This window comes from Martes martes, assembly GCF_963455335.1.
Source record: "Martes martes genome assembly, chromosome: 13".
Classification (NCBI taxonomy): Eukaryota; Metazoa; Chordata; class Mammalia; order Carnivora; family Mustelidae; genus Martes; species Martes martes.
Window position 1 is genome coordinate 74329012 of NC_137901.1, and position 72089 is coordinate 74401100.

At 43.9% G+C, this 72089-nt stretch overlaps 1 protein-coding gene across 1 annotated transcript; it reads left to right on the forward strand.

Annotated features, from left to right (window-relative positions):
* Positions 1 to 453: 453 nt before the first annotated feature.
* Positions 454 to 31280, forward strand: PIWIL3 (piwi like RNA-mediated gene silencing 3; the record flags this gene model as incomplete). Its single annotated transcript, XM_080821627.1, has 19 exons — positions 454 to 635; positions 866 to 1074; positions 15241 to 15455; positions 16277 to 16395; positions 17033 to 17113; positions 17452 to 17610; positions 19727 to 19838; positions 21564 to 21690; positions 21902 to 22019; positions 22397 to 22511; positions 23095 to 23282; positions 24078 to 24150; positions 26262 to 26462; positions 26611 to 26714; positions 28530 to 28600; positions 28984 to 29140; positions 29831 to 29956; positions 30867 to 31014; positions 31164 to 31280. The coding sequence occupies 19 exons, from the start codon at positions 454 to 456 to the stop codon at positions 31278 to 31280; spliced, it is 2622 nt and encodes an 873-aa protein (XP_080677753.1).
* Positions 31281 to 72089: the final 40809 nt, after the last annotated feature.

Sequence of the window (72089 nt, forward strand, 5' to 3'; positions counted from 1 at the left end):
TGGTTCTGTTCCATGAGCCATGGTGTAACTTCTGTAGCCGCATTGTGAAAGCCAGAATTCAAATGAGAAGAATGGAATGCTGACAGAGGGCCACAGAACTGGAAGAAGAGAAGGTAATTATGACTTATAATTCTGTCTTTCATTCAATCAACCGATGTTACTGAGTCTCTAGAATATTGTTGGTGCAGGGAATGCCCAAATGAGTGAGTCCCAAACATGGGAAATGCATAATATCATTTATCCTTCGGGATCAAAATTACCTGATTCCCACCAGCCTGAGACTGGTGCCTGGGGCCTTCCTGTTAGGGTCCGTGGTCAAAGGAGCGAGACTGATACAAAGCGAAGGTCAAGCAAAGCTTTATTTCGCGCCATGCATCGAGAATCAAACTGACCGGTCAGGGCTGTCTCTTGCAAAGAAGCTGTTAGTGTCCATGATCAAAGGAACGAGAGGCGATGACGATGACCCTGACAAGGCCGCTCCCAATGTGGCCACTCTGGATGAGGCCGTTCCTGCCAGAGCCACTCCCCAGCGGAGGCCGCTCTGGACGAGGCCATTCCCTGACAGGGCTGCTCCAGAGGAAGCCGTTCCCTGATGAGGCCACTCCCCGGACGAGGCTGCTCCCGACGACGAAGAGGTGATGACATCTATGAGGACGACAGCCCCGATGATGCAGACTCTGCTCCCCATGACGCTGCTCCCGACGAGGCCGCTCTGGACAAGGCTGCTCCCCGGACAGTGCCACTCCCCGGAATGAGGCTGCTCCGGCGAGGCCGCTCCCCGGACGGGGCTGCTGCTCTGGCGAGGCTGCTCCAACGACGCTGCTCCCCAGACGAGGCTGCTCTGGACAAGGCCGCTCCCTGGAAGGACGCCGCTCTGGCAAGGCCGCCCCAACGAGGCCGCTGGCGTCGGGCCCCTGGCGGCGGGGCTGCAGCTCCGGGAGGTGCTGCTCACAGCCCGGAGGCTGCTGGCAGCCGCGGCTCAGGGCGGTAAGGCCGCTGCCGACGACTATGACGAACAGGACGACGACCACGACGCTCCCGCCGACCATGACGACGCTGTGACGACTATCCTACGTCGGCTATCCTAACAGCTCTCCCTGACTAACGGCTCTCCCTGACTAACTCCTCCTACTACTCCCACTACTCCCCCTACTCTCCTCGCAAACTAACCTTTATAGAGGCACTTTAGCCGGGCTATCCACATGTAGCCAATGAGATTGCAATACACAGAGAAAACTGCACAGTCATGCTAGGTCTGCCACACACACAAAAAAACTGCTAGGTTACACACGGGAGGCCAACTGAATTTCAATTTACCCTAGTAGATATATGTGTGCCCCTCTGATTGGATGTCTTCACCTGGCCTGACCCGCCCTTGTATCTAGGCTTTGCAAGGAAGTTCTTCTGGGAGGGGCAGGGTCAATCTAAGTTCACTGCAACAATATGGCTCCCTCTGATTAAGTAGGCCCTTACATTCCCTTTTGGGTAAGCGCTCCCATCCCTAGGCTTTTACTTCAAAGAGCAAAATCCAGGGATCATGGACCCTGAGTCGTGAGAATCACCATGATATGCTTTTAGGTTGGCTCACTGGTTGTCAAAACCTCTGACCCAGCCCCATCCACAGCCCTGTTTGAGGAGCCAAAGAAGATATACAAATAGCCAATAGCATATGAAAAGATGTCCAACATCTCCAATAATCAGAGGAAACTGCAAATCAAATCCATATTGAAAAATCAACTCACGACCATTAGGATGGGCACGTTGTATGTCTATACTCCATTGTTTTATCCATTCATCTGTTGATAGACATGGACTTTGCTTCCACCTTTTGGCTATTGGAATAATAATGCTGCAATTAACATGGGTGTGCAGATACCTCTTCTTTGAGATCCTGGTTTCAATTCTTTTGGATGTATACCCAGAAGTAGGCTTGCTGGATCCTATGGTAATTCTGCTTTCAAATTCTTGAGCAACCTCCGTACTGTTTTCCATAGCTGCTGCACCATTTCACATCCCCATCAACAGTGCACAAGGGTTCTGATTTCTCCCCATCCTGAGCCAATACTTATGGTTCCAAGGGTAGACCCCTTCCTCCTTAGAGGTCTTATGACTTGGACCCCACTCTGCCCATTCATCCCACTTACCCAAGTGGCCACCTCCAGGGGCTGAGCAAAGGCACACGCTTTGGCATCCCAGCCTTAGGTAAGTAGATTACTCTTGCATTTACGTGGACAATTATGTGGTCCACATTCATTGTGTTTCAGAAGGCTCATGGGTCTTTCAAATGGAATTTTCAACACTCTACACCAGCATGTTTATCATGAGCTTGTTTGACCATATTGTATAGTCATTACTTATGACTTAGGATTCTTTCAATACCCAAATGTTACTCTTTGGGGTAGAACCAGGCTCTTCCTGTACTACCATATTCTTCACCTATCCCACTGCAAAGACTTAACTCTATGCTCATCAACTAGTCCCACCATCCACAGAGCAAAGAACAGTGACCTTTGATATGAAGTCCTGCCATGTGGCAACTCCTCAGAAAGCTAGGTGTCTTGCTTTAATTCAGTGGGGGAAAGATCCAGAACATTCAGCTCTACAATGGAGGTAGGTCTTCAGGTGGTTTTACTACCAGTCCTAGAGGCAGAGACCTGATCTGCTTGCATGCTTCCAGAAATACCCCCGCTCTTAGCATATGTCATTTTATAGAGTAATTTTGCTGCACACGTCTTTCTAGAATGACTTTTCCATACCACTCCAAGACCCAATCGTTTCTTTATGCTTCCATATAATCTGAGGTCCTTCGTGTCAACAGCATGGATGCTTAAGAAGTCACATCCAACCATGGAATCAGTAAATATTCTAATCCAAAATCCAGCTGTCATCCTAGGAAGCTGCGCAGAATTCTTTCAGAACCTCCAGCCTGGGTGTGTTTTAGTTGCATTTGAATTTAGTAGCATTTGAATCAGAGCTGAGGTTCTCCACTGTCCTCTTGGAAATCAGAACTCTTTACTATTTACTACACAGGTGGTCTTGGCAATCCAAAGAGCTCCCATTTATCATGGGCAATCTCAGGTGGGCAGAGAATAGGCTTGCCAACATTCAGCTATGAGCTGGTGGCAACAAGTTCTCTATTTACGAATCATGTACCTTTTATTTACACTTTTAGGGACAGATGATGGCACCAGTCCATAGCCATCCTTCTTACTTTCCTCCTCGGAGTTTTACTGGGACCTTGGTGCTTTTAACGTAACATTAATCTAAGCCCAAGCCTCTCTTCTGGCCTCTTAATATTATCTTTGTCAATGTATTACATTGTAAAAGGTGAAATGAAATCGTCACTTACATCAAGGGGTTTTAAAATAGAGCCCGAGGCCAGTAAGGAGATGGTCCTTTTGCCCATCTTATCTTTACCTGTAGGAGAACCATGAGTGTCTGAACTGGGCCAAACTGCAAATATTCCAGGGACTCAGCCCAAACACCTGGAACTTGCTATAGTAAGAGACTTTGCTTCGTGATAGCCTTCAAAACCAGGTGTGTTCAGCCAAGATTAGTTTTCTGCTACCAACACCGATCTTTGTAATCTGCATTCTCTGTAAATAACATATACAAGCATTCCCTTTTGTCTTAAAAAAACCCTTTACTTTTGGGGATGACTGGGTGGCCCGGTTGATTAAGAGTCTGTCTTCAGCTCAGGTCATGATCCCAGGGTCCTGGGATGGTGAGTCCCACCTGGGGTGGGGTGGGGGTGGGGGGGGTCCTTGCTCAGCAGGGAGTCTGCTTCTCCCTCTCCCTTTGCCCTTCCCCCATCCATTCTCTCCCTCCCAAATAAATGAATAAAATCTTCACAAAAAAAAAAAAAAAGACCATTTTATTTTTGTTCTCAGGAGGTGGCGGAACACTGATGTAAATGATGTGATTTGAAGTTTTGGGTTCATGATGTAAGGGCCTATTTAGCCAGAGTAACTCCATCTTGGTAAAAGCCATTTTATTGTTTGTGCAGTAAAACTTAAACCGGCCCTGTACCCGCAAGAGAAACTTACTTAGAAGCAAGTCTGGGAAGCCAGGAAAACATGGTCAGCCAGTTCCTAATAACAGAACCCAGAATACAAGGACGAGTCGGGCCAGGTGGAGACATCCAATCAGTAAGAAACACACATACTTTTTCCCCCTAACCACCAAAGAATGTAAACCCCGCCGTTTGCCAACCTTGAGCACTAATTCTGACCAGAGTAATAAGTTAGGTCAAACAGCTACTAGTAATAGGTTAGGTCAAACAGCTACTATAGGGTAAATTGTAATTCAATTGGCCACCTGCACATGGCCTAACATGACTTCACAATGTTACAATCTCATTGGCTACCTATGTGTGGCCAGGTTTTTGCTCTATAAAAATTAGTCTGTGAGGCTGGGAAGGGTCGCTCTCCTCAGAGCGGCCCTGGCCGGTCAGTCTGATTTCTAATGCTTGGCATAGTTTAAAGCTTTGCATAACTTCAACTTTGTTTACTTCTAATGCTTAGCATAGAATAAAGCTTTAAATAACTTTCACTTGTCTCAGTCTCATTTCATTTAATAACGGGCCTAACACATGACGGAACGGCATGGGACATTTTTGGTGCAAAAGGGTGATTTTATTATAGTACAGGGACAGGACCTATGGGTAGAAAGAGTTGCTGCTACAGGTGCGAGGGGAGGCTGATTATATATTTTAAGTTTTGTGGAGGGAGAGATGGTAGAGATAACATAGGTTTCTAAGGAATTTCTGTATGCAGAAAGCTGGGTCTTACAGGACCTTGAAGATTTAGTTATTGTCAAGATAAGGTTAATTTTGGTCTTTAATGAAATAGCAACATGAAGGCATTAAGGCGGCCATGAACTCCTTGAGGCATGTCACACTCTGCCTATTTCAGGTTCATATCAGTGGGCTGCAAGCTGTCAGGAGATTTAATTTAAACTACATCTTTCTTGCCTTTTGTTTTCATCAACGTTTTTTGGGTTGCTGCCCAAATCTGAGCTCTGGCACCTACAATTCTGAGAACCCAAATAAATACTTCTGTTTTTATTTCTGCTCTGCCTCTCCTCTCATTCGATACAATAGATATATAAAAGCTTTACTCACCAGCTCTAGGCCCCTTTAAACATTTTAAGTAACTTAATTTTGATACAATTTGAAACTTGCAGGGAAAATTCAAGCACAGCAAAAGCATCCTGATGTGTTCTTCCCTGAAATGCCTTGACTTTATATTCTCCCTCTCCCTTTTTTTCAACAGATTGCACACATTTACTGTACACCCATTGTTGAATGTGGTCATACACATGCATCATAGTAATACCATCACTATAGCCGAGGTACTAAATGTTGGGGCTGCGGTTCCGGGAATGCAGGAGGAACAATAGAAATGACGGCCAGGGCCACCATCTTCCAGTCCCCTCCCCCACTTCCTTAACCCTAGACTCTCCCGCCAAAAGGGTATATGCCCAGGTCAGGGCTCCATAGGTAACCCGATACCTATGCAGGAAACAGGAGTATCAGGAGCCTTCACCCCATACCTTCCGATCACCAAATATGGATGTGAGCCCATGCCCTACCTTGGCCTGATAAAAGACCCCTGCCAACTCCCTCCCAGTGCGACTTCCTCAACTCCCCTTTCCGAGTCATGGAACCTCCCCAAGAGTGCCCACCTCCTCCCGGTGCAACTTTCTTGGCTCCCTTTCTCCTGAGCCCTGAAACTTCGATGGAGAATGCCTTTAATAAATCTTGCCTTGCGCCTACCTCGCCTGGTGTTGTGTTTACCTTGCCTGCAAAACCTTACACTAAACATAGCCATCTGGAAATTATTTTGTGTCCTTTTGTGGTTATTATTTATTTGGGAGAGAACACCTAGCAGGAGATCTACCCTACTGGAAGCAGAGACCTGGGGGCAAGCTGGGGGAGGGGAACATGAAGCCAGGAGGGGGAGAGTGATCAAGGTGATTTTATGCAGAGTGGTGTGGAATACCATTCCTTTTGCCCAGGTTTCTCCATTCATTTGCAGAGGTATGCTAATTATTCTCTTATCATCCCTCCTCCCTCTCTGTGATCATTTCTTCATTCTCCCTTCAAAGATTCTCAGCGCTTTCTTTTTGTCTTAATTAGGCTGCAGTGGTGGTTTGGCTGCTCTCTTGGTTTCTTAATGAACCACCTCTTTCCTTATTCTATGTATTTTTTTGCACATCCCGATTCATCCTCCTCTTGCATTGGCTGGTTTTCACTAGGTTTATTTTGGTGTGAGATTTGTGTTTTCTCCATGCAGGTGTAAATACATATGTACATATATACATGTGTCAATCCAAGATACTTACAAAATATTTTTCCAAATTGCATTTAATTATCTATTGCTTTTTGCCCGTGTATCCCCGATTTTCCAGCTTAAATACCACCTTCTCTCCCACTGCCCTCCCTCTCCTTTTTAAAATGATTTATTTATTTATTATAAAGAGAGTGAGCAAGCCAGGGGAGGGGCACGGGGGGGGTGCGGAGGGAGAGAGAGAATCTCATGCAGACTGAATGCTGTGCACAGAGCTTGACCTGGAGCTCAGTCCCATGACCCTGAGATCATGATCTCAGCAGAAACCAAGAGTTGGGTGCTTCACTAACGGAGCCACCCAGGTGCCCCTCCCCTCCTTCTTTGCCCAGAAAGCACACTGGCAGATTCCTGCAAGTCATCAGGAACCTAGTGGTAATCAGATCAACTCTCTGGCATTTGGGGTTGTTCATAAGAGTTATAAATCTGTCAGATTTCCCACTGGATTCATCATTAAATTGAATCATTCATGCATCCATCCATTCTCTTCTGACATGTGAACTGAACACATAGTCTCGACGAGGCACTATTATATCTACTGGAGAAGGAGCAGAAAAGAACAGACCAAGTCCTTTCCCTTGAGGCCCTTACATTCTGCTGGTGAAGGACCAACCATAAGTAGGGGTGCAGACTCTGACCTTCAGGAACAAACCCAGTGCAGGACCTGTAACACCAGTGGGCAGAAAGTGGTACAACTTCTCTGAAAGGTGTAGAAAGAAGACCTACTGGAAAGAGTCCCAAGTACCATGAAGAGGTAGGTACTTCCTGAAGGATGCATTTCAGGTGTGCTTAATACAGGACCAGGAAGTATTTACTAAGAGTCTCTTATGCCCCCCGAGGACTGGGCTGGACTCAGGGCAGGGCACACACCCAGTCCACATGTGATGTCTGGGAGGGTCTCATCTGAGTCAATATTCCAGAGTTTTCTCCTCTGATTCTCTTGTTTTCTCTTATACCCTCTCACCTGGGTTGCCCTACAACAGACAACCGAGACTCTTCAACCAACCAGAACACGCACTAGGCATGGCCACTATCCAGAAAGCACCTGGGCCGGTTTCTGTGGTGCTATCTTCACAGCAACCTGGACATGTACACACGTCTTCCTTGGAATCATTTATGAGCACAAGGGTTTTCCAGGAAAATCTTAGTGAGGGCTCTGCTACTCAGAAGAAGTAAATCAATGTCTAAATTCAATCCAACCTCAAAGTAATGGGACAATAGAATCTATTATATTCTGGAACTTAAGGCAATGACTATGATTCATTTGAAAAAAACAGCCAGGGATTTTCACGTGTTTAGCCAATTTAGACTTTTCTAGTCTTTAGAATGTTTTCAAGATATAGCAAACAAAACATTGTATTACTGGAACACCAGACAAGGCAGAGTTGAGTATGGAATTAGAACTAAGGGAGCACACAGGTTTCTACAGAATTATGGTGGGACTTCAAAGCAGTGGGTAAGGTTAGGATTATTCAAGAAAAAAATGTCAAGAAAAAGTCTTTTAATTAAAATTGCTTGTCCAGTGGAAACTAATATAAAATTGTATGCTAACTGGAATTAAACTTTAGAAAATTTAAAAATAAAATGGGTATATAGTGTGGTATACAGGATTTAAAGGCAAAACAATGCAATTATAAAAATTGAAGAACTAGTGATTAAAAATATTTTTTAAAGATTTTATTTATTTGACAGAGAGAGAGGGAGCACAAGTAGGCGGTCCTCACAGGGAGAGGGAGAAAGAGAGGGAAAAGCAGTCTGTCCACTGAGCAGGGAGTCTGATGAGGGGCTCAGTCCCAGGACTCCAAGATTAAGACCTGAGCTGAAGACAGTCCCTCAACTGATGGAACAAACCAGGCCCCCCTAAAAATGATTTTAGTCACAAAATTAAAGAATGACAGAAACTTGGAAACAATCAACAAGAAAAGACAGACATAACAAATACCATTTTTAAAAAAAATGACTCCCCATACTTACAAACTTACACTTTACTGCAAATCCACTTGTAGGGATCTAGGCCAAGAAGACCATGATAGAGGAGCCTAGGTTTGGACAGTGATTACTGTAAGGGCCTACTTAGCCAGAGCGACTCCATCTCCGTTAAACAGCCATTTTGTTGTTTGTGCAGTAAAACTTAAACAGACCCTGCCTCCCCACTCCAGAGGAACGTACTTAAAAGCAAGTCTGGGAAACCAGTAAAATATGGTCGACCAGTCCCTGATAACAGAGCCCATAATACAAGGACGAGTCAGGCCAGGTGGAGACACACAATTAGTAAAGTGCACATACTATCTCCCTGACTACTAAAGAATGTGGGCCCCACCTTTTGGGTGCCAAACTTGGGGGCCAATTCTGACCAAGGTGATAGACTAGTTCAAACAGCTACTATAGGGTGAATTGTAATTCAGTTGGCCACCCGTGTGTGACCTAGCATGACTACGCAACTTTCTCTGTGTGTTGCAATCTCATTGGCCACCTGTGTGTGGCCAGGCTCAACCACATGGCCTTTGCTCTATAAAAGTTAGTCTGTGAGGCTGGGAGGGGTCGCTCTCTCCATAAGAGACGGCCCCGACTGGTCGGTTTGATTCTCAACACTGGCGCGAAATAAAGCTTTGCTTGACCTTCGCTTTGTATCAGTCTCGCTCCTTTGATCAAGGACCCCATCAATTATAATTCAGTCCTATTGGCAACAGCAGGGAATTGGTTAAAATATTAAGTGGTAAGGGCCCAAGTTTCTGGAGCCCCAAGTGCACATCATTCCCTAACATCACCTGGCAGGTTAATCGGAGGGGGGGATGGTTGATGGGTGAGTTAAGGTAGGGCAAGAGAGCAGGCAGAACCACTCACATCCATCCCACTGAAACTCAGAGCACCTATAAAGCTGCCAGGTGAACATCAAGGTTGGCTTCATTTGGAGCAGGATGGAGGCGGTGCCGGAAGGGGCTGGGCCAGCAGGGTTGAAATTGAAATGAGGGTGGGTCCCAGAAGGGCACCCGTCTTCCTGATTGCGGGAGCATATGGCAAGGCAGCTAGGCTAGTCCTACATCCATTTGGTGACTGGGGCAGGGTACAGGGCCAGTCCTGGAAAAGGCTAACCCTTTTGGAGAGAAGCTTTAGCCCTTGTGACCCCACAGTTATCAGTACTCAGACACTGTGGGGCTGGAGGAGTGGAGCCCCAGGCCACAGGACCCGGGTACATCACCAACAGAGGAACCTAATTCTTGAGGAGGAGGGTGAGTGGTGTCAGCAGAGCTGGGAGGACCCATTTGGGTTAGCTCCAGGGTGTGTGTGCCTGTGGTGGGGGGAGGCGAGTGTCCAGGGGACACCTGGGCTGCTCCCTGTGCCATGGAGGATACGTCGTAGGCAAGAACCCTGTGCACACCTGACTCTTATAAGCAAGCACTGTAACCCATGGTGTCCTGTCACTTTGTGGGGGGAAAAGAATCCTAGCCAACGGTTTCTCTTAAATTTTTAAGAATATTTTACCAGGTTCCTGTCTTTTACTACAGGACACTTCCTTGACAGCTTTGGAGTTATCAGGCTTGTTGGTGTGATCGGAAAACCTGCGCGGTTAGTACCTGATGTTTTCTTTAAAGTCCTGGTTTGTAGAAAGTTACCAGGCAACTTACACAGAGATGTCTAATAGAACCGTGCTGTTCCAGGGCTCATCCCCTTCAGGGTCCGCACCTTCAGGACAGCAATGTCAGGCCGAGCCAGGACCCGAGCCCGAGGCAGAACCCGTGGTCAGACGCCCTCCCAACCCATGCCACCTGAAGCCACCGTGCCACCTGGAGCCACAGTGCCACTAGTGAGCTCAGCCCTGTTCAGTCTCCTTTATGCACAAGATGATTTAAATCCTTTACTGCTTCCCTCTCACGTGTTTTCACATATGCACATGGACTTCCATCCGACCTGAGTGGATGGGAAGGTTTCTGAATAGCTTGACCCAGCCAATGACTCCTCGTGGGGAGTGACTTCAAAACAAGCAGCTGATGCCCCATAGATCTTCCCACACTCCTGATGTGCTCTCCCAGAAAGGTCCCACTCCCTTTGTTTGAAGAAGCCCCATTCTTCCAGTTGCTGGGGCCAAAGTCTTTGGATCCATTGTGGACTCCTCTCAAACCCTTCATATAAATAACCAGGAAATACTGTTGTCTCCCAATTTAAAAAAAAAAAAAATCTGGTATCCAACAATGTCTCATCACCTCTGTTACCACCTTCTGGTCCAAACCACCAGCATCCCTAGGTTTGGGCGGTGGCTTTCTAATTGGTCGTCTTGCTTTCACCCTGGTCTTTCCCTCCATGTTTCCCAGCACAGAACCAGATAAACTGGTCCATGCAGCTCCTCTTCCCAGCGCCCTCCCCTTTATGCATTCCTGTTTCCTTAGTCAGAGGCACATGGTTCAAAATGGCTTCCGCCCCACCACCTCTCTGACTTCTGCTTCTCTCCCCCTTGCTCCCCTAGCTCCAGCCGCAGTGGCCATTTTGTCCTTCCTTGGACATTTCTGCCTTAGAATTTTTGCTCTTTTTCCTCTACCTGTGGCTTGTGTGACCTTGTAACTCTCCTCCTTCAACTCTTTGATTCTGTCTCAACTTTGTGGTGAGGCTTGCTTCATCCCACATTAACTTAACCAGTCCCCTTCACACTCCACCTTCCCAACAACACCCACTTTTCCCTACTTTGCTTTGTTCTATTTTCCTTCATTTCCCAGGCACTTAACATGCAAATGCTATGCAAATCATTATTTTTATTTTCCATCACTGGCACGCGAGCCTTTACAAGGGAACTTGCTTCATGCCCGGCCAGTGCCTGGCACGTGGCAGGCAAATAATTTTTGGATGATGAACAAATACCGTTAACAGCATCCTTTAGGACTATTCCCCCGAAACTTGCAGGCTCAGCAAGCCGGCCAAATTCCGCCTAGCCCCCAGCCACTGCAAGTGAGGAGCCAAGTGGTTCAGCCTGCACAACGAAGAAGACAAAGAAAAGCACCTCAGGCTCCAGGTAAAAAGGAGAGGGATACGGTGGCGGACAGAGGATGTCTAATCTGTGAGGGTGCACCACAGTGACAACATTCCAGGTAGAGAACTGCAGGATCCCCATAGGGTTTGGCAGGATGGGACTGCTATACAGCCCACAAGTATTTTTCCTTTCTGCAATGAATTAATCGGTCAGCATTTTAGTGCCCCTGTATTTTAAGGTTTTTGGAAAAGAAATGGAGATTGATGACCATCAGTCTTGCCAATGGTTTGATATAATTGTTTTTCAGATTTAGACCGTGCATTTATATATAATGACTCCAGGTTAACTAGGAATTCTGGGAACATGATCGTGTTTGTAAATCACTGCCCTGGGAGGTTGAGTCGCTCCTTGAGCACCTCAGCATTCCCCTGCCTTGTATTATCCTAGGTGGAAGGCTATCATGATACAGGTGAGCACAAAGGCTCCTGTATTAGCCAAGGATTTGGCTAATGCAATAAGACCTCAGATCTGATGCTCTGATTTGCTCTTATTTATATAAGTGTGTGTGTGTGTATATGTGTGTGTGTGTTTAAGAGCATAAATGTGAGTTGTGAGTGGAAGGGGAAAAGGAGAGAGCATCTTAAGCAGGCTCAATCTCACAACCAGGAGATCCTGACCTGAGCCAAGTCAAGAGTTGAACACTCAATGGACTGAGCCACCCAGGCATCCCATTAAGTTTGAAATTGTTATTAATTATGGTGAGAATAGATAACATGAATCTATCCTTTAACGCAGTTCTAAGTGTACGATAGATATAGTACTGTTAACTGTAGGCACAATGTTGAATAGCAGATCTCTAGAACGTATCTGGCATAAGGGAGATGTTACACCTGTTGACTAACAACTCCCCATCCCTCCTCCACTCCCACCCCTGAACACCAACCACCATCCTACTCTCTGCTTCTAGGAGTTTGACTACTTTAGATGTCTCCTATCAGTGGAATTTTGCAGTTATGCAGTATTTGTCCTTCTAGGACTGGCTTATTTCACTTAGCATGATGTCCTCAAGGTCATGGTTCTTGCACACTGTAGGATTTTCCTCTTTTTTTATTTTTAAGGCTGAATAATATTCTACTGTATGGATATACCACATTAGCTTTACCCATTCATTCCTTGGTGGGCTTTTAGGTTGTTTACAGGGCTTGGCTATTTTTAATACTGCTGCAGTGAACACAGGAGTGCTAATATCTCTTTGCGATTATGATTTCAATACTTCTGTAAGAATCCCCCAGAAGTGGGATTGCTGGATTATATGATGGTTCTACTTTTAAGTGTTTTGAGGAACTCTATACTGTTTTTCACAGCAGCTATACCATTTTTTGCTTTCTCAAAATGTTTAAATTTCTCCACATTTTCATCAGCACTTGCTGTTTTTTTGTTTTGTTTTTGGATTTTTTCACATATATTTTGTATATCTATTTTTTCACACACATGTTTTTCACACACATGTTTTTCACACACGTATGTATTTTCACACATATGTATTTTCATATATACATATAAGTATATATGTGTGTGTGTACATATATACACATATATATAAAATAACCATACTTACAGATGGGAAGTGATAGCTCATTGCAGTTCTGATTTGCAATTTCCTGATGATTTCCTGATGACTTTGAACATCTTTTCATATACCTGTTGTCTATTTATGTTTTCTTTAGAGAAATGTCCACTCAGGTCCTTTCTCAATTTAAAATAATTGGGTTATTACGTTTTTTTTCACTCTTGAGTTTCAGGAGTTCCTTATATTTTGGAAATTAACCCCTTATGAGGTACATGGTTTGCAAATATCTTTTCCCATTCCTTAAGTGCCTTTCATTCTGTTGACTGATTCATTTGTTATACAGAAACTTTTTCTGTTTAAATTCCCACTTGTCCATTTTTGCTTCTGCTGTCTCTGCTTTTGGTGTCTTATGTTGTAGATATTTTTATAATAAACTGATAGAAACTCCAGACTCTGTGAAATGAAGTTGTAAATGTGAATGCAAAATAGTAAAATACCTATTTTTATCATCTATATCCTGTCTGAAGAGTTATGATTAACACTTCATGTAAAGTACATTATATGTAGCAAGTACTAATGAATGATGCCAAATGTTTTCTTTCACTGAAATTTGAACGTGGTAAGTTTGATTGCTGGAGGTGTCTGGAATTAGCTGAGTTTGATCAAAAGCATTTTAAAAATTTATATGTAAAATGAAATTTTATAGCTTTTCTATTATAGAAATTCAGACTCTGGTATAAGATCTTCATAAACAAGGAATAATAGCTTCCAGAAGGAACATTCTGAAAAGAACCGGTTTTTGTAGCCCAGAGTGGGGACTCTATTAGCCATTCAGGGGTATATGGATAATATAGGTTTCTTTCACAATATTTGAAAGACTGCTTTGCATTGTCCTCCAAATATTAACCTTGTAAAATATTTAAACCTGTATGCATATTACTATGGGATAAAAAAAAATAGAGCTTTTCCCAGTTGCTGTTAATAAAAGAATAGATCAGTTGTTCTGTAGGATAAGTATTTCATAAGTATATATTTTTTAAGATTTTATTTATTTGACAGAGAGAGAGGAAGACACGATGAGAGAGGGAACTCAGGGGGAGTGAGAGAGGGAGAAGCAGGCTTCCTGCTGAGCAGGGCGCCCCAGTGCGGGGCTTGATCCCAGGACCCTGGGATCATGACCAGAGCCAAAGGCAGACGATTAACAACTGAGCCACCAAGGCGCCCCAGATTTTTTTTTTTTTTAAGAGCCTGTTCAGTCAGCATTTTCTGATGTCTATGAGAGGGCCGTGTGGTGACGGGTGATTGGCATATAAAGTCAGTAGAGAAGGGACAAAGTTTCTGGACAAGTGCCGGATGAAGGCAAAAGGCATAGCACTGACGTATGTGAGAGGCTGGGCCAGCCACTGATGTGGAGTGGGGTCTTGTTGGGAGAGGCTTCTGGGTCACAGTCCCCCTTTCTGGTGACCCATGACTGAAATTCATGTTTGGGTCCTTTGACAATCCTCTTTCCTACCTCCAGTGACCTTGACTTAGTTTGACTTCACAGCTGGGGTTTAACAATGTCCTGTTTGACTTTCCCCCCTTTTTTAATCATCTAAAATTCATGGTTTTCACATTTGTTTCCATGTAGAGGAAACTCAGCTGGTGGCTACAGTCCAAGCAGCGTCGTTGAAGGAGAGAAACCGTTTTGGGGGCATCTTTCGAGACCATGTGGTGGATACCCGACAGTACTTGGACCATGTGAGAGAGTCCACGGCAGGTGTGGCTGCCATTAACAACCCAGCATTAGGGAACTGTTCCCGTTAGACGTGTGCTGGGGTGCTTGTGTGTGTCTCAGGGTGCGTATAAAGCTTCAGCCCATCGCTGTGAGGGCAGGTACACTCCTCGCTGTTCTCATTGTCATCATAGCACCCATTTCTGCAGAAACAAAGACCTGTTTTAGCGTCCCAGATGGACTCTTCATTTCTCTTTTCCTTTTAGAGCCACTAAGTTAGAATGACCCAGCTCTTTGGATCCACTGAGATTTTTTATCTTAATTAAACATTATTACGATGTTTACATTATTACACTAGGACTCCCCACTCACCCTCCCCACCCCTTTTGGGAAGCCTTGTGTTAGAGATTTTTTTTTTATCGTTATTGTTAAATATTTTAATCTTCTATGATAACTCTCAATGTATGCTTACGTAGGATGCATCTGCATGGATGGTATGCGTTCTGGAACAGCAGGTGTATATAGTGTTTGTGTGGTGGTTGACGTCCTCGATTGGCCTAATTTTGGCTCGTGGTATCAGGGTGTCCACATTGTTTTGGGTGCAGTTGGTCAGCTTGTTTCCTGGTTAACACATGACACCATTTTGCAGGCACACAGGGTAGACCTGTGAAGCTATTTGCAAACCATTTCCGAGTGACATCTCGCCCCCAGCAGATCACCTATAAGTACAACATTGACTACATGCCAGACATCGAGGACGGACAAGTTCGTTCAGAACTGCTTCTGCAGCATAAAGCGATAATCGGAAAGTGTTATATATTTGATGGAACTTCTTTGTTATTACCTCACAAACTACGATCACCGGTTGAGTACTGTTATTGGACATTTTCACTTTTTTTAAAGATTTTATTTGGTGGGGTGGGGAGAGAGAGTGAGTGAGCAGAGAGGCAGAGGGAGAACGTGAGGGAGAAGCAGACTCCCCACTGAGCAGGGAGTCCAATGTGGGGTTCAATCCCAGCCCCCTGAGATCATGACCCGAACCAAAGGTGGACACTTAACCAACTGAGCCACCCAGGCACACCGGATACTTTCTGGACGTTTGTTTTTTCTCCCACATTTTTACTGTATTAGAGCAAATATACCATTGCTGTACAATGGTTTGAGGAGACCTCCTGACAATCTCTTGCCCATAGGGCTTGTAACATAACCCACATGCCATGCGTGTTTATCATGATGTTCCCTCATGCCTCATTTCAGCACTTACAATGAATCTGAGAGCAATATATACATATACTTTTTTAACCTTTTCAGTGGCAAATATGGCTCAAATGCTGATGAATTATTGAATAATTTAGTCTTTACCTCTTGCTCTCTTTAAAACTTCAGCAAAAAAGTTTTAGAACTTAATATTTTCTTCAATAAACTTCCATATTTACCAAGTGACTAATACACAGGAACTTCTTCTTCTTTTTTTCTTTTTAAGGAGCTATAAATGTTTAATTCTGGCTCCTCACTTTGGTCTCATAGATCCTATCTTCTCCCTGCATGTGTCTCTGGGGGCAAGATGGCTCCTGCCGTGTTCATGTGTTGGCTACCCAAGTGACATGTTGATTTGTGGTCCAGTAATGAGCTTGCTATCCTTGGGAAGACTGCTGGACATTTTTGTTTGTTTTTCTTTCTCTCAGAAAATGGAATTGGTCAGCCTGCTGAAAAAACAGGTTGTGAAGGTGACCATTGAATTCACCAGTGAACTCATGCCCACCTCACCAGACTGTTTACGTTATTACAACATTCTCTTTAGAAGGTTTGTTCGTAGGATTTGGTTTCCTTGAGATCTGGTTGTGTGTTAGTGTGTCAGTGGCATGGAACATAGACGTTTGCTCCTAGAGTTTTGTGTTCGTGACACCTCCTTGTTCTGGGAAAGCAAAGGATCTTGGAGATGAAATGGCATTTGAACCTCACCTAGACATGTTTAAGTTCTGTGGCTTATCCTCTGTATTGTTCTCCCTGCCTACTGCCACATGCCATGGCTGGTTCCTGTCTAGAAGGAGGAATGGGCATCAACTAGGCACGTCTACGTGTGTTTCTTCCTGGAGCAAATGCACTTGTTTTCTACCTTCATAGTTATGGACAAAAATTCAAAATTAAAATCGGAGGCCCTTAGTCTGCAAAAGCTGTTTTGGCTCATTTCTAGGGATGGAGGACATTCTAATGGCCGTTCCAGGACAGTCTATTGTATATTATGGAAAGCAGGGAAAAAAGAGTTAAATGAGCCTGAATATCTACCTCGCCATGTAATTTACTTGTACCAGGCACTTCCGTTAATTATTGGTAGACCAAGTCGCTGGCAGATTTTTTTCCCCCTACGGTATCCTCATGTGTGTTACTAAATGCTTAATATTTGTAGCACTTACAACAAAATCTGTTCCTCCAATTTCTAGAATTTTGAAGATGATGGAGTTGGAGCAAGTTGGTCGCAACTATTACAACAAGCGTGAGGCCACGGAGTTCCGCGATCACAAGTTGGTATCAAGTAGAAAGTTTCACATAATGTTTATAATTTATATAAACCTATATCCTATAGATTCTCAAATGTATGTATGTGTGTGTGTGTGTGTGTGTGTGTGTGTGTGTGAGAAAGAGAGAGAGAGGGAGGGAGGAAGGGAGAGAGAGTGCCTGTGGGTGGTGATAAAAATGGTTTAACAAAGATAATATAACCGGCTCATGGAAAGATCCTTTGAAAGACCATTTCTTACTTGACTCCTAAGCACCAATTTTAGACCCTGACTGCCAGCCCTGTGACACTTCTATGTTTGGAGCTTGGAGTTTGATATTCACATCTAATATGTTTCATTTGCAGGCTGGTCATCTGGCCTGGATATGTTACTTCTATTCTTGAGTATGAAACCAGCATTACCCTCTGTGCTGACGTGAACCATAAACTGTTCCGAATGCAAACGGCCTATGATTTAATATCGGATATTGGTGATGGCTTCCCCACCAAGCAAGAGCTTCAGGAGCAAGTTTCTAAACAACTAGTCGGATCAGTTGTTTCTACAATGTAAGTCTGCATCCCATCACTTTCATAACTTCTCTTTGCCCCATAAGAGGTGTTCCTATAGATTTCAGATCAATCAGGGTTACATTTCAGAAGCAGACCTGGCATGGCAATGGGCAGAACCACTCCATGCTTTTTCTCATCTGGCTCTATAGCATGAGAGAGGAATATGTGTTGGGTGTAGACTTTGCTGTTCTTGAATTCCTAATGCCGATCCAGTCCTCTGCTCTGAACCCTCTCTTATGATAACAGAATATGTTCCTTCTTCTTTTCTTCTTTTATTTTGCTTTGTGTTTATTAAAAATCAGGGCTTAATTAAAATCCATGAGCAAATTTCCCCTTGGAGGAAGGTTTTTGTTTGTTTCTTTGTTTTTTTATTTCTTTTCAGTATAAGAGTATTCATTGTATTTGCACCACACCCAGTGCTCCATGCAGTACATGGCCTCCCCAATACCCACCACCTGGTTCCCCCAACCTCCCACCCCCTGCCCCTTCAATACCCTCAGGTTGTTTTTCAGTGTCCATAGTCTCTCATGGTTCTCCTCCCCTTCCAATTTCCCTCAACTCCCTTCTCTCCATCTCCCCATGTTTGGAGGAAGTTTTAAAAAAAAATTTTTATTCTCCCTTTAGACCAGATACTTCAAATTGAGAAAAGTGTGGATTTAACATTGCTTAGGCAATATTGTAAGAGTAAAGTTAAGGACTCCTGTTTCCCAATTTCAAAACTTACTATAAAGCTCTAGTAATCAAAAAAGGGGCATGAGGACAGATGTAAAAATTGATGAAATAGAATTGAGAGTCCCAGGGTTAACCCTCACGTTGATAGTTCATTTTCAACAAGAGTGTCAAGACTGTTTAATTAGGGAAGGAATACTCTTTTTAGCAAATATTGTTGGGACCACTGGATATCCACCTGGCCTTTCCTGTCACAATATACAAAATTAACTCCAATTTAACTCCAAAATTAACTCAAAATCAACTTAAATGTAGGAGTTAAAAGTATGAAATTCTTATAAAAAACTATAGTAGGAGTAAATCTTCTTGACTTTGGGTGGGGCAAAATCTTCTAGGATGCCAAGAGAGAAGGGATGATAGAAGAAAACTACAAATTGGACTTCATCAAATTAAAAATGTCCATTCTTTGAAGTCAAGTGAAAAACAATGGACAGAATGAGAGAAAACATTTGCAAATCACCTATCTCATAAATAACTTGCATCTATATATGTAGAGAACACGTACAAGTCAATTTAAAAGACAACCCAACTTTAAAAAAATGGGCAAAGGATCTGAATAGACATTTCTCTGAAGTCAATATACAATGACCAATAATCACAGGAAACGATACATTATTAGCTATTGGGGAAGTGCAAAGTCAAACCACACTGAAATGCAACTTCATACCCACTAGGATGGCTAAATGTGAAATCGTATGGCCTCTTTGGAAAACAGTATGGCACTTTCTCAACAAGCTAAATATAGTGTGACCATATAGCAATTCTATTCCTGGTTGTATACCCAAGAAAAAAGAAAGCCTACATCTACCAAAATTGGTACATGAATGGCCGGAGCATCCTCATTCATAATAGCTCAAAAGTGTAGGCAACTTGAATGTTCGTTAAGTGATAAACGGATACATAAATGCAGTATATTTATGAAATGATATATTATTTGGCAATAAAAGTGAACTGCCAGAACACACTATGGCAGGGATAGACCTTGAAAGACATTATGCTAAGTGGAGGAAGGCAGTCAGGAAGGGTCACATGTTGTGTGATACAATTCATGTGAAATTGGATAGGTAGGCAAATGTATAGGGACAGACACTAAACTAGTGGTTGCCTAAGGACTGGGGGAGTTTAGTGGAAATGAAGAGTGATTTTCGTGGTTGTGGTAGTTCTTTGGGTTGTGTTCAAAGGTGTACAACTTGGTGAATATACTAAGAATAAAAAATGTTATATATAAGTAAGGGGGATATATCTTGTAATTACTTGCAGGATTTAAAGCCTCTTATTTCTTGCATGATCCCATGCAATGAATACGTTAGGAATAAAACCATATGTTGTGACTATTCCACAGGTATAACAACAAAACCTATAGGGTGGACGCTATTAACTGGGAGGAATCTCCCAGAACTACATTTAAAACCTCAGATGGTGCTGAAATCACCTTTGTAGAGTACTACAAAACGGTAGGAAGTCTTTCTTTCAGTGTATCTAAATCTTTTTTTCTTGTTCAAATATGTCTCCTAATAATACATGTAAACTTATAGTCATGTGTTACATCACAATAGGTCATAATCTTATGTATAATAAATACATATTATAGAATTTCTCCTTGGGGTTATTACAATTTGACTTATACATATTTTCCATGTGTTAGAGTGCCTTGCATATAGGGTAATGTCATATAACTAGAATGGCTCCAATACAGTAAGTTTTAGAAGGGGCTATGGTAGTTCACACGTGCTGGCATCACAGAGCAGTAGGTTTGGGAATATTTTGAAAGAGCATTTCTGTGAAAGCAAACTACCTTCTTGGCATGTGTTGATAGGAGGAGCCTTGGATGTAAAAGAAACATAAGACCATGGTTTCAGCAGGTTTTCACCAGGTTTGCTTGAGCAAAACAGATGGGGTGCCCTGGTGAGAACTCAGTCCACTAACAGATGGCAGTGTAGTTGTCGTGTTATCATGAGATCTAGAAAAATCCCAGAATCCATAGTGGAGCTCCTAGAAGGAAAGTACATTCCTGGCTTTCAAAAAAGTTTTCATAATAATGCAAAGTGGGACAGCAGAATTCCTTTGAAGATGCAGAAGTTAATGTTGCAGGAGATCCTTCTAGAATGTCACAGGACAGCTATGAGAAATAAGTAGTGTGTTTCCTGAAGTTCTCAACAGGAAGAATAGCTTGTACAAAGACTTGGCTAGACTGGGTGGTAAGAGTGGTGGTTGAGGCCCTAAAATGACCCTATGATCCTGCACATTTGTACATACATCTCCCTGTACATTTGTACATACATCTCCCTGTACAAGCTCCTGCCTTAATTAAGACTCTAGATCCAGGAGAAGTGGGGTGAATCTTGGCTACCTTTCAAATAGCTACCTTAAGGAAAAAAATATATATGGTCTGCAACAAGATCATGAGAATTAAAAGTAGTATTTCAGCTCAAGAGGAAAAGAGCCATGAACACTGGATTTGAAGTCTTGTCTCAGGTAGGAACTCTTTTGATGTTCTCAAGATGCTTAATAGGCAGATCATAAAGAATTCATGTGGCTCACTGATTACAGAGGAGGACCTCAGTGATCAGCATGAACGGATCTATGACAGATCACCACTTTGTGTTGGAGAGTAAGGGCACTTTGTTGTACAGGAATTGGAGCCTAGGAATAGGACCTTCTGGATAGGCTGTCTTGGCAATTGCCTTTTCCTGCTGGAAGAGTTTAGGGGAAATGAAGTTGGAGGCATGTTTGGCATAGCTGTAGTAGTGCAACTCCAAAAAGTGACTAGGTTTGTTGTCCCCCATCCATTTGGCAATCCTCTTGAAATTTCTCAATAATGTGTTAAGAATTTTTAAGACAGTCGTGTAGTGAGAGATATATATTCCAAGAGTTGGTCCCACATCTACCTATATGAAGTCAAAGAAGGCTAGTACAATGACCCCAATATAATGCTTGTGGGTCCCGCTTCTCCTCAGCCATGTGTGCTTATTGGGAAAAAAAAGAGGCCATCCCTAGGACATCTCAAGGGAACATGAAGAGTATCTTTAATGTGTCCTTAAACCTGGGGAAACTGCGTCCCCAGGACACGCCTGGGCCTCTGTTGGTGATCCAAAAATGAGCTGTTGTACCTATTTATGTGATTTACTGGGGCTTGGATGGTAGTCATGCCAGTGTTCTTTCTTACCCCTTCTGAGCAGCGGTATAATCAAGTGATCACGGAACTGAATCAGCCGCTCTTGATCAGCAAAGGCAAATGGAAGAAGAGCAAACAGGACACGCCCTGTGAGCCTATACTGCTGGTTCCTCAGCTATGCAACCTGACAGGTACTGCGCATTTACTCAGTCTTCCTGGAAGACCACCCCTTTCAAGCCCCAGATACTATGATCTAGAGGTACACGCTTTCCACAGTCCTCCAGGTGACCCAGAGCTGCATTCTCTCTATTGGCTCTTCCTCCTCCAGATAAAGCCACCGAAGCTTCTCCCATATAAATCTATTCTTACTTGTTGAGCAATATTTTTTACTCTTTTTTAAAGGTCTAACAGATGAGCTGCGTAAAAATTACAGAGTGATGAGAGACTTGGCTCTCCATATGAGGTTGGATCCAGAAAAAAGGCAGCATGAGTTACGAAAATTGATGAATACTATACAGACGTAAGTGCTGATTTTCTGTGTGTGTGTGTGTGTGTGTCCTGAAGTCGGGACATGTGCAGAACTCTTGGCATCTCAGATTCTCCAACTAAAAAAAAAGGTCAAAAAGAAAGTGAGCTCTTGGGGGAACAACTCTATTTGTTCTTCAATGCAAAGTTAGGGGAGGTCTGGAGGGGGAGAATGAACTAGAAAGATCCTAAGCGCAAATGTGAGAGCAAAGACATGATTTCAGAGTACTAGGGACCTTCTCTGCAACGTGTTAGCACAGAGGACAAACAACAGGGCATCTTTAGGTTAGAGGAGAATTTTGCAAATGGATCATTGCTTTTGCTTATTTCCTTGAAGGAGGTTTGATCCTGTGGAAACATTTTTCCTTTCAGAAATAAGGAGATACAACGGGAACTTCAACTCTGGGATTTGAAATTTGATGCCAGCTTCTTGTCCTTCTCAGGAAGAATCTTGAAAGAAGTAAGAATTTTTCAAGGAACACGAGCGGTAAGACCATTTCAAGATGGTTGTGTTTTAGTTATTCATTTCGTCATTTGGGGTCAAATGAATTATAATGCAGAGGAACTAGCTCAGGTCAATAACTCTCTGCTCTCTCTTCTTGGGCTACCTGTCCTTTGTCTAGGAGACAGCAAGCAGATGTTCAATTAAAATATATAGAGCATCCTTGGCATAGAGTAAACTCTGTATTTTATCTCTGTTAGTGTTGTGGTCCTCTCTCATGGCAAAACTATCTTCCAAAGGTTTCCTTAGGAGTTAATTACCTAGAATCAAGACAATCCAGAATAACCCATGATAGAATTTCAGCACCACTTACTTCTACCTTAAGGCAAAAATAGGTAGTTGAGTCATGACTGAAGTTTAAACTAATAACCTTGCAATGGGAAGTAGCACAGATTTACAATGGAAAGGCTCTTCAATATCAGTAAAGGCATTATCTATCTATATATATTATATACATTATATATATTATATATGTGTAATATATATATAGTCTTATAAATTATTAAATCTTTTACATATATAATATAAACAAAAATTTTTAAATGAAGTCTTATCCTATCTCTTGCAGTTTGACTCCCACCCACAATTTGCAGATTGGACAAAAGAGACAAGAAGTGGACCCTTACTCAATGTCAAGTCACTAGATCATTGGCTAATACTCTATCCTACAGGATACTACAGAGCAGCCTCATCCTTTCTACAGAGTCTACGGAGAGTCACACCCACCATGGGCATAGCTATGAAAGAGGCAAAAATGTAAGTCGACTACCTCCGATTTAAAAACCAGTCATTAGCTACCTGAAAGTGGAGTCAGAAGATACTAAATTCTAGGGGTGCCTGGGTGGCTCAGTGGGTTAAGGCCTCTGCCTTCGGCTCAAGTCATGATCTCAGGGTCCTGGGATTGAGTCCCATATCGGGCTTTCTGCTCAGCAGGGAGCCTGCTTCCTCCTCCTCTCTCTCTCTGCCTGCCTCTCTGCCTACTTGTGATCTCTGTCAAATAAATAAATAAAATCTTAAAAAAAGAGAAGATACCAAATTCTAGGAGTCAGTCACTTTAATCAAAACACTGAAAGGTTATAAGCGAAAAAGTCTAGCCTATTCCAGTAACAGATAGTAAAAATAGGCTTTTGTGGTGTATGGTTTGTGGCTATCAGGATACATACTAAGGAAGCCAAAAATTGAACTTATTTTTGTCTAAAGAACAAACTTTTGGGGTGCTGGGTGGCTCAGTGAATTAAGCGTCCAATTCTTGGTTTCTGCTCAGGTCGGGCTCTGTGTCCAGTGGGGAGTCTGCTTAAGATTCTCTCTCTCTCTCTCTCTGCCCCTCCCCCCAAGTGTACATGGGCTGGCTCTCTCCCTCTCTCTCTCTAATGAATAAGTAAGTCTTTACAAAAGCCTTTCAACTGAAGTAACTGTCTTAACATGGTATTTTGTTTTGTTTTATATTGTGCTTCATTGGAGGCATAAAATGCTTGTTACATGTTTACTGTTCATTGCCTTTTGAGTATAGAGGTCCTGTACTTATTTTCTTTTTTTTCTTCTTTTTTCTAGGCTTGAAGTAAGTCATACAGTCCAATCCTATACAACCACCTTAGAAAACCACGTGTCCTCCAAAACACAGATGGTAAGTGTCTATGTGAAGTGGCTTCATGTCTTGATATGTAGTGTTACAAATCACATCTGTTCAGTTTCGAGTGGTAGACACTCAAAATCTGTCTCAAGAACCCTGTCTTTGGCAGGGTCTTGTCTCCAATTCCTGTCCCGTTCTCTCTCGGAGGCTGTCAGTCTGTTCATGGTCTCCAGCCTTTCAGACATCTCCCTCTGGGGGTTAGGCAGGTGCTTTGGGTCCCTACTTCTCTCCTGTCTTAACCCTGTAACTCTTCATGACCTTGTTAGACTGGCTGAGCCCCAGAGAGGCACAGTCCTGTATTTTCATCAGCTTGAACAGCTCTTCTTAGGAGGAGACCAGCCCATGCTATTCCAGAAACTGAATCTGTAGGGGACAACATTAGCTGACTGCTTGCAGAAAACTCAGACATCCTCATGTAAAAAATTAGAATCTAGAATATGTTGCATCTGTCTCTAAAAGGTTGACTTACTGACCTACTAAAATATACGTAAATATATAAAAGGAGGGAGGGATGGGCGTGTGTGTGTGTGTGTATATGTGTGTGTACTGTGTGTTGGTTTGTGTGTAATCTGTACCCAAAAGGTGAGGTGCTTAAAAAAAAAAAAAAAAGCATATCTCTAAGTTAGTTTAGCTTTCATCTTTAAATGATCTCAACAGACATGGAGAAATCCTAAACCAATAATGAAGGACTGATACCTACCTATCAAACACACACACATTGCCCATAGTCCATTACAATTAGAAATCATTAAACCACACACATTCAGAAACCAAAGAATTACTTGTAAGTAGCAACTGTATTAGAACCATATCAATAGAAAATTTATTTTTTTAAAGATTTTATTTATTTGGCAGAGATCAATAGAAAATTTAGAAACTAATTGGACCTTATAAGTAGTATGCATTGAAATTTGTTTAAAACAGCAAGCTAAAAAAATGACAGGGGCCCTCTGGCCCTTGATCAGTGCATTAGGAAGGAAGTCTGAATGTTAATGCACTAAGTGCAGAGTGAGACAAAATAAAGTAGAACAAAAGAACAAAAAACAGAAACTAAACAGAACAACACATGTAAAGCCAAAAATATTAAAACTCAATGTTGTCAAGAGTGAAGAAAAGAGTCCAACAGAGGCTTGACAGCATTAAGGACAAGGAGAGTTCATGATTAACAGACACAATGGAGGTTAAAGAAATGTTAGGACAACACAGGGGTGCCAGCAAGTCTGAAAACTGGCAATCTAGTCTTTAGAAAAAGAAGAAATGAACTGGTTAGTGTGATGAATTTTAGGAAACATAATTGCAGATAAAATGTAAGCAAAATGTGTATAATGCATTTGATAGAATTCCACATTTCCTGTGAAAAGACAAAGTCACTTCATCTAGAATGAGAAAAGAATGTCCCTAATCTGATTGAGGATACCTGCCCCCAGAAAGTCTTCCTAGAAACATCATTATTAAAAATACTTTTTATAACATAATACATTATATATACATGTTATACATATAATAATGCATACATGTTAAAAATGCTACATGGAGGATTTTCCCATCATAGTAGGAACCCAGCCAGGTGGTAACTGCTCTTCCTCATGGCTCTGTGTCCTGCTAGAGGTCCCAGTGAGTGTTGGAAACTTTGTCTGCTGCCCGTACAGCAGCCAGTTCCCCTGACTCCTGGGCTTGTTTCGTTAGGGGTAAAATGGGGAATAGTATTGATCTCAGTAGGTTATTGAAGAATGAGCAAATGCCCCTCGCATAGTGTCCAGCCTGGATGCTAGGACGGTCCTGACAACAGTAGATGTCAGTCTGTACTTTTTAACTGTCCCATGTTAAGTTCATGATAAACTCCCAGAAACAGAATAACCAGGACATAAGGACTTTGCAAGTTCAAGTGAGGATACTGTCTGTGCCTGGTTCCCAGACTTTCTTCTTCCACATGGTCACCTTCACAACTGTTTCATGGACTGGGATTCCAGAACTTTTACTCTCATGGACCAGCTATTGATTGAATGGATAGATTCTACTTATTCAGTGCTCCACCTACACAGGCATCCTGTTCTCCTAGCACTGTGGTTGCATCCTGGACGGTCTCATTTTTGCTTTCTTCCAAGGTTGTTTGCGTGCTGTCCAGTGAAAAGAAAGAGCTGTATGATAGCATAAAACAATACCTGTGTGTCAGCTGCCCAATCCCAAGCCAGTGTGTCATCGCACGGACCTTAGACAAACCCCAGACGCTACTGACCATTGCGACAAAGATTGCCCAGCAGATGAACTGCAAGATGGGAGGAGCCCTCTGGAAGGTGGAGACAGGAGTACGTTGTATTTTGTTGCCTTTTCTTTATTTCATTTGTGTTCAGTGGAATTGGTTAAGACTATATTTACCTATCTTTCAAATGTAATTGCTTAATTTTGTTCCTATTGTGTTCTAACTCCATGTACTACCTATTTAAAAAATTTCAGTTGCAGAATGCGATGTTCATTGGTATCGACTGTTTCCACGATATTGTAAATCGGCAGAAGTCGATTGCAGGCTTTGTGTCCAGCATCAATCAGGAATTGACGCAGTGAGTGGACTTCAGCAGACATTGTGTATATGGCAGCTAGCTGTAGACCAAAGGGGAGAGATGGACCCAACTCATGTTTTTTGACAAGGTCCACGGACAAGGTGTTCTCCTCTTCTGGCAAAGTTATGCTCCCAAAACATTTGATGTGGAAGGCTTTATTTCACTTTTCCATTGCTGCTTACCAAATGATGACAAATATGGAGGCTTAAGGGGCCATTCGTGTGTCCCTACACAGGTCTGTCGGGCAGAAATCTGGCACCATGTGACTCTTGGGTGGGCCACAGGTTGGGCAAGCCACATTCTCCTCTGGAGGCTTGGGGTCCTCTTCCAAGTGTACATACGTGTGGCAGAATCCACTTTCTTTGTGGGGGTAGATGGAGGACAGAGGTCCCCAATTCCCAGACCTATCTCAGCTCCTTGAGCTTCATCCACATTCCTTCTCAAAAGCCCTGTTCCCCCCAAGGGCACACTGAGTCCTTATTCTTCTTCAAATCTCTTCCTCTTCTGCCATCAGAGAAAACTCTCTGCTTTTCAAGGGACCCATGAGATTAGATAAGGTCCATCTGGAAAATCTCCTTATAAAGCCAACCATGCCATAAGACATAATCACAGGGCAATGGGATAGTCACAGGTTCTGAGCATTAGGACAGGTAGAATTCTGCCCACCAGAGGGTCTAATGATCACTGAGTCCCTGCATGGGGACCAGGAACACAGAGGGAAGAACTCAGGCCCCCCAAAGGGAAGACAGGTGTAGGAATATGACCAGCAGACTCTAGGTACAGAATCTGGTCTTCATACATCTATGTGACCTGCCAAAGAAGACATACTTCCATTTATCCTTTGCTCCAGGGACGCTTCTGTTGTCTGTGCTTAGAGTAGAACCTGCCTTCAAATGAGTTTGCACACTCTTCAGTTTATAGTTTCTTGAGCATTAGGACCTGTACAACCATCACACATGCTATGCTTACTGATGAGTGTAGCCCACTAGGTATAATTCCAGAATATTCTTTAAGGAGGATCCATCTTTATTTTCACAAATGGCATCATTTTTTCCCCCAGTCCTGTTCTGTTTTGATAAGTAACATTGGTTTGCTTTTTGTTTGGGGGGGGAGGGGGTAGAAAAGAACATTGCAACAATGGGAAGGAAATTAAGCTTTCATTCAGTTCCTAGATATTTTGGAGCCCTTGCTATATTCAAATGCTGAGAACGGAGCAGTGAAAATGTTTCACCCAAAAGCATGATCTCTCATGGAATGTGCATTCTGGAAAAGAAGCAGGGAAACACCTTATATCATGTCAGGTCATCATGATACCTGAAGTAACTAAAATAGAGAGGATAGAGACTTGAGAGAAACATTGCTCGATCTGTGGGGAAGTGGTCAAGAAGCTATTACTGTTCCAAAGCAGATGGTTCCCTCAAAGCAGATTATGGACGAGCCATTGTTTAAGACATGAGGCTGGAAGCAGGGATCTCCAGGAAGGCTGGCTGTTAATTTTGTGGTGTCCCCAGTGGGTGAGACAGCAGTAGTCCTGCACAGTGAAAGTGTGCATAATTCGGAGCAATGTTAATGAATGCTTCCATTGCGAATCCCTCTTTGTGTGCATTCCCAATTTTAATAGGCGCCTTGGGGTATAGGAAGAGATTAGTGTTTCAGTCTCTGCAGGGGAATCAGAGAATCGATCCTTAATGGGCTCCTCAGCTACCTATAAGGATTTTTCTTCTTTCCTGGAGGTCCCAGATGAATTCAGGATCAAAATGATGACATTTTCAGAGTCTTGTTTCCCAAACCGATGGCTGATTTTTCTCCAAACAGGTGGTTCTCTCAGTGCATCTTCCAGGAATCGGGGCAGGAGCTTGTGAATGGGCTGAAAGCCTGCTTGGAAGGTTAGTGAGTTCATCAAGGTTGGAGTCTCTGACTTGATACTGGTCGTTGTCCCCCAAGAGACCTTAGGCAATGATTAAAGACACTCTTGGCTGTCACGGTTGGGATGGTGGAGGTATTACTGGCATCCAGTTGATGGCTAGAGACTAGCATGCTACAGAAGACAGCAACACCTTTACCGCCACCACCACAGACAATTTTCTGGCTCAAAATTTCAGTAGTGGGGCTGGTGAGAAACGCTGGGCTAGCCTGAAGACTTAAAAAGCGTGACAGTGTCCTGGAGGCTACAGGGTTGGAAAAATGACCCTAGAAGTTGTTAAAAATAGCAGCGGTCAGTTGGTTCTGAGTTACGGCTTATTTACCCAAGTTTCTGGTTTCCTTCCAGCCGCCCTGAAGCTCTGGTGTAAACATAACCTGTTTCTGCCACAAGCTATCATTGTGTACCGGGATGGAGTGGGGGATGGTCAGCTTCAAGCATTGCTGGACCATGAAGTACCACAGATTGAGTCCTCCTTAAAATCCATGTATCCTAAAGACTCTGGGTATATAAATTGTAAAGTGAAGATTTTGTAAACTCTACATTTCAGTCTTTGAAACAAATCTGTAGCAATTACAACATGTGAATTAAGAGAGAAAGAGCACGACAGAGAGGGCGTCAGTCATGAGGTGGGGAGAAGATAGACAACCCTTCATTCTTAGACTTTCTGCTCCACACCCAAGTCAGAGGACGGAGCAGAACTGGAACATTCCAGATTGCATTCTCCCCATGGAATCCCTAAGAACCTGTCCTTTTTTCCTAATCTCCCTGCAAGCCTTGATGTAAGGGGTGCTTGTTAACCTCCGATATTCATTAAAACCCATGAACACAGCCTGGCGATGGTTTGTGTTTATGTAACTCCTTTATTCTGGAGTTTTGTAGGTCCCAGGCCTGGGGATCTCTCTCAGCTCTTGCCTCTGGCCTCCTCTGTTTGTTGGTGGAGCCTGGTACCCACCACGGATAGGAATGGTCATGACCTTGTAAGGAAGTTCCTCCCCCTATGATGTGGGTGGCTGTGAAGAGGAACTTCTTTCACTGCTTAAGCCTGGGCACAGGGGGCTAGGACAGTAAAGTAGGGGTGTGGGGAGAACTGCCTCTTCTGTAGATTCTTAATGGATCCTGTGTCGTGGTTTCAGTACTCTGAATGCCTCTGTACAAGAGAGTACAGCTGGTGACACCAGTCATTCTTTTCAAGGGTCAAACTTACTTTCATCGTGGTGAAGAAACGAATAAACACCAGATTTTTTGTGGAGTCCGAAGGAAGACTTCGAAACCCACTTCCAGGAACAGTTATTGATGTGGAGGTGACCAAGAGGCAATGGTAAGACCCCCCTTTTTTTGTTTAAATAAACATTCTCTTTTACTCAAACAGAAATAGAGGAGGGGTGTGCGTGTGTGTGTGTGTGTGTGTGTGTGTGTGTGTGTGTGTGTTCAAGGTTTGCCTGGTTTAGAGGAGAACAGATTGACTTAAAGATGGTTGAAAATTACACGAACGGATACACATGGGATTCTAGAAGTTTGTCTTCCTTTTTCTTCTCCTAGAATTTACAGCATATACCATAAACATACTGATATTCCTGGGTTGTTGGAAAGAATGGTTGAACTTCTGATTAGGCAGAGATTTGTCAATTGTGCAAATGAGAGAATTATGTACAACACAGGATGGGAAATGAAACAGGACTGTCCTACAAGCCGACAGGGAGAAATGAAGGAAAATGAAGGAAAGACAAACACTGATCAATCTAGTAGGAGGCGGGAAAGGGTTAAAGAAAAAAGCAAGTGGGAAAGTATGATCCGTACAGAGCATAACATAACGCGCGTGAGAAGAAGTCCCGTATCTACAAGAAGCTGATGGACCTTGCCATTTCTATCATTAGGGGGTTTGAATAGATTTCATTGATTCTCGAGGAGACGTCTGAAGGGTCCATCCCTGGAACTCTGAATTGAGGTTCCCTGTGACCTTATCCAATGTGCCAATGTCAGGTTTCTGCATTGAGGCATCAGTTCGGATGCTTCTGCAGAAATCCCATGAGTGTTGCCCTGACCTTTATGGACTTGCTTTCCCAAATCATCGCCCCCACAGTTCGGCTTTCCCAAATCATTGCCCCACAGTTCGGCTTCTACATGTAAACAGAACTATCTGTACAATGGGTTTCTGTCTACTCGTTTGCTATGTTCTTTTTCTTCTGAAATTAAGCTGTTGTCTAGACTCGTGTGTTCTGTGATTCCAGGTACGATTTCTTTATTGTGAGTCAGTCTGTGAAAGATGGTACTGTCACTCCCACTCATTATAATGTCATCCACGATACGGTTCGCTTCACCCCAGATAGGATACAGCATCTCACTTACAGACTATGCCACATGTATTACAATTTGGCAGTAAGTATGTTTTTATATGCATTTTCCTTTAAATCTCTAAGATTTCTCCATGTTGAATCTATACTTTGTGAACCTTTTGAATTGATACCTGTGAAAGGTTAAATACAGACAAAGTTCAGAAAAAAATTTTGTTGTTCTTTCTGCTAAAGGGTGTCATTCGAGTTCCTGCTCCTTGTCACTATGCCCACAAACTGGCTTACCTGGTGGGTCAGAGTATCCACCAAGAACCACACCATTCCCTGGCCAGCCGTCTCTTCTACCTGTGACTTTCAGAAGAAAGCCTGACGACGTGTTGAAAACCAGCATTTGTTAGTTTTTTTTTACTTTTGAACCTGTACTTCTGAAATACTCTCCTGGATGCATAGTTTTAAAACAAACATATATTTTGGAGGGAGGAGAGTGAGCAGGGAGGGGCAGATGGGGTGAGAGGGGAGAGAGAATCCCAAGCAGGCTCCACTCTCCTCATAGAGTCCAATATGGGGCTTGATCTCATGACCCCATGATTACAACCCCAAACCTATATTAAATGTTCCATGCTTGCCTGGCTGAGCCACCCAGGTGCCCCAAGATGCATAGTTTTTTAAAAAAATATTTTATTTATTGGGGCACCTGGGTGGCTCAGTGGGTTAAATCCTCTGCCTTCAGCTTAGGTCATGATCCCAGCATCCTGGAATCGAGCCTCGCATCGGGCTCTCTGCTTAGCAGGGAGCCTGTTTCCTCCTCTCTCTCTCTCTCTCTCTCTCTCTGCCTGCCGCTCTGCCTACTTGTGATCTCTGTCTGTCAAATAAATAAATAAATAAATCTTTAAATATTTTATTTATTTATTTGACAGAGATCATAAGTAGGCAGAGCAGCAGGCAGAGAGAGAGGAAGGGAAGTAGGCTCCCCACTGAGCAGAGAGCCCGATGCGGGGCTCAGTCCCAGGGCTCGAGATCATGACCCGAGCCAAAGGCAGAGGCTTAACCCACTGAGCCACCCAGGCACCCCCAGATGCATAGTTTTACATTCTAATCATTTGGATGGGACATGGCAGTTCAGAGTGGTGTGCCCTTTTGTGGTACAACCACTGACTTAACCCGATCCTTATATTTTCCAGACAGGGAAACAGACCACGAGGTTTGTGTCTTACAACTTACCTTTGAAGTCAGTGACTTTATGATGGACCACGCCTGAACACTTGGCACTTCTGAGCAAGTGACTTGCTCACTTGTTATCGAGACTGGGTATTAGCCTCATGAAGTAGACTCTGCTTGGAAAAGGATATCTTTCTGAAACCTTTTATTTTTAAGGGACAGAAAAGCTCTAAAAATGTCAAAATTAAATGGGGATTTAATTGTCTTATTAAAGTTGTATAGGAAAGAAAGAACCCATGTACATAGTATTGCTCACTCTTCCAACGGGTGGAAATTTGAATGTGACTTTGGAGCTGTAAGAGTTGGAAGCTCTTGGAACATTGAAGTGTTTTTGTCACTTTTACCACAAAGAAGGGAAACCTAGATCTCAATTAGCACTTCCTTTTCATGCATTGTCTTGTGCATGTTCCAAGGGTGATGTTACTGTTAGCGGTACAATAATCAGAAGAGTCTTGAATAATTGGCTGAAATGAAGCTATTATGTTTTTTCTAAAAACATACTCCACCCTTTAAACTATCTTCAAATAGATTCAGGAAACAAGATGTAAAACTTTGTTTTCTTATACTCCTAAATAAAATAGAATTTTGATGAGTTGTAGGGAGTAGATTAGCTTCAGGCATACCAAAAAGGTTATGGTTAAAGACAATATAATTGCTTTGGTTATAAGTTAATCGGTTTAGGTTTGCAATTTGAACTAGTCTTATAAGAAATAAAATTAGTCATTTAAAAATATCTTGTACTCCAGGTAACATCTTACCTAGCAGGACTGCCCCTAATGATGAGTAGAATAGAAAGGATGGGTCCATCATTAAAGATAAATTAAGGCAACATGTTCTTTTCTGATGCTAGAATTTGACTTCCAATAATACATTTCTAGAGATCTATTAAAAAATGGGAAGGAACAAATCTGAGGTGGTTATTAAAACTTTAAAACTTTCTGAACATTTCTCACACATGTAATCAAAATCATCTATAATCCTACAGAAAATCTTCTAGATTTATGCATTTAAAATGATGTGATTCAATAAAGATTCATACTAAAATCATTAAATCAGTTCTTGTTATTTTATAAAACCTATTCTGGTCTTAGGTTTCTTAATCCACGGGCTAGAAAAAAAAATGCTGCTTTTCTAAGATACATGAAAATATTTTTATGACTCAGGAATTATCTGATTTTATTAGTCTACCTGTACTTTATAAATTAGGCAAAGGACATTGGTTGTCAACATTTCTAGAAGAAAACCCAACCTTCCCAAAGGCTTGTAAATCATGTTTCTGTCATGTATCACAGTGCCAGATATCACATTACTGGGTTGATGTTGAGGAACTAATTAAAGGTTTTTCAGGAATGGATTTGGCCTAAGTAGCAATGAAATACATAAGAAAAATGAACTTCCTGCCACTGGCAGCTGCGAATGAATATGTGTATCAAATCTCCTACTGGGCACAGCTCAGAGAGCAGGGCTAAAGGTCAGAAAAGGGTACTGAACAGCACTGAAGGTCCGGTGAGGCTCAGAAGAACATAGCACCAATACCTAGCATAAGGGAACAAAGACTACCCTGTTTGTTGCGAGAGATGCCAGTTGCCATTGGAAATCATTTTGTCATCCATCACTGTTAACTGTAGATTCTTTGTAAGTGTCCTTCATCGGGCTGATGATCTTCCTTCTTATTTTACTGAGGGTCCTGATCATGAATGGATGTTGAATTTTGCCAAATGCTTTTTCTGTATCTGTTGAAATGATGGTGATTCTTCCTCAGGCTGATGATGTGGGAATTCCTGTATTCATTTCCTATTGCTGCTGTAACCGATGACCACAAACCTAGAGCCTTCAGACCTCACAAATGTAATATCTTAGTTGTGTAGGTTAGAGGTGTGGCATGGGCTAAAATAAACAGGTCAGCGGTGGGTTCCTTTCTGGAAGCGTTGGGAGAGAAGGAATCTCCTTGCCTTCTTCCAGCTTCTAGTGGAAGCTGGTCGTGTTCCTTGCCCGTGGCCCCCTCCTCTTTCAAAGCCAGCAATGGCTGATTAACTCATTCCCCTATCCTTTCTAAGGCTGGCCCTTCTTCCCTGGCTTCTACTTTTAATGATCCTTGTGATGATGTTGGGACCACTTGGATAATCAGGATCATCTCCCTATTTTTTTTAGGTGATAGACAACCTTAGTTCCATCTGCAATTTTCTTTCTTTTCTTTTTTCTTTCCTTTTTTCTTCTCTTTTAATCTTTTTTTCTTCTCTTTTCCTCTTCTCTTTTCTCTTCTAGAAAGGCAGACTGTCACACAAAGTGCCTCATTTGGTTGTGCCTGGAGTCTTGGAAGTTTGAATGCCTTGTGTTCTCCTATGGAGGGCCTTGAGATCTAGTTTGGACATTCTAGCAGGGGAATGCAGCTACGTGTATACCCTTGATGGAAGAAAGGTCCTCTTCTATGTGGGAAGGTCATCCTCTGCCACCAAGCACACAACTTCAGGAGGGACCCACATGGAGCAGTGGGGAAGAAAGGGATACCTGCCCAGCCGGCCAGATCAGCCAGATCAACCCTGGTAATCAAGGAGGATGATGGATGTCACAGCTAGACTGCTCGCTTCCCCACCTGCAACTTTAATTACACTTCACCATATAAGACCACATCTAGGCAGATTCCAAGGATTAGAACAGGATCATCTTCGTGGGGGCAGGGGAGACATTACTCTGCTTTAGAGACCCTGCCCTGCAGTGTCAGGAGCAAGGACAAATTTGAATGTAGAAACTCCTCACTCCACAGTTACTTAGGGAGACAATAAGAGACTCAGGGGAGCCCCCTGCTGGAGTTTCCCAGGATAGAGCTCTTAAGCATCTGCACTGTGTCCTGTGCTCATCTCCCCACTGTCCTCCTCACTCTCTGCACAGGTGACAGGTGACCTGTCCTGTGTGGAAGGTTTGTGGGGAACCCCTCAAATCCCTCAAAACTCCTGCTCCACTCTCTCACTCACCCAGCTCTCGGGTTCTACCTGTCCCTCCCCCCTGCCAGGGTCTTTGGTCCAGGCAGGGCTGACTCAGCCACTCTCAGTGTCCAAGAGCCCAGGACAGAGGGCCACCATCACCTGCACTGAAAACAGCCACCATATTGGCCACCAGGTCTCAGGGGGATTCTTGGGTTCCAGATCAGGCAGCCTGGGCTCTCCATCTCCGAGCTGTAGCCTGGAGATGAAGCCTAATTATGACCTCTCATTGGGGAACATCTTCTTGGTGCCTGTATTGTGTTCTAGGCCAAGAGGGAAGTGGGAGAAAGACCTCTGGGCTGCCTGTACCTACTCCCTGCCCTCAGCCTTTCTTATCCCTGTTGCTCACTGGGAAAGTGGCTGCTGCTGAGTACTGGGGAAGTGTCCTGGGGGTTCACACATGGCTGTCCTTTCTCTTCTGGTCCCCTGGAACTGGTGTCACTGCATCCCACATTCTGTGGTCCTGAGTATGGTCTGCTAACTCAGCAGTCCTCACCGTCTGGGGCTCTGGCTCAGAAGATGACTCTGTCTGGCACCAGAAGCATCAGTGTGGATTTTCATGTTAGTTCCTGGAACCAGCTTCCCTCAAGGAAAAACCTCAGCGTCTCCCCCCACAAAAGCTCTTGCTCCCCCGTCTCTGGGTTTTTTATCTGCATGCCCAAACTATAGGCTCGATCAGCCCCTGGGTCCAAGCTTAGGCTGAACGTAACTGGCTCATTCCAAGCAGGGCTCGGGTCCACCAGGGTGGAACACCCATGAGACCTCCTGAGCACTCTCTCACTGTCCCTGAGGACCTCCATGCGCTGTCTGTATGTGCCCCCCTGCCTCCATCAGGGATGACACAGAGGGAGGAACCACAGGTTGAAGTGAAGGTCCACCCCCACCGCTGCCACAGTGGGAAGTGGGTTGCTTTGGCTGGTCTGTTGCTGGCCTTTGTCCTTCCAATGTTCTGAATCTGGAACAAGTGCTCTCTGAGCTCGGGCTCCCCCTGGGTCCCTCTCCAGTGATCCATGTGGAGGAAGAAGCTGTGCAATGGAGACCACTCCACTGGGCTCCAGGCTTCACTGTGGAACAGAGGCTGCAGCCTGAAGGGGAAGCTCACGGGCAGTAAGGCGTGCCCTATCTGTGAGGAGGGGGCAGAGGAGGGGAGTGTGGGGTGCAGTTGTCTCTCTCCAGGGTCCCCTTTCTCTAAGTGCCCCTGGTCCTCAGGCAGCAGGGGGTGCTGAGAGCCTGCCCTGTTAACACCTGTAGGGCACAGCCGCTGCTCATTCAGAGTCCTGGGCAGAGAGCACTGTCAGAGCTCAGGTGTGGGAAGAGATGGATCTGCAGGACCCCCCCCGCCCCCCCCACCGCTCTCCCACTGAGTGGAGCAAGTAGGAAGCAGAGCCCTGAGTGCGTGTCCATCACAGCCTAGACCCCTCCCCTCCCCCTGCTCCCTCTCTGTTGCCATCTGCTATTAGCCATTTCCTTCTTATCTGAGGGGCATAACATGACAATAACTTCAGACTCACCATTCCTGTGTCTCTCTCCCTCTATTTCAGAGCCCTGAGCACAGTCAGCCATGTCTCAGGAATCTCAGTGTTGGCTATCCTGGGCCCAGAGGTACCTGCCTTGCCCTGGGCAGGGCAACGTCTTTGGACCATGAGGTTCAGGCTGCTATCAACTGCTCTCTGGTGTTGCCCACTAAACTGGGATGCCCGGAAGTTCTTGGTGCTCACCTCATTCCAATACTATGCTTGCCATTTCAATTCGTTGTGGAGTGAACTGTTAGGGTCCATGATCAAAGGAACGAGACTGATGCAAAGCGAAAGTCAAGCAAAGCTTTATTTCGCGCCAAGCATGGAAAATCGAACCAACTGGTAAGGGCTGTCTCTTACGAAGAGATGACGACGATGACCTCGACAGGGCTGCTCTGGACAAAGCCGCTCTGGACGAGGCTGCTCCCTGACGAGGCCGCTTCCCCGATGAGGCCGCTCCCCAGACGAGGCCACTCTGGACTAGGCCTCTCTCCAGACGAGGCCACTCCGGACGAGGCCGCTCCCTGGATGAGGCTGCTCCCAACGATGAAGAGGCAATGATGACTACAAGGACGATAGCCCCGATGACGCAGACTCTGCTCCCCATGACGCTGCTCCCGGCGAGGCCGCTCTGGACAAGACTGCTCCAGACGAGGCTGCTGCCGACGAGGCTGCTTCCCAGACGAGGCCACTTCCCGGAGGGAGGCTGCTCTGGCAAGGCCACTCCCCCGAGAGGGAGGCTGCTCTGGCAAGGCCACTCCCCCGAAGGGGAGGCTGCTCTGGCAAGGCCACTCCCCCAGAGGGAGGCTGCTCTGGCAAGGCCACTCCCCCAAGGACGCAGCTCTGGGTGAGGCTGCTCTGGACGTGGCCGCTCTCCGATGACTCTTCCTGCTGACAGCTCTTACTGCTCCGGCGAGACTGAGCCCCCTAGCCTCACAAACCAGCTTTTTTATAGAGGCACTTTTAGCCGGGCTATACACAGGTAGCCAGTGAGATTGCAATACACAGAGAAAACTGCACAGTCATGCTAGATCTGCCACACATAAAAAAAAACTGCTAGGTTACACACGGGCGGCCAATTGAATTTCAACTTACCCTAGTAGATATATGCGTGCCCCTCTGATTGGATGTCTTCACCTGGCCTGACCCGCCCTTGTATCTAGGCTTTGCAAGGAAGTTCTTTTGGGAGGGGCAGGGTCAATCTAAGTTCACTGCAACAATATGGGTCCCTCTGCTTAAGTAAGCCCTTACATGATCCATCTTATATTCAATGGAAAACTTTGGGTCTATTTAGAATGACCTGTTCATTGAAGAGGTGTAAGAAGTGACATCCTAGGGTTCCTGTGTGAGTTCTGTTCCTTGGGAAGCTGTCTTGATGACTCATCCCAGGTCTTCAGTGACTATAGGATTAGCCATGCTTTTCTGCCTGGCTTTGGACAGGCAACTTAACCCCTCTGCAAGCAGGCTGCTTGCCGATGTGACTAAACAACCTTTACAAGTTTGGGCTAAATGGACAAAGTCCAGTTAAGTGCTTGGGGCACGTCGGGGAGCATGGAGTGGGGGGGGGGGTGTCTTTGGGAGCACCTGAGAGACTGTGCAATGAACAACATGCCAGGAGGGCCAGTGACATGGCAGCGCCACTGTGTATCCCACATTCCCTAGATTCTGCTAGAAACATCCAGCCCCTAGACATCTGTGATTTAAGAAAAAATGGCAGGCATACAACATAGAATAAAGAAAAGAATGCCCATGACAGAGGTTGACTGGGGTTGGCTATGACAATGTGGGCAACTGCTGTGATGAGAGTGGCCACAGCAATGACCTCAGAGCTGCACAGAGGCTCATGTTTGCTGAGTGAGGAGGTTTGCCCAGAGGACATGACCCAGTAACATGGGGTCAGGCCACCAGCAGGCTGCCAGGCAACATTTAGTGACAACACAATAAATACATTCCAAGGATCTTATGTGAATACTACTTCTCTCTAGTCTCACAAGTGCCCCCTTGAGGATAGTACTGGAATTACTGTCACTCCTATTTCAGACTTGAGGAAAGGGGCTCCTAGAGAGGTTCCTTGAGCTGGCCTGTCACGTGGTGTGAAGGGCAGGACTGGGCATGGGGTAGACTGTGCAGATTCAGATACTGCCTGGTGCCCAGTGTGGAGTGTTGTCCTCGCTGTCCTGTCTCCAGAGAATCTCCATCCTGTTCACCAGGTGCAAGGGGGTGTGTGCAACATGCTCTGGTGAGTAAGAACCTCACATCCTCCATCTCCATGGATCCTAATTATTCTGGGGAAAATACACCCGAAACAGGTCACTTGGGCACAGCTCTGGTCTGGGAGATCTTGGGAGGATCAACCATAGGATACTGTCGATATTAGCCAGAAGTGTCGGGTCGTATTATTCATTATACCGTTTTAAGAAAATTCCTTTGAGGGGCACCTGAGTGGCCTCAGCTGGTTAAGCGTCTGCCTTCAGCTCAGGTCGTGATCCTGGGGTCCCGAGATCCAGCCCCACATCAGACTCCCTGCAATGGAGAGCCTGCTTCCCCCTCTCCCTCTGTACCTACCCCCTGCTCATGCTTTCTCTCTCTAATACATACTTAAAAATCTTCATAAATAAATGAATAAATAAAATATTTTTTTTTTTTTTTTAAAGATTTTACTCATTCACCTGTCAGAGAGAGAGAGTACACACAAGCAGGCAGAGAGGCAGGCAGAGGCAGCGAGAGAAGCAGGTTCCCCGCTGAGCAAGGAGCCCGATGTGGGACTCGATCCCAGGACCCCGGGATCATGACCCGAGCTGAAGGCAGCGGCTTAACCAACTGAGCCACCCAGGCGTCCCAAATAAAATATTTTTAAAAGAGAAAATTCCTTCGAAAATGAAACTCACTTGTTTTTTTTTTAAGTTTATTTTTACATATTTGACCTAACTGTATGCACATGACTACAAGACAAATTTTCATCTGGGGTGCAGTTTTCAATGAGAACTCTGTGTATTATAAATGCCCAAGGATAATATGTCATGCCCTGTGGCCCGACGATATTCAAAAGGATATGATTTGGTGAATGATGTCCGGAGAGATGGCCACTGACAGACCCCAAATTTCCCACCTCCAAAAAAGCAATGAAGAAACTGTCACAAATTGCCACCATCAATATTTTCAGAATCCTGGAGATGAACGGAAGCTGGCAGCAACAGAGGGAATGTGGATTCCAGAAAAACAGCAGCTGAATCTCCATCAGAACCATGAGTTTCATGCTATTCTCACCTGCTTGGTCCCACACCCTGTTCTGTCTCCACAACAGTCCAGAAAACACACAGCCCACATTCACCCTGAAAGTTGGCAGTTTGACAACCAGTCCCCAGAGAGAGCAAGGAGGGGGGCTGGAGCCTCCTCAAAGCCTCATTCCTAGAAAAGAACCACTACTGGACCTATCTGGGGGAAGGAAGTCTCTGTGAGTCCCCACTTGTTCAGCTGTCTGTCTTTAACCTAACTTTGAGCTTGTCCAGAACAAAGAACCTTTTCCCTGACGTCACTGTCAAAATGAAACAAAACAAACATATAGGCACTTGTTTAACTTGGGGTTGCCTAATGTGATGGATAGTAGTTGAAGCAAATTGCAGACTAACAAAAAGCTTAAGAGCTGAGAAATGAAATTTCCATAGGGTCTTTGAAAAGCTCTGACTTAGTCCTAGAATGTGTGCAAGTATAAGGCTCTATGCATGCTCAGGAAAGACTTGACAAGCCCCTCTGCTGTCCCCTTGGGCTGACTTTGATGTTCTGCACAAGCAGCAAGTGAGTCAACAGGATCATAGGGTCCCTCGGCAAAGATGGAGCGACTTCTCAGTTCCAGGCTGTTAATGAAATCTCTATCCGGTCAATGGCCAGACCACCAAGTAGCCTAGCAGGGACTACAGTGATCACACATGACAAAGCATACAGACTTTGGAGAATGAGTTCAGGAAGGTCACCCACACCAAAATAGCAATAACAACAACAACAACAACAACAAAAACAAAACATGCAATTCTGGGAGGGGCCAGATCTGATTCCCAGAATTGACATATTATTTTAAATGTCCAGTTTATGCCCCCCACCCTCAATAATAGTCATAAGAAGAGGCCTATAAGGAAATTAGAAAGTCTGGCTCTGTGTAGAAAACAGCAGGCATAACAGGCTTCAGACTGCTTTCCTTAGAAAGGTCTGCTTCCTGAATTGGCTGTTGGTTGAAGCCTGGGGACAGGGAATCAGGAGTGTCCCCACCATCCTCTGGTAAGAGTGGCTTGCTGTGCCCAAACTGTTTGTGTGAACACTGGTTTATGCTGAGAATCTCTTCCCTGCTGGAATGCTGGCATTCAGGTTATGAGCTAAATGACCAGTCCCCACTAAAAACCTCTGGGCGCTCAGTCTCTCTAATGAGCTTCCCTGGAAGACAACATTTCACACATGCTGTCACAAGTTATTGCTTAAAGAATGAGAAGCACCCATGAGACTCCATTGCAATAGGATTCTTGGAAGCCTGTGCCTGGTTTTCTCTGGACATCCTCCCATGTGCCTTTCTCCTATTGCTTCTTCTGCTTGGTGTGCTTTCACGGTAGTAAATTACAGCCATCAGCATGACTACATGCTGAGTTTAGTGAGTCTTCCCAGAGAGCCACAGATGTGGGAGGTATTCTTGGGGTGCCCCCCAACCCCCTAACACACAAGAAGAAAAGCAACTAACAGAAGCTGGCCCTAAAAGAAGTCCAGACATTGGGCAAATATTTTCTTTTTAAAAGATTTTATTTATTTGAGAGAGAAAGAGAGAGAGAGAGAGGGAGCACATGTGGGGTGAGGGGCAGAAGATGAAGGAGAAGCAGACTGGGCTGATCTCAGAGCCCTAAGCGGGGCTCCATCCTGGGATTCTGAGATCATAACCTGAGCCAAAATCAAGAGTTGGTCCATTGACTGACTGAGCACTCAGGTGCCTCTGGAAAAATACTTTGTGTCAGCTATTTTAAGCACATTCAAAGACTTAATGGAGCTTGTAGTTTAAGAACAAAAACTTAGGGGCACCTGGGTGGCTCAGTGGGTTGGGCCTCTGCCTTCAGCTCAGGTCGTGGTCTCGGGGTCCTGGATTGAGCCCCGTGTCAGGCTCTCCTGCTTGGCGGGGAACCTGCTTCTGCCTCTCTCTTTGCCTGCCTCCTCTCTGCCTACTTGTGATTTCTCTGTCAAATAAATAAAATCTTAAAAAAAGAATGAAAACTTAGTACAAGAATGATGTCTCTTCAAGTATAGAATGACAATGAAAAATATATAAAAGAGAACCAAATAGAACTTCTGGAATTGAAAAGCATAGTCACGACTGGAAATGTCACTACAGGGGCTTGTGTTAATTTCTTGGAGCTTCTGTAACAAATGAGGATACACTTCGTGGCTTCAGACAATAGAAGTTTCCTATGACACACTTCGGTGTGAAAAGCTAGGAGTCTGAGTCAAGCTATAGCCCAGAAAAGATGTGGGAATGATGCCTCCATGCCTCTTTCTCACTTTTGGGATTCTTCTGGACACCCAGGGCTTTCCTTGGCTTGCAGGTGCAGGTACCTCTACCATCACATGGTCTTCGCCCCCGTGTCTGTGTGTCCAAACCTCCCTGCTCCTGTAAGGAAAACAGCCTTTGGATTAGGGCCCACCCTCATCGAGGTTAACCTTATTATAACTTGATTGTATCTGGCAAGACCTCACTTCTGAAAAAGGACCCTTTCACAGGTACTGGGGATTAGAGCTTGAATATATATGATTGAGGGGAGAGGGACACAGTTCAACTCATGACAGGGCTGAACAGCAGATTTGAGTGGAAGGAGGACAGAACCAGCATATTTAAGGGTAGAAAAATTGAGATCTGGTCTGATGGACAGTAAATTTAAAAATAAGTGTGGGAAGAAAATATGTACAAAGCCCCCAAAGACTTGTAAAACACTATCAAGCATGCCAATATATGCACTGAGGGAGTCCCAGAAAGACATGAAAGAGAAAGGGAACAGGGAGAATATGTGAAGGAGTAAGAGCCAAGCTCTCACCAAATTTGAGGGAAAACAGTAACCAAAATATTCAAGAACACCAAGTGGGTCAACTCACATCACTCACATCACATCAACTCACACCAACTCACATCGTGTCCAAAGGTCAAGGCCAAAGACAAAGGATTGTGAGAACAGCAGAGAAGTGACTAATTGTGTACAAAATCTCCTCAGTAAGTTTAACAGCAGATTTTCTTCAGAAACCATGGAGGCCAGAAGGTGGTGGGATGAGATCATTAAAGTGCTAGAAGACAAAAACCTGCCAACTGAGAATTCTGTATCCAGCAGGGATGTCCTTCATAATAGAGGAGACATGAAGACATTTCCAGATAAACAAAATCTGAGAGCGTCCATTGCTATCATCAGCCTTGCCAGAAATAGTGAGTCTTTCCAGCTGAAATGTAAAGACAACAGAGGAACTTAATTCTACATGCAGAAATGGTTACATAGATAAATAGAAAAGAAAGTACAAATGTGTAAGTCCAGAAACACAAATGGATAAGTACATAAAATATGCATAGTCTAAGCTTACAAATAATATATTTTCTTCTGATTTCAAAGATAAATGCATAGTAAATATTTCAAATATATAAATTTTATATATTATAAATAAATAAAATACATATGTTAATGAGCACATGATGTATAAAGATGTGATTTGAGTAACAAAATTGGCAAAAAAGAGACGACATCAAAGACATTAAGAGTCAAGTGTCTGCATGCCATTTAAATTAATCTGATATTTATCTGATTAGAATGTTAGAAATGAAGATATTACTAACATGGGAGCAGCCAACTATATAAACCAATTAATAACAAAATCAAAGAAATACATCGACAGTAATACAATAATAGCAGGGGACTTTAACACTCCCCTCACTGAAATGGACAGATCATCTAAGCAAAAGATCAACAAGGAAATAAAGGCCTTAAATGACACACTGGACCAGATGGACATCACAGATATATTCAGAACATTCCATCCCAAAGCAACAGAATATACATTCTTCTCTAGTGCACATGGAACATTCTCCAGAATAGACCACATCCTGGGTCATAAATCAGGTCTCAATCGGTACCAAAAGATCGAGATCATTCCCTGCATATTTTCAGACCACAATGCTCTGAAGCTCGAACTCAATCACAAGAGGAAATTTGGAAAGAACGCAAATACATGGAGACTAAACAGCATCCTTCTAAAAAATGAATGGGTCAACCAGGAAATTAAAGAAGAATTGAAAAAATTCATGGAAACAAATGATAATGAAAACACAACAGTTCAAAATCTGTGGGACACAACAAAGGCAGTCCTGAGAGGAAAATATATAGCAGTGCAAGCCTTTCTCAAGAAACAAGAAAGGTCTCAAATACACAACCTAACCCTACACCTAAAGGAGCTGGAGAGAGAACAACAAAGAAAGCCTAAACCCAGCAGGAGAAGAGAAATCATAAAGATCAGAGCAGAAATCAATGAAATAGAAACTAAAAAAACAATAGAACAAATCAACAAAACTAGGAGCTGGTTCTTTGAAAGAATTAATAAGATTGATAAGCCCCTGGCCAGACTTATCAAAAAGAAAAGAGAAAGGACGCAAATAAATAAAATCATGAATGAAAGAGGAGAGATCACAACCAACACCAAAGAAATACAAACAATTATAAGAACATACTACGAGCAACTCTATGGCAACAAATTTAACAACCTGGAAGAAATGGATACATTTCTAGAAATGTATAAACTACCACAACTGAACCAGGAAGAAATAGATAACCTGAACAGACCCATAACCAGTAAGGAGATTGAAACAGTCATCAAAAATCTCCAAACAAACAAAAGTCCAGGACCAGACGGCTTCCCAGGGGAATTCTACCAAACATTTAAAGAAGAATTAATTCCTATTCCCCTGAAACTGTTCCAAAAAATAGAAATGGAAGGAAAACTTCCAAACTCATTCTATGAGGCCAGCATCACCTTGATCCCAAAACCAGACAAGGATCCCACCAAAAAAGAGAATTACAGACCAATATCCTTGATGAACACAGATGCGAAAATTCTCACCAAAATACTGGCCAATAGGATCCAACAGTACATTAAAAGGATTATTCACCACGACCAAGTGGGATTTATTCCAGGGCTGCAAGGTTGGTTCAACATCCGCAAATCCATCAATGTGATACAATACATTAATAAAAGAAAGAGTAAGAACCATATGATACTCTCAATAGATGCTGAAAAAGCGTTTGACAAAGTGCAGCATCCCTTCCTGATTAAAACTCTTCAAAGTGTAGGGATAGAAGGCACATACCTCAACATTATCAAAGCCATCTATGAAAAACCCACCGCAAATATCATTCTCAATGGAGAAAAACTGAAAGCTTTTCCGCTAAGGTCAGGAACACGGCAGGGATGTCCGTTATCACCACTGCTGTTCAATATAGTACTAGAAGTCCTAGCCTCAGCAATCAGACAACAAAAAGAAATTAAAGGCATCCAAATCGGCAAAGAAGAAGTCAAACTATCACTCTTTGCAGATGATATGATACTATATGTGGAAAACCCAAAAGGCTCCACTCCAAAACTGCTAGAACTTATACAGGAATTCAGTAAAGTGTCAGGATATAAAGTCAATGCACAGAAATCAGTCGCATTTCTTTACACTAACAACAAGACAGAAGAAAGAGAAATTGAGGAGTCAGTCCCATTTACAATCGTACCCAAAACCATAAGATACCTAGGAATAAATCTAACCAAAGAGGTAAAGAATCTATACTCAGAAAACTATAAAGTACTCATGAAAGAAATTGAGGAAGACACAAAGAAATGGAAAAATATTCCATGCTCATGGATTGGAAGAACAAATATTGTGAAAATGTCTATTTTACCTAAAGCAATCTACACATTTAATGCAATCCCTATCAAAATCCCATCCATTTTTTTTAAAGAAATAGAACAAATAATCCTAAAATTTATATGGAACCAGAAAAGACCTCGAATAGCCAAAGGAATATTGAAAAAGAAAGCCAAAGTCGGTGGTATCACAATTCCAGACTTCAAGCTCTATTACAAAGCTGTCATCATCAAGACAGTATGGTACTGGCACAAAAACAGACATATAGACCAATGGAACAGAATAGAGAGCCCAGAAATAGACCCTCAACTCTATGGTCAACTAATCTTCGACAAAGCAGGAAAGAATATCCAATGGAAAAAAGACAGCCTCTTCAACAAATGGTGCTGGGAAAATTGGACAGCCACATGCAGAAAAATGAAATTGGACTATTTCCTTACACCACACACGAAAATAGACTCAAAGTGGATGAAGGACCTCAATGTGCGAAAGGAATCTATCAAAATCCTTGAGGACAATGCAGGCAGCAACCTCTTTGACCTCCACCGCAGCAACTTCTTCCTAGGAACATCGCCAAAGGCGACAGAAGCAAGGGCAAAAATGAACTATTGGGATTTCATCAAGATCAAAAGCTTTTGCACAGCAAAGGAAACAGTTAACAAAACCAAAAGACAACTGACAGAATGGGAGAAGATATTTGCAAACGACATATCAGATAAAGGGCTCGTATCCAAAATCTATAAAGAGCTTATCAAACTCAATACCCAAAGAACAAATAATCCAGTCAAGAAATGGGCAGAGGACATGAACAGACATTTCTGCAAGGAAGACATCCAGATGGCCAACAGACACATGAAAAAATGCTCCACATCCCTCGGCATCAGGGAAATACAAATCAAAACCACAATGAGATACCACCTCACACCAGTCAGAATGGCTAAAATTAACAAGTCAAGAAACGACAGATGCTGGCGAGGATGCGGAGAGAGGGGAACCTTCCTACACTGTTGGTGGGAATGCAAGCTGGTGCAACCACTCTGGAAAACAGTGTGGAGGTTCCTCAAAAAACTGAAAATAGAGCTACCCTACGACCCAGCAATTGCACTCCTGGGTATATATCCTAAAGATACAAGCGTGGTGCTCCGAAGGGGCACGTGCACCCGAATGTTTATAGCAGCAATGTCCACAATAGCCAAACTGTGGAAAGCGCCTAGATGTCCATCAACAGATGAATGGATAAAGAAGAGGTGGTATATATACACAATGGAATACTATGCAGCCATCAAAAGACATGAAATCTTGCCATTTGCGACGACATGGATGGAACTAGAGGGTATCATGCTTAGCGAAATAAGTCAATCGGAGAAATATAACTATCATATGATCTCTTTGATATGAGGAAGTGGAGATGCAAGGTGGGGGGGTTTGGGGGGAGGTAGGAAAAGAAAAAATGAAAAGATGGGATTGGGAGGGAGACAAACCATAAAAGACTCAATCTCAAGAAACAGACTGAGGGTTGCGGGGGGGAAGGGGGATGGGAGAGGGTGGTGGGGAAATGGACATTGGGGAGGGTATGTGCTATGATGAGTGCTGTGAAATGTGTAAACCAGACGATTCACAGACCTGTACCCCTGGGGATAAAAATACATTATATGTTTATTAAAATAAAAAAAATTAAAAAAAAAAAAAAGAAATGAAGATATTAGTTGTAATCTCCAGCAAAACTACTAAGTATACCAAGAATATATAGTAAAACAAACAACATGGGAATTTAGTAGGTACACTAGAAAATAACACAAAAGAAAGCAGGAATGGAGGACTATTCAACTGAAAAGATATAACACATACAGAAAACAAACAGAAAAATGATAGATTTCAATGTTACCTGATAAGTAATTAAATTAAATCTACATGAATTGTACATTACAAGTTATATAAGTTATAATTATACAAGTAAGAGGCAGGTGTTGGCAGAATGGATACAAAATTATATTCTTTCTCTGCCATCTGCATGACAGTCATCCTTAAGTCTAAGACACAGAGATTGAAAGTAAAAGGATGCAAAAATAATATACTAAGCCAATGGTCACCAAAAGAGAGCTAGACTGGCTTTGTTAATATAAGGCAAATAAGCTTTTAGTGAATTTTTTCTAGAGACAAGTAAGAACATGCTATGGTGACAAAAGCAACCATCCTTCAAAGAGATCACTGTAAACATTTTGCACTTGAGAGCTCCAAAACACATGAAATTAAAATGGCAAGACCTGTCAACACTAACAGTTGAAAAATTTAATACTGGACTGCTAATAGTAAAGAAAATCTGTGGCTTCTTATGATGCTCACATCTGCACTGCAGGGTAGGCAGAGTAGAGGCTGTGATCTATATTTTATGTTTCAGGGCACTGACATTTAGAGAGATTAAGTGACTCAGAGTCACAGCACTGATGAGGGATGGCTCTGAGGCAGGGGATGCAGGTGCCTCCCTGGGAATAGAGATCTCTGATCACCGGGGTATGAGATCCATGATCACCGCGGTATGAGATCATGCCCAAGCCCTTTCCCTCACTCCCTGGTCTACATCCTCCTGCCTCAAAGGTTGCTGCGAGGAGACAGCTGGCACCCTAAGGAAGTACTGGCCCAAGAGAATGGCTCAAAACCCGAGCCAACTCCTGGCTCTATCTTTCAATCCCTGACCCCATGACGGACGGGGGTCGGAGGGGTGATTCAAACATGTCTCCATCTCCCCCTCCCTTGCCCCCCAGCACTTGATGCTACCAGTTGCCTTGCTGGTGGTCAGGTGACCACCTGGAATGACCACTGGTCTGCTTGACTCCCAACTGTCTCAGAGCCCAGGACATTCTAAACCAACTGCCCACTTGACAGTTGCTCCAAGAATTCATCTTCAACTGACCAAACCTGGGCGATGAGCAGTTCATTTTAGCTGAGAGAGGGGTCTGTCAGGCTGGTGCTCTGGTGGCTTTAATGGATGAAGTCTACAAGCCCCCAGTATCTCGGTGACCAAGGATCCGACCCATCATCTGAGCAGCCAGTACTAAGGTGTGGCTGAGAGCAGGCAGGGGCTCCTGGGTTCTGAGTGAGCACCTTCCCTGCTCCTTCCTTCCTCCCCAACATCCAGTCTCTGCTGTACAAACTACTGTCTCTCTACAATCTACTTAATGATTTTATACCCACAGTACCTTTAATGGAGGGGTCAGTGGGGGTGATATTTGTGGCTCTACCCTGTTGTTTGGCCGGAAGCCAATTTTGATGCTGCTGGGGCACTGCTGGGGATGGCCACTAGATTTTCTTGAGCACAGATGATTTCCTTGTGAATCCTGTGTTTGAATCCCTTATGATCTTCTTTTTTGTAACCTGAGTCACGATCCTGGAAAGTACACTAACCATGGAGAGATTAGTTGATAACGCGGCTGGGAGAAGACCGTGGGAGTGCATTCATTCATTCCTAGGTCACACTCCCATTTTTGATCACCTGTTCCTGGGGAGCTGACTGAGTCCAAGCTGGGCTCAGATAGGGGGGATTGTGGTGTGGCGAGTGCATACCACCCCCAGCAGACTGATGTATGGGACGTGACTTTATTGAGATGAGACAGTATAGAAAAGACAATATAGAGGATAGTGACCAGGAGCATGGGAGCTAGTGTCTGATGCCTGGTATCTGATCATACTAGAAGCCACACATGCCTAGGAAAATTTCTTAACCCTTCTGTCCTTGGTTCCCTGTGCTGTGATATGGGGTCTGCTTACTAGTATTACCTTATAAAGGTTAGTATAAGAAAATCCAGATAATGCTGGAAGACAATGACTGGCACCTTGGAAGGGCTACGTGACTGATGGGATAGAACACATCTGGAAGAATAATCAAGAAATGCAGGAGTTGCTGCCTTCAGAGAGGAAGCATGGATGGCTATGGGACAGGGAAGGGTGGAAGGTGACCTTTCAGCCATCACATGGGCACAGTGCTTTACCACTCAGGGAGAATGTCTGCCACCATCTCCTGTGAGCCCCCTCGACTCCCCATGGGGTGCACAGGGCAGGTGCAGACACCTGTATTTCCCAGTTCATGGCACTGAAGTTCAGAGATTTTGAGTAACTTGTCCAGAGTCATAACACTGATGCCAGATGGATCTGGGACAGGCATGCAGGTGGTTCCCTGGGAACTGAGATCTCTGAATGCCCAGAGTTCTCTAGATCCTGTCTTGGACTCCAACACCAAAGGCTACCCTCCCTCCATACCCCCAACTCTTCCTCCTGCAGGGACACAGAAGGTGCCTGCGACAAAGAAGGGCACATGCCTGACTTGGCCTCCTCCCATAGGTTTCAATCCCTGACCCAAATGCTATGATGTTTTCCTGAAAGGAAGTCCCTTGAAGGTCAGGGGGTCCAATCTGTGTCCCTCCTCCCTCAGCATCTTTACACATCAGTTGCCCGAAGTGAGCTCCTGGGGGTCTGACCAGTGGTTTTCTTGGCTCCCACATGGCTCAGATTCAACGGAGTTGTTCACTGGATGTACTTGGTTCTCTCTCCAGATACAGACTTTTTGGCCTACTTTTGGATGTTGAAAGCAGATCAACTTGACCTTTTTTAATCTTCATCTTTATTTTCTTGATCACAGATCCCGGGAAATGCATTACAATAGAAAGAGCTGTTGACATCTTGCTATCAGAAGACCACAGAAAAAGAAGTGATAACTTTATTCCAACTTTTAATCCCATCGTTCATCATTTGCTTAGCAAAGCCAACTGAGTCAGAGTGGGCTTCAGGAAGGTATTAGAGTTCATCTATCCTTAAAATACCCAACAGGGAATGTAAAACTGATGCAGTCACTATGAAAAACAATATGGAACTTCCTCAAAAAATCTACAAAAGACTTCCCATTGGTTCCAGAAATACCACTTTTGGGTAATATAAAAATAATTGAAATCTGGATTTCAGAGAGATCTCTGCCCATGTTCTGCAGCACTAGTCACAAAAGCCAAGTTCTAGAAACAATTTCATGTCCACTGATGAAGAAATGGGCAAAGAAAATGTGGTCTATCCATACAATGAGATATTTTTCTGCCTTCAAAGGAAGGAAATCTCAACATGACCTCTCTCTGAAAGGAAGTCCCTTGAAGGGTCAGGGGTGTCCAATCTTTGTCCCTCTTCCCTCAGCATCTTCGCACATCAGCTGCCTGATGTGATCTCCTGGGGATCTGTCCACACTTCTGCCTGGTCCCCAGGTGGCTCAGAGTTCAGGCATTTCTAAGCCAACTGCCCACATGACAAGACTCTTGAGAATTAACTTGCTCTTCACCCACCAACCCCGGATGAACTGTTAGTGCTTATTAATGGGGACAGTTCCCTGCTGCCCTGGTGTTTGATGGTTTGCTTCCTGTGAAAACTTACATTTTATGTCTTGTCTTTAATTGCTGCCTACTTCACATACTGTACAGTGCACACATCTTAAGTGTACAGCTTTATGGTTTCTTATAAACATGTCTGCTGCCAACCCTCAGTCCAGTATGTGGAATGGCTCCAGCCCCCTGACATCCTCTTGTAGAAGGAGGTCAATGTCCTCACTAATTTTAAGATACAAGCATGAAATCAGCTACTCCATGAATATTCCAAGCATGACAATTATACATAATTGGCACAAAAATATTTGGGGCAGCACCCTCAGATGGCAGTGGAGCAGCAGGAGAGCTTGGAGAATCCAATTTCCATGATAGAAGTGTGGGGGCAGGGCAAGGAAGCCGGGAGAAGCCTCTCAGAAGCATCTGGGCTTTCACGGAGTGAACAGAGGGCGGTGCCCACACGAATTCTGCGACTGCTGCTTTTGCTTCCAGGGCTGTTCTGTTTTTGTGTTCCATTTTGCCCACAAATGTTTTAAAGATGAAACTAGCAGGAGATAAATTCTGCTTCATGTGAGAACCTCCAGCATGAACTGGCTGAGACCGGAGGAGCCGCAGTGGGGCAGACCTTGGTCCTTGGTCTACTGTCCTGTTAAACCTCCAGATGCTTTGCAAGTCCAGGTGCTCTGAGGCCCCAGCTGACACGTACAGGGCACTTCCTTCCCAGGGGTCTAAGCGGCATCTGCAGCACAAACACAGGTGAGCCGCCCTGCTGGCATGAGACCTCTGTCTTCCTTACTTTTCCCAGGATCCTGAATTGGGGGAAGTCAGGGCCGTGCTCTGCAGGTATCAGTTTCCAGGAGAGATGTTCCCAGAACACCCTTCCCTTACCTGCTGCTCTGGTTCTTAACCCCGTCCTGTTTCCCTCGCGCGGTCATATGCAGACTGGCCGCCAGGGGGCTCCCTTGGGTTTTGTTGCTTTCCTGGAATTGCCAAAGAGAAAGTGAGGGAAGCACTGGAGAACATGGCACTTGTTTGCCTCCTGCTTCCCCCCCCCTCCTCCACGCTCACATTTCTTCTTATTCTGCCACTTTATCAGCTTTTACGTCCTGCACGCCCTCTCTTGAGCCTAGGACAAGAGAACTTCCGATGCCAGACTTCCGCGGGACCTGACAGCAGTTGGGAAGAGAAGAAGGGGGCATGTTCAGAGCCCCCTCCGGGGTACCCGGGGCAGGAGAGCACAAAGATGAGGGGGTGCCCGGGGAAGAGCCAGGCTTCTGGAACTCCTCCCGCCGGGGGTGAGGGTGGTGGCCCAGCCCTTCTCACCGCACCCTCCGGTCTCCCTACCAGCCACTCATGGCTGCTCAGCTCCACTCATCTGCGCAGAACCGGGTCAGGAGCCAGGGCAATGCAGGAGAGCAGGTGAGGGAGGCAGTGGCCGGGGATTTATTGGCCATGGGAGATGTGAGGACCTCCTCTTCCTGGATGGGACCGGGTCCTTCAGGATGACAATCATCCAATCAGGGAACCAGGAAGAGTCAGAGAGGGAGCTCATGGGTAAGGAAGCAAGAAAATGAAAAGGAGATGACAGAGATAAATTGCACACACAGTTCTGCTCCCTCTGTCCTGTCTTCAAAATCTGCAAAGGAACACCATGCATGGAGCTTGGCAGGAGTGGCCCAGGAGAAGGAGTGGCCTTAAGAAAAGACAAGGGACAGTCAGGGCTGGAAGTGAGCCTTCAGGCTCCCTGCCCTGGGGATTACATCCCTGACCCCAGAACTCAATCTGTCCACAGCTCTGCAGTCCTCCCTGAGGCCGTGACGGCTTCCCCTCTGCCATGAGGGACAGTGTCTCTGATCTCCAGTGCCCTCTTCCAGCCTCCATGTTCCATACTGTGATCTGGAATGAAGGCCTGTGTCATCTTGTCCTTCCAAGAAGGCCATCACCATGTCCATGCACTTCCGTGTGGGACGTGACATCCTTAGTACCCACGACTCACTGCTTCCCTTCCTCCTATCTCTCCTGCTCCGTGTTCCCTTCCCTTCTCCTGTCACCCCCACCAACCAGATTATTCTATGATACGGGATCAGCAGAGGATTGATCATATGTATGCTGTCCCCTCTCTAATCAATCAGTTGATCAATGAGCCAATCCAGCCAAACCCAGGGAGACCTGCCATAGGCCCGGGGTTGTGCTGGGCCCTGTGAGAGAGAATGGGAACCCATGCCACATATTGAGTACCTGCCCTATGCCCCAGGGTGACTTCAGTTTCTTGGAGATCCTTAATCCTCAGAATGGCCCCATAAGTTTCCTAGCCACAAAAAGAGGATACACATGAAAGGAAAAGTAACTTGTTCAAATTCCCCTAGTCTGTCTGTGGGGTGACAGGGGTTCTAGGGCAGGGGTGGGCACATGAAGACAAGTGCCTGCCTGCTTTTGCCCCAAGACCCGAGCCCTAGAAAACCTGGGGGAGGCCCTGGACAGGCCTGAGGGTAAGTCCCACAGGGGGCCGTGACTGTGATATGGGGAGCAGGCCCATTGCTGTGTGGCTGGGGCAGCAGGTTCTGACAGGAGCAGGGACCCCAGCTCTGTGCTCAGCGCCTCGGTCCCAGGAGACCAGCTCAGCGAGACCTTGAGAGCCAGTGTAGCCTTCACACAGGCTTTTGGAATTCCCGCCAGCCAGGGAGGGTCTCCGGGCAGCTGCACCCAGGCCTCTCCCCCATGGAGTCAAGCACAGGGTTTATCCTGATCCCAGGTCCAGGGATCTGGGTGAGGAGAGGAGAGAAACGTGCTCCAGGGTGTGCTTCTGACCTCTTTTCTGCAGCATGACCCGGGTGCACATACAGGAGGCTGAGTAGGAACATTGTATGTGCTGCCCAGCCTGGAAGCAACTTTTCCCCTGAAGGCAGGCCCTGTAGGTGCTGTTCCATGGCCCGAGGGTGCAGAGGAAGAGGGTCCCAGGCTCCCCCTGCACCTGGCTCACAGGGAAGCACTCTGTCTCCAGTTCTAGTGTGCGTGACAGAGTGTGTCCCACCAGACCGCCTCTGTCCCAGGTCCCACCAACCCAACCCAGGAACTCCCCTGCTCAGTTCTCAACACACAAATTCAAACATAAACAAGGCTTTGCTGCTTGGCGGAGGCAAAGCAGAAAAGAGCAGGTCTGGGGAAAGATATAATCTTCACCGGCAAAGCACACTGAAACCCATCCACAAAATATCTCCTACTATTATGTCATTGATATATGAAGAAAGCAGGACAAGCCATCACGCATATTTACTACTACTTTCTGATTTCACAGGCCCCTCCCTCACCTCAGTCTCCAAAGCAGCAAGTGAACCTGACTGCTCCTGGAACCCTTTTCTATCGATTCCTACCTGAGTGTAGTTCCCTACCTGGTGAGTCTTCGTGCTATGTGCTGCCCTCCTCCATTGTCTCCAGAACCCAATCTTTAGAGACACAAGCATGAGCAGTGGGTTATTAGAGAGAGGGGCTCCCTTGTGCCTGCTGCTCCAATGGAGGCCAGGCTGGCTTGCTCAGCATCACCTGCTTTTCCTCCAGATCTTCAGACCTGCCCTGGGCTCCCTGGAGTCAGATCCCTTCAACAAGACCTGGAGCACAGCTGCAAACCTTCAGTGAGAGGAAGGATGCCCCTTCACATGGCACTTCCCTTTCTCCATGGGATCACGATAGCTCTCACCTGCACATGGATCAACCTGAGATCCCAACTGCGGTGGCAACAGTCTGGTTTAGATGGGGTTCGTGAGCAGCCCCTCTGTCAGGCTCAGAACAGGTGCCCAGGGGAGCTGTTTGTGAGGATGGAAATGTTCTGTGTTGTAAGCATGCACTACAGGGCACCTGAAATGGGACTGGTGTGATGAGGAATGGGAATATTCAACTTCATTTAATTAATTTAAACATGAGCAGGCACGTCTGGCTAGCAGCTGCCCCCTGGATAGCGCAGTTCTAGGATCCAAACACAAAGAAGATGTGACCTCCATGGTCTGGGGGTTCCTGCAGAGGAGTTTGCAGACCTGATCTGATTGTTCATTTGCAGATTCTCCCTGGGCTCCTGCACCCATGCCAGGCATGACAGGCCCTGAGGACGCTCATACAGGAAGGTCAATACCCAGGTCCTAGAGGAATCCCAGCAGGGGCCTGCTTGTATGCAGAACTGGAGTGAGGACCCCATGCATTTGTGCTGGATGTAATGAGAGCAGCAGAGCAGACAGGGGCCTCCTAACTGTCCTTGGGAGCCTGCCTTTCCATTCCCCGGTCCAGGCAAGAGCCTGATCTGAACTCATCCCTCTCCTGGCTTAAGGGAGAACAGGACTCAGGGTCTTCTGTCTCCAGCCAGACCCTGTGGTCTGTTCCTGCTAGCCCAGGTCAGGCCTGGATCCTGTGCACTGCCTCTCCCCAATTTCGAGGAAGAGAAAACCCTGGGATGTCATGGTAGATGGAATGACAACAGAACAGGAAGGATGCTTCTCCCTGTAGACCTTTGGGAAGACGTCCTTGCCATTTTCAGTCTAGCAATCATGCCTGCATCATGCCTCCTTCCCACTTAGAAGAGGCATAAACACAGTCCTGCCCTGGTTTACTGAGCTTCAGCTTCATTGCACTTTCCAGATATGGCGTTTATTACAAGACGGAGGTTTTGGCAACCCTGTGTGGAGCAAATATATTGGCACCATTTTTCTGATAGCATTTGCTGTTGTGTTTCTGTGTCATATTTTGGTAATTGTCACAATATTTCAAATGTTTTCTCTATTGTTGTATTTATTATACTGATCTGTGATTGTGGATTGCAGCTTACTGGGAGCTCAGATGATGATGAGCATTTTATAGCAACAGAGTGTTCCTTATGTAAAGCACGGACCTTGTTTTTTGTTTTTTAAAGATAGAAGGCTATAGCATACTTCTGTCTTCTAAGACAGAAAGCTATTGCATACTTAACAGACTACGGGATAGTGTAAATGTCACTCTTCTATGCATGGGAAACAATGAAATTCACTGGACCCACTTTACTGGGATTTTTGTTTCATGCCCTGGGTCTGGAGCAGAAGGCACACTCTTTTGGAGCTCTGTCTGTACCCTCATGTACAGACACCTTCACACCATGGAATTCATCCCCTCTCTCTACCCTCATGTGGCCTGTGTGCTCTTTCTGTCTTCCTTCTGTCCCTCTGTGTCTTTTCCCTCTTAAGGTCTAGTCCACAGCTCTGGACCGCCCCCCGCCCCATTCTCCCATGGAATTCACTGGACAGCTCTCCTGGATTCCCTCACTCTTGGTATCACTCATTTTTTAACAATCACTCGCAGCCTGGGTCACCTCAAGTGCCCAGGGAAACTGATGCAGAGATGAAGGATTCCTTGTGACAAGCAGCTTGATTCTGGGGGAAATAAGTGTTGTTTTCAACCAAGTCGTCTCATCTTTTTGTTACATGCAGGAAATATTGACACCTGTGGAACAATCCAGTTCAATTTAAAGAGCACGTGTTTCACATATGAGTCTTGATCCAAAGGACCCAAGGCATAATTTGCCTCATTTTATATTTGTGATTATTAAAACAACTACCTTGACTCATTCCCTTGCAAAGGTGTACAGAATAAGGCAAGAACCTGTTTCATCTGGTAGGTCCTCCAAGGACATGAATGGCCACCCTCCCATCACATACTGATTTCCCTGGGCCTTGCAACATGGGACCTCCCCTTCGTCCTCCTAGGTGGGAAGCCAAGTGCCCACCCTGAGGCTCAGTCCCTTAAGAAGACCTTGTGGCTCTCTCTTCATCTGACAGAGTGTTTCTTGTCCCACCGCCCAGAAACCATGGCTGGCACAAGGAATGGGAGACTGACTTTCCACATGGGAAGGCCATTTCCTACTTTTGGCAGCAGTTTTTAGGGCAAAATATTAGACCTTGGTAGTTGAAAGTGAATGGAAATGGGGCCAGCTCAGCCTGGAAGTTCCTTTTCCTCAGATTCCCTCCAGAACTGGGCCTGGTATGAGCTGCCCCTGGGGCCAGCTAACCCCAGCTCTTCAGTTAAGAGGGGGAGGATTCTTTCTCAGGCTCCTTTCATCAAAAGGGTGTGGGAATGGAAAAGGGGCAGAAGGGAAGTATCAGTGGGGGAAATATCCCTTTAATGCTGAGGTATCTGACAGAACAAGGACTCTGGGATCACTGTAGTCTCGGGGCTGGCGTGAGTCCCACAGAAGGAGGATCAGGGAAAAGGCGTAAAAGTATTACCAATGCCAAGTTCAAGGTAGAAATTTAGAATCTCCCCCACCTCCCAGGTGATAGAAGCATGGGAGAAGATGCATCGGAGTTGGGGTTAAAGGACCTTGTCTCAGTGCCTAACTCCTCATTTGCTGGTCATGCAGCTCTGCACAATTTGCCCAATTCTCAAGCCTGTCTTTTCTCATAAATCAAATAATTACAGCCTGAGCGACTTTACTTGCTATATGATCAACCAAAATGCCACAAGGGGAACATAAAGGCCTCCTCAGGGTTGAGATTTATTATGAAATGAAGTGGTTATTGACTCAGGAATAGAGCTGGCATCTGAATAAATGAAACCACACTTGAGATGGAATTGGTGACCCAGAGGAGGGAGGTCTCCTTGAAGCCCTTTGCAGACCCGGCAGGAAGAGAAAGAAGCCCAGCAGCATGATGAAGGAAGATTTTCTCCTCCCCTGGCAACAGCCCAGCCGATGAGACTGCCACAACTGTGCCCATGAAAAGCCACTACACTGGAAATCCCAGGTCACCCCAATGGGCTTTTCTCTACAACAGCCTGCTTACCTGACCCATTCCTTCCTGTAAAGGGGAGCAATCCTCTTCTTTTCTCTCTGCACTTTCCCAGGGTTCATATTGCTTGCTTGTCCCTAGTTGCAGTTCCTCTGCTATTCCTGAATAAACCCATTGTGCTTGTAAAGTAACCAGCCATTCTATTTCGAGGCTGATAGGGGATAGTGAGGCCCCATTTTGTCCTTTTAGAACCCTTTGAACATTTTGCTGGGTGGTGATGGTATTTTCTTCCCTGGCTTATTGAGGGATACTGGCATACCATATGCTGTACATAATGAAGGTTTACAATTCAATAAAATTTGATGTACATGACCTCAGAGTGATGGGTATTCTCTCTGGTCTCCATCTCTCGTTCCCAGCACAGAGCTTCAAAAGTCTGTGGCATTCCCTAAGTGATAAGTTTGCCTTTATTATACCAGTGAGGTGGCTCATCGTGGGCCCCTACACAGCAAAAGACCACGTGTATAGATCAGGTGGTTGTAACTTTGAGCCAAACTGACCTTCAGGGAGAGGAGAAGGCTAGAGACCCTCTCGGGTCTTAATCTAGGTGTGTACTTTATAATAAACTGAAATTGGAAGTATAGTACTTTCCTTAGTTCTAGGAATGAGTTCCAGGGAATTAGCAAAAACTGAGGGGCTGTGGGAACCCCTGAATATATAGCCTGTCTGTCAGAAAAAATATGGGTGGCCTAAGGAGTCCCCAAATTACATCTGGTGCCTGATATGAGGACAGTCATGTGGGGTACCTTGCACTTCTCTTGTGGGATCTTGTGCTAACTCAGTGGTCAGCATCAGATTCATATAGGAGTATGCCAAGTTGGGGAGTAATGGAATATTTGGCATCAGAAATGGGGGATTCCTGAGAAGGACTGACTCACTGACACATGTGGTTTGGAAAGAGAAAGGATGACAGTGTGGGTATGAGCCTCCTTCGATTCCTATGTACTCAGAAGGTCAGCCATGATACACAGCCAGCAGCTGTGCCCCAGTAATTTCTGTACATTAAAAGTTATAAAGGAGGGGCACCTGGGTGGCTCAGTGGGTTAAGTCTCTACCTTCAGCTCAGGTCATGATCCCAGGGTCCTGGGATCAAGCCCCACATCAGGCAGTCTGCTCAGCAGGGAGCCTGCTTCCCTTCTGCTTTCTCTCTGCCTGCCTCTCTGCCTACTTGTGATCTCTGTCTGTCAAATAAATAAATAAATAAAATCTTTTAAAAAAAAAAGTTATAAAGGAAAGTAGAATAACAGGATTTGGAAATGATGGACCCAACTCCTAGGGAGCTGGCCCACTAGAAATGTAAAGGAAATGTAAAATAATAAGAACAAAGTTAAGGATGCAATCCCTTGGTCATGGTTATCACTAACAGCCAAATGGAGCTAGAAATAGTGTGCTGAGTCAGATCTCAAGGCCAGACCGAGGTCAGATTTCGGGCAGTCTCAAATCTTCCTCCAAATGTAGTATTAGGCTTGGACAACACAGGCTATTGCTACTAACACCTCTGGTTACAGTAAAGTGAGTCCAGCTTGGGGGGAATGACAAAACCAAGAAGTTACCAAAGCCAGGAGGTAGATTGTGAAGAAGTTGTCTCATTTATGGATGGGCATCACCAGCTCCCCAACAAACCTCTACTGAAATGGGATGTGAGACTGACTCATTTGGGGGCTGTGTCTTTGGTTTTGAAGGCTACAGAGTGGGAGGGCATGTTTGGGTCCAAAGAGGACCCACATCTCACTACTGAACAATTGCAGATGGCTGTGCATGGTCAAGACACACTGCAGGTTATTCCTGAGGCAACCAGCAAGTCCAGAGACTGGATAAAAGACACTTATGGCTTGTGTATACTGAGAAGGAGGGGACTGTCTGACTGCCCCTCTAAATGCCAAGGGGCACATCTTGGATGAAGCAACTGATAGACTTTGCATGTAAGCAAAGCTGCCCTGGCTTTATGATGACCAGGAACTGTATCCCTGGAATAAGCCCCTTGTCCAGGACATGCTAGGTGCTGTGATTAAAATGCCCCTTTTGCATGGGCACACCATGAAATTTTACTGGTGCAAAATTGAGCAAGGTGCCAAAATGATTTATTGGATTAATCTATCTCCATTTCCCTCTTACAGGTCTTTTAGATGTTACCCTACCTCCCAAACGGGGAGAATCAGAGTCAAGGAACTCATCTCAGCAGAATGGAAATTTTTACATGGATTTTAAGGAATGGGATCAATAAAGCAGATGTTAGTGGGGTTGAAGCAAAGGTACATTTTTGAAGACTTCTGAATGGAACACTTAATGAAGTTCTTTGGTGTCCTCCAACATTAAAGGCCCCCAAATAAGTCTGTCGCCTGCATTTAATCCAGTATGGACAAATTTTAAAAGCCAGAAGGTAAAGATTACAAGGAGAAGCCCAACCTGGGGTGGCATAGGGCGATAGTCAAGCAGATTTATCCAGATGAATATTGACAAAAGGGCCAGTGTATCTTGGCTCAACCCTGTGCTGGGGACCCAAAACCTTGTGCCCGTGAGCAGGTGAAATGGTCAAGGGGTGGGGAGGAGATTTCTTGGACTCTTTGACAAGGGGAACCCCAGGAATGGTGTCATACCAAAATCTGTTGGTAAGACCCTACATGAAGCCTACAGTTAAATGGAGGGAATCTAGAAATGCAAATATTGATAAGATTAAGGTGAGAAGTTTGGTTGACAATTGGAATGTTCATGCAGGCTGTGCCTATTTTACCTGGAATATTATGGGGATGGATAATGTGTCTGACTGGTGAATGTTTCCCCCACCCGGCAGTGTAAAACAGAGGGCACATAAATCCACCCTTCAAGCCATATAATTGTACATGCTAAATGGGTATCAGTAAGAATACCAGAGCCCACACAGTGGGAAGAAAAGGAGGTGGAGTGTTGATACAAAGTTTCTGTCCAAGAACCCTGTGTGGAACATGGACTGGGGCTTGTCATCCTCTGAGCCTTTAGATCTACCACCTGGTACAGACAGCTGATCTGGAGTCAGGACCTGCTCCCATTAGGATGCATGGATATTGGTCCAGTGCAATCCACTTGCCTCTCTTCCCCCCTGGAGACAGTGTCCTACCCATATGCATCCTCTGTCTCTCTGGTTGGCAGACAGAACAGTTCTTGTGGGCATCTTGTATCTCAGAAGTTGCAAGAGGAATATGTCTAGAGTTGGCCCATCTCTGCTTTACTGCAGTCTGTGGACCAAGGTGGCCACCTCTAGCAAGCACACTGGTACATACACTCATCAATTCCAGCCATACCAATCTGGTTGGGAGTTCTTTTGATAAGAATTGACAGGTCTTACTTTAATGCTTTCTTCAACTTTCCATGGTGAATGCCATAGGGCCGTGCCCCCCTTTCAGTTTCCTTCTGATAAGTCAGTGTTCCACTGTCCCTCTGCTTGACCATAGGCATAGGCTATTGGTTAGAACCCGAGAAACTCTAAAAATCCAAACACAAGAGCAAATAGCATGCAATCTAGCCCAGGGAGTTGATTTATTTTTACCTTCTTGATCAGAGTGGTGGTATTCTAAGCAGGAAACTCTCACTTCACCCCCAAACTGCCATCCAAAAGCCAAGCAACTCTGTAGGTCAATCAGGAGCTGTTAATAGGCACTATCTGTGGGTGGAGGGGGCAACAGAATCATGCAGCTCCTGAGATGTGGCCCCAAAGTCAGTTCTAAAGAAATAAGGTGTACCTACTCACAGACATGCTGAGTAACCATTTCTTTTCCTCTTGTCACATGCCCCATGCACAAACCATTTCTATTTTCTTTTTTTAATTTTTTTAAATTTATTTTCAGCATAACAGTATTCATTGTTTTTTCACCACACCCAGTGCTCCATGCAATCTGTGCCCTCCCTAAAACCCACCGCCTGGCTCCCCCAACCTCCCACTCCCTGCCCCTTCAAAACCCTCAGGTTGTTTGAATTTCAGAGTCCATAGTCTCTCATGGTTCACCTCCCCTTCCAATTTCCCTCAACTCCCTTCTCCTCTCCATCTACCCTTGGCCTCTATATTATTTGTTATGCTCCACAAATAAGTGAAACCATATGATACTTGACTCTCTCTGTTTGACTTATTTCACTCAGCATAATCTCTTCCAGCATCAGGGAGATTCAAATCAAAACCACATTGAGATACCACCTTACACCAGTTAGAATGGCCAAAATTAGCGAGACAGGAAACAACGTGTGTTGGAGAGGATGTGGAGAAAGGGGAACCCTCTTACACTGTTGGTGGGAATGCAAACTGGTGCAGCCACTTTGGAGAACAGTGTGGAGATTCCTCAGGAAATTAAAAATAGAGCTTCCCTATGACCCTGCAATTGCACTACTGGGTATTTACCCCAAAGATACAAATGTAGTGAAAATAAGGGCCATCTGTACCCCAATGTTTATAGCAGCAATGGCCACGGTCGCCAAACTGTGGAAAGAACCAAGATGCCCTTCAACGGATGAATGGATAAGGAAGATGTGGTCCATATACACTATGGAGTATTATGCCTCCATCGGAAAGGACGAATACCATTTCTATTTTCTTATGGAACTCTTCCGGCCATTGCCCTCCATATTAGAGTGTTTCTCTAACAGCACCAAACGTATTGTGGGTATTTTAGGTTTCAAGATTCTTTTATGCCCTTCAGTTGCAAGAGCAGAACAATGTCCTGTAGCTAGCTAGTTATTATTCCTCAAATGGAAATTCTCTAGTTCATGTTTCCAGCAGTTCTCACTGAAAGGGGCTCATAGGATGACAAGAGAACCTGCATGAAGCTCCTGCACTAATTCAGACTGCCAAGTTACATTTTCTTAGAAGGAGTAGTGGTTTGATAGAAAGTCAGAATGGGCAATGAAAGCATCGGTTGTCTGAAACAGAGGGAGAGGCAAGTATGGTTGGCTGGGTTACACAGCTTCGTGAGTGTTTGCTTACAGTCACCATGAAGGGCACAGAGAGTGTGTCCCCACTAGATAGACCCCTCTGCTTTTCTGGTGGACCTAGGGGAAAGGGGGAGTAGAGGATGCTGGTGGAACTATGAAATTCTTCCTAATGGGGGAAGAGGATGAGAGAAGTGCCTGACTCAGTGGATTGGGCTGTCACTTCCTCTGGCAAAAATGGAGTGAACTGTGAATGCACATATATCACCAAAAGGTAGAAATAGCCCACTAGTTCTGCACAAATGCAGAGAAGGGGCACTAACAGCTGAGGATAAGGAATGAACACATGCATTGTGCAATGTGTGAGATCCCATATTCTTCAGAAAAGACTCTTAGCTCAAGATGTTGGATACCTGATGGGGCTTAGCCATAGGTTGCTGAGACCACTCCTTCTTTTGGAACCTGCTAATCACAAATGGAAGCCTGCAAACCTGTGTGACCCCAGGAGACATTCTGCTCATGTAATAAGATGATGGACTGAACTAGTTATTAATGTCGGCAATTCACTCTAGGAATATGACACTACCTTTCGACTTTTATTTTTCAGGTCATGTCTACCACATTGCAATAGGCCCTCACACTAGCATTGTGAGTAAAACACTGATATGGGGAGTCAAACACATTGGGGAGTACAGGTGAGCTAAAAACCTAGTTTCTGCACCCCACACTTGCTCCTCCAAATATTAGGTATATTCATGTTGATAAGATTTCTGAATTTGTTATATAAACGCTATCTCAAATGAGGATTCTCAGACAGGTGTGATCATTTTTCTATAAGGTAAATGTGGTCAAAGGCTGGGAGAAGGGGAGAGCAGGCTGAGATTGACTAAAATCATATAGCCAAGCTTTTATCAACCATGCCTACCAAATGACACCTCAATAAAAAATTTGAACAGGGAAGCTCAGTGACGTTTTTTTCATTGGCAAACACACTGTTGTTCTGGGAGGGTAACATGACCTGACTGCACCCAGAAAGGGTGTGGAAACTGTTTCCAGGACCCTCCCAGACCTGGCACTGTGTGTATCCTTTATTAACTTGTAATCTTCAGTATAGCACTTTCCTAAGTCCTATGAATCATTTACAGCCAATTACCAAATCCAAGTGCGTCATGGGAACCCCTGAATTTGTAGCTGGTCTTTTGGAAGGTAGCCTTGGGACCTCCAACATGTGGCTGGTGTCTGAAGAAAGGGCAGTCAAGTGTAGCACTTTGCCCTCAACTTGCGGGCTGTCACTGTAACTCTGGGTGGATGGTGTCAGAATGGCATCACCATGCAGTCAATTAGGATAGAGAGAGGACACACATAAATGTCCATGAAGCAATGGTGATGAGTGTTTTTTTAATTGAAAAGGTGGAACTTGCAATTTTGCCACATAAGGGGGTACAGTTGTACGGGAAAGACACACAAGCACACACAATCGCACCATACAAACTCACATATAGGTCCAGCTCCCCAGCCCCATGACCCAAACCTGTATCATCTAAAGGGAATACAACTGCTTGTAGAAACAAAGGTGTAGTTTGTTACCTAGAAAATCATTTTCCTTCACCACACTCTCAATCCTCACTCCCTCCACTGAGCTGGAGCTCGAATTGGGGTGGTATCTCAGATGAAAACTTGCAAGGAAGACCCACCATATTTGTCATCTGGACCTTTTCCCTCAGCAAGTGACTGGCCCAGACCATGAATATTTTTTCTTTCTTTCTCTTGAGGCCACCTGTAGTCACAGAAAAGCAACTACCGTGAGGGTCAGGTCATGCTATGCCCTGTATGTCCTTTTGTTCTCCTGTTGACTATAGGAAATCAGATGGGAAGGGCACCTGCCAGGCTCAGTTAGTAGAATGCATAATTCTTGATCTTGAGCCCATGAGCTCAAGCCTCACATTGGGTATGGAGCCTACTTAAAATAAATTAAAAAAAAAAAAGAAAATCACATGGGAAACAGTGCTCAAGAGAAGATAATTCATAAGCAAGAGTAGAGGACACTTATACACACCAAAATGAATGAATTGTTCTTGGAGGAGGTATCTGTCAAGTGCATTTTGGTTGTCAATGACAAAAATCTTAATGAGGAAAAAAACACTGCTGAGGAAAAGGCCCACTACTCACAGTTTATAATCAATACTCCCATATTTTAGCACCTCTTGAAACAGGCATCAGTTGTCAAGAGACTATCCTTCCAGTCCTCCAAGGAAAGTGTAACTAACCTGTATAAAAAGATGACTGGGTTTTCATTTGGAACTAGACTGGCTAAGGAAAAAAAAAATCAAGAAAGCAACATTTCTATCCCAGGCAAAGACAATCTTGAGTTGGCATTTGGTGGGATCCCTTCATCTGCCCTGCCACCTGGTCCTCTGGGGAAACTACAAGGGCATAGATGACCTATGGGTACATGGGTGGGACTGCTCACACAGGACTGGAGCCCATCTTGAAGAAGAATTGCAAAAAAAAAGGTCCTGGGCACCAAGCTGGCACTATGAACTCATTTGTCCCTGTACCCAGGATTTGGGCATCTCCAGTGCTTCTGCAGAGAATACTCTTAAATTCCAGTAAAATCCTCCTCATTCTTATTTATCTGGGGTCAGACACTAAGGCATAACCCCAGCAAGGACAGAGGTTGGCCACATTGCCTTTATTTTTGTTGCCAAATCTTTAGAATGTGCGAACTGACTGGAAGTATCTGAACTTTTGATGTGCTTTTCACATATTCCCCAGAATAACTAAAATTAAATACATCAGAAAATACTAAATGTGGCTGAGGCTGGGGAGCAACCAAACTCTCTTCTATGGTAACCATGAACATCAGATGTGCAGATCTGGAAAACCCTTAGTCAGGATGCATGGTGGTGTATATAAGCATCTCCTATGCCCCAGTGCTTCTTCGGGTGGAGAAACACCCAAGAGAAATGCACACATGTGTTTCCCAGAAGACATTTCCATCAGGAATGTACACAGAAGCATTCCTCTTAATTTCCTAAACACTCGTAATAAGGGAACATGTTAACAGATTCTAGCACATTTCAACAACCATGCACTATTCCTTCCTAGGGAAGAATGATCCTTAAAAACACAATACAGCATGGGTGAATCTCACAAAACATAGAGCAAAGGAAGTCAGGCACAAAAGGAATCAAGATTTCCTTTAATGGCAAGTGGTTGACCATGGTTCCTTTTGGGGGTGAGGTTCACGACGGGAAGGAGGCCCAATGGGACTTTTGGGGGTGCTGGGTTCCAGTCATGAATTTTAGGGGGGTGTTGTCTTTGTTTTTAAATTTGAAGGATGATGACACAATTTGTGAAAATTCATTGAGCTGTACAATCATGCCATGAAAGATTTTTGGGGGCAGGAATATAATTCTTTGAAGTTTAGGAAAAGAAAGAGTATATTTCAAACATGTTATCAAAATCCGAGCAGGTCCAGGCTGTTGCAGACAGGGTAAGAGGGTCTTTTATCACAAACCCTGAATCATAGCCCTGTATCCAAATGCAGCAATCACATGGGGACTCTTAGAGTAACTGTTGCATAGCATCAAAAATCCCCAGATGCTACAAGAACCTGATAACATTCACAGCCATTCACCCCTCGTGACCAGAATGACCCCAAAGCTGTATCATTAAGCACTCATCTCTGAGTGATCCTTGATACAGAGAGGAGAATCTCCTAAGCACACAAAAAGCATACATCTTGGAGTATTTAAGGAAAAATCCACATTGAATTGGGAACTTTTCTTACCTACCTGTTGCACTTTGATTTTCTATGATTTTACCCACATTTACTGAGCATATTGCATGCATGTATAGTGTACTTCTGAGGAATCCTCACACATACAAAAAATAAGGACTCAATAATATGTTGGTGGAGATTATAGCCATTGCTTACCCTTTCCACCATGCCTTCTTCTTCCTTTATAAGGCATCCCAATTTTGTCTCAGGACAGTGATGTCTGAGTTTGGATACTCCAAACGGGGCCATGCGCCAGAGATAGAAATGCTCAGTCACAGGCTGGGTGAGCATGGAGTGTGGCCAGAGACCAGGGAGACAGGGGGGATTGGCTGTTTATCTCTGAGGGTGCACTGAAGAGTGTGACCCAAGCTCTCAGCTCCTATGGGACTGGAGATAGCAAGGCTGCCATTTTCATTCCCATCCTCCAAAGCTCTACAGAAAACATTTAGGGAACAAAAACTCCCGAGAGTGAGCCCGAGCAGATTACTTAGCTGGGCCCTTGGCAAGGGCAGTGCAATTCCGCCTTGAGCAAAAACTTTTGAGAATCACTGCAACAGGTCTGTCCCTCAGAAGATCAGCAAGAACATTCAGCCAAGACCAAGTTCAGTGATCAGTGAGAACTGCAGAACTCCAGAGCTAGGGGAAAGCAACACATAAAATTCATGGTGTTTTTCCCATAATTATTTAGTCTTTCGAAGTTATTTTTTTACTTTATTCTTTTCTTATTTTATTTTTAAAAATTTTCATCTTTCCTATTTTAACACTTCTATTTTATCTTATCAATACTTTAAAAAAATCTTTTACATATTCATTGTTGTTGTCATATTTTATCCCTTCATTGTATTTAACTTTGTTTTTTGAATACATATAGGTTTTTTTTCCTTTAAAATTTTGGGATACAATTTCTTCTTCTTCTTTTTAAATATTTTATTTATTTATTTGACAGACAGAGATCACAAGCAGGCAGAGAGGCAGGCAGAGAGAGAGGAGGAAGCAGGCTCCCTGCTGATCAGAGAGCCCGATGCGGGGCTTGATCTCAGGACCCTGAGATCATGACCTGAGCTGAAAGCAGAGGCTTTAACCCACTGAGCCACCCAGGCGCCCAATACAATTTCTTCTAATAGATCAAAACATACCCTAAGTCTAGTGCATAGCTTTGTTCTATTCTCCAGCCTGATCACATTCTTTCCTCTTTTTTTCTTTTTTAGACCAACTTCTTATCTTATCAATTCCTTTTTAAGAATCTTTTTAAATTTTCATCTTTACAGTCATATTCCATCCCTTCATTGTGTTTACCCTTATTTTTATATATATATAACTTTATCTTTCTTTAAAATTTTGGAAGGTAGTTTCTCCTTACAGACCAAAATATACCCAAAATCAAGTGTGTGGCTCTGTTCTATTCACCAATCTAATATAATAGATAGATATAAATATAGATAGATATAGATACAAATATATCTTTTCTTTTTTTCCCCCTTTCTTCTCCCCCTAGTTGCAGGTCTCTTCTGATTTGGTTAGTGTATATATTTCTGGAGTCAATGCTATCCTTTTGGTATTTTGTTCTCTCATGCATCTATTCTTATCTGTATAAAATGACAAGGTGAAAAAAACTCACCACAAAAAAGGAAAAAGAGGCAGTACTGACAGCTAGGGGCCTAATCAATACGGACATTGGTATGATCTTAGAACTAGAGTTCAGAATGATGATTATCAAGGTGCTATCTGAGCTTGAAAAAAGCATGGAAGATATTAGAGAAACCCTTTCTGGAGGAATAAAATAACTAAAATCTAACCAAGTTAATTTATTCCTGGGCTGCAAGGTTGGTTCACCATCTGCAAATCAATCAATCAATGTGATACAATACATTAATAAAAAATAAAGAACAAGAACCATGTGATACTCTCTATCGATGCTGAAAAAGCATTAAACAAAGTACAGCATTCTTTCTTGATCAAAACTTTTCACAGTGGAGGGATAGAGGGTACACACCTCAATATCATCAAAGCCATCTATGAAATCCCACAGTGAATATCATTCTCAATGGGGAAAAACTGAAAGCTTTTCCCCTAATGTCAGGAACATGGCAGGAATGTCCACTATCACCGCTGCTATTCAACATAGTACTAAAAATCCTAGCCTCAGCAATCAGATAACAAGAAGAAATAAAAGGCATCCGAATCAGCAGAGAAGTCAAACTCTCACATTTTGCAGATGATATGACACTTTCTGTGGCAAACCCAAAAGACTCCACTCCAAAATTGCTAGAACTCACACAGGAATTCAGTAAAGTGTCAGGATATAAAATCAATGCACAGAAATCAGTTGCACTTGTATACACCAACAGCAAGACAGAAGAAAGAGAAATTAAGGAGTTGATCCCACTTACATATTGCATCTAAATCCATAAGATATCTAGGAATAAACCTAACCAAAGAGGAAAAGAATCTATACCCAGAAAACTACAAAGTACTCATGAAAGAAATAGAGGAAGACACAAAGAAATGGAAAACCGTTCCATGCTCATGGATTGGAAGAACAAATATTGTGAAATTATCTATGCTACCTAAAGAAATCTACACATTTAATGCAATCCTTATCAAAATGCTATCAATTTTTTTCAAAGAAATGAACAAATAATCCTAAAATTTATATGGAACCAGAAAAGACCCCAAATAGCCAGCAGAATGTTGAAAAAGAAAACCAAAGTTGGTGTCATGACAATTCCAGAATTCAAGTTCTATTACAAACCTGTCATCATCAAGACAGTATGGTACTGGCACAAAAACAGACACAGAGATCAATGGAACAGAATAGAGACCCCAGAAATGGACCCTCAACTCTATGGTCAACTAATCTTCAACAAAGCAGGAAAGAATGTTCAATTGAAAAAAGACTCTCTTCAGCAAATGGTGTTGGGAAAATTGGACAGTCACATGCAGAAAAATGAAACTAGTCCATTTCCTTACACCACACACAAAAATAGACCCCAAATGGATGAAAGACCTTGATGTGAGACAGAAATCCATCAAAATCCTTGAGGAGAACATAGGCAACAACCTCTTCGACCTCAGCCACAGCAACTTCTTCCTAGAAACATCACCAAAGGCAAGGGAAGCAAGGACAAAAATGAACTATTTGGACTTCATCAAGATCAAAAGCTTTTCCACAGCAAAGGAAATGGTCAACAAAACAAAAAGACAAATGGCAGAATGGGAAAAGATACTGTAAATGACCTATCAGAAGAAGGACTAGTATCCCAAATCTATAAACAACTTAACAAACTCAACTCCCAAAGAACAAAGAATCTAATCAAGAAATGGGCAGAAGACATGAACAGACATTTCTGCAAAGAAGACATCCAAAAGGCCAACAGACACATGAAAAAGTGCTCAACATCACTCATCATCAGGGAAATACAAATCCAAACCACAATGAGATACCCCTTCACAGCAGTCATAATGGCTAAAATTAACAAGTCAGGACACAATAGATATCAGTGAGGATGCAGAGAAAGATGATCTCTCCTACTGTTGGTGGGAATGCAAGCTGATGCAGCCAGTCTGGGAAGCAGTATGGCCATTCCTCAAAACGTTGAAAATATAGCTATGCTACGACCCAGCATTTGCACTACTAGGTATTTACCCTAAAGATACAAAGGTAGTGATCCAGAGGGGCATGTGCACCCAAATGTTTATAGCTCCAATGTCCAGAATAGCCAGACTATATAAAGAACCTAGATGTCCATCAACAGATGAATGGATAAAGAAGATGTGGTATATATATAGAATGGAATACTACACAGCCACCAAAAGAAACAAAATCTTGCCATTTGCAATGACATGGATGGAGCTAGATGGTATTATGCTAAGCAAAATAAGTCAATCAGAGAAAGGCAATTATCATATGATCTCTCTGATATGAGGAATTTGAGAGGCAAGGCAGGGGTGTTATGGGGTGTAGGGAGGGAAAAAATGAAACAAGTTGGGATTGGGAGGGAGACAAACCATAAGAGACTCTTAATCTCAGGAAACAAACTGAGGGTTGCTGGGGGTTGGAGGGGTAGGGAGAGGATGGCTGGGATACGGACACTGGGGTATGTGCTGTGGTGAGTGCTGTGAAATGTGTAAGCCTGATGATTCACAGACCTGTACCCCTGTGGCAAATAATGCATTATAAATCAATTTTTAAAAAAATCCAGGTAAGTGATGGGGATAGAGCCCATGGATCTCCAGATAAGTACAAATTCACCTGTATTCTTCTGTCAAGTTATTTAGCCAAGGGTTTTTGAGAGTCAAGAATTGCCCAAATCAGAAATAGATTTTAAATGTTTTCAAAACCAAACATAGAATTAAAAACATGGTCAAAGAGTCATAGGGTATGAAAAATGCCCAGATTTTTAAAACCACACATTTATAAAAGGACACTTCTAGAACTACAGGAAATGAAAATTCCAGAAATTAAAATTAAAAACTCAATTCATTATATCAGGGTAGAGATAGGAGGAAAATAGAAATACAGAGATGGAAGGTAGTTCTGACATATTTACCCAGCTCAGGCAGACAAAGAAATTGAATATTCAAAGAAAGCATTTAAATAATATGAAAGCCTGAATTAGAAGGTCTAATGATCTAATTTGGCTCCAAGGAGAAAATAGGGAGACTGGAGGAGACAATGCATTTGAGGTCATAACAGTTGAGCATTTCTTTAATCTGATAAAAATATATGATTTCTCAGCTTGAGGAGACAGGGTGAAAGCCACAGAGTATAAATAGATTGAAAACAAACAAAGCAAAACAAAGAAACACCAAAATAAAAATGATGGGTGGGGACACCTGGGTGGCTCAGTCAATTAAGCGTTCAGTTCTTGGTCTCAGCTCAGGTTTTGATCTCAGGGTCATGAGTTCAAGTTCCGTGTTGTTAATAAATAGCAAGCCAGATAGGCTTGGAGACCAAAAGCATCATTTTGTCTTTAGAAGGTCAACACTAATAAAAGAAAAGAAAAGAAAGAGAAGAGAAAAGGAAAGAAACATCCTATGTATAGATATATGTTGGTGTAAGAAAAAAAGGGGAAGATAAGACCTCTGTTACTTACCCCAGAAGAACAATCAGCAAAATAGAACCAAAGAAAGTGAAATAACACCTTTAGTGAAACTGAGCCCAAAGATCAAGACAGAGGTATATACTTGGTCAAACACTTATTCATATAACAGTGAAAACCAGATGATTTTCTGAGAGGTCATTAAAGAAACTGAAGATGAATGATCTCAGAATGGAAGTTTGAGATGTCCAGATGCTCAGCAAATATACAAGTAGGCAAAAAATGAAATCTCTGCCAAGTAAATAATGTTTCCCAAGCCAGGATGAAAACTGCAAGTTGGAACCAAACCCATAAGCAGAAGTAACATGTAGGGTGAGAAGTAACACATATGGTGATCAGATTTGAAGTGTTCTCATTCTGTTTGGAGTAAGGTAAGTGTATTCATTACTTTGCATTTTAAGTTAATTTGCCATGTTAAACTTTGAGGAATAATTTAAAAGTGATTGTGTACATTCCATAATAGTGTAATGGTTGTAGTTACAAAAATAATCCTTACAGTGAGTCGATCCAAAAGAAGAAAGGAGGATAGAAGCATAAAACCATCAGGATAAATAGCAAAAAAAAAAAAAAAATAGAGTAAAAATACATATAAATGGATTAGTA